Raw genomic sequence first — 72,089 nt, 5'->3', positions numbered from 1 at the left:
GGAGGTCAGTATAGATGGACTAATACAACAAGTCCCACACACAGCTAGAAGCCCAATATTTTTTCAGCGGTAGATGCAGAAAAAAATATATTCAGTTTGCAACCTGATGGAGGTCTGTATAGATGGATTAATAGAACAAGTCCCACACCCAGCTAGAAGCCCAATATTTTTTCAGAGGTAGATGCAGAAAAAAATATATTCAGTTTGCAACCTGATGGAGGTCTGTATAGATGGATTAATAGAACAAGTCCCACACACAGCTAGAAGCCCAATATTTTTTCAGAGGTAGATGCAGAAAAAAATATATTCAGTTTGCAACCTGATGGAGGTCAGTATAGATGGACTAATACAACAAGTCCCACACACAGCTAGAAGCCCAATATTTTTTCAGAGGTAGATGCAGAAAAAAATATATTCAGTTTGCAACCTGATGGAGGTCTGTATAGATGGATTAATAGAACAAGTCCCACACACAGCTAGAAGCCCAATATTTTTTCAGAGGTAGATGCAGAAAAAAATATATTCAGTTTGCAACCTGATGGAGGTCTGTATAGATGGATTAATAGAACAAGTCCCACACACAGCTAGAAGCCCAATATTTTTTCAGAGGTAGATGCAGAAAAAAATATATTCAGTTTGCAACCTGATGGAGGTCAGTATAGATGGACTAATACAACAATTCCCACACACAGCTAGAAGCCCAATATTTTTTCAGAGGTAGATGCAGAAAAAAATATATTCAGTTTGCAACCTGATGGAGGTCTGTATAGATGGATTAATAGAACAAGTCCCACACACAGCTAGAAGCCCAATATTTTTTCAGAGGTAGATGCAGAAAAAAATATATTCAGTTTGCAACCTGATGGAGGTCTGTATAGATGGATTAATAGAACAAGTCCCACACACAGCTAGAAGCCCAATATTTTTTCAGAGCTAGATGCAGAAAAAAATTATATTCAATTTGCAACCTGATGGAGGTCAGTATAGATGGACTAATAGAATGATGCTATGCCCGAAATATTTTACTTCACTAGGTGCAGTAAAAAAATTGGTATTCTATACACAGGTGGTATATCTTGCAACACAGATAGGCTACTCCACTGACTAACACACTCTGCAATAGGCCAAAAAGGATTAGCTTTGCTAGATTCAGCCAAATGCTGTGAAAAAAACTTGCACAGCACTGGCACAGACCTGCCTGGCAAAAACTGATAGGAACTGATGTAACCTAGTCCTGAAAAGGACTCCAATTATAATTAGTCTTTACTCCCACAATCTATCTATTTAAGAGCACAGACCTGCCTGATAAAAGTCGTAGGAAATGCTGTAACCTAGTCCTTAAAAGGACTGCAATCACAACTATTCCCTACTCCCAAGCTATCTGTAGATTTGTGCGAAAATTGACTTGAAATTAACAAGGTATAGCGCACACAGCAACAGCGGTGCCGTCTAACACGCAGCTGCAGCAGTGAGAAAATGGTGGCGACGGGGAAAATGGCTTGGTCTTATAGGGCAAGGACATGTGACATACACTGCCAATGACACATGCCCTTGCTTGTGTGAAAAAAAACACTTCGCTCCGTGTGTGCGCTGCTGATAGGCTGACAGATTGCACCTCCCCACTGCAAATGCGGGAAAGAGAAAAAAAAATGGAGATCTTCATTGTTCCTGCAGAGATCCATCCCCTGCCCCTCCCCCCACCCCGCTGTACACTCAAACTGCGTATTAACATTAATTTTCATCATTACTGAGAAAAAATCCAGTTATGATTTTGGTGCACGAACAGTTATCGAACATAACCTCGAACAGCCGAATTTTTCTCAAATTGTTCGTGTTCGCCGAACGGCTCGAACACCGCCCAAAACAGCTCGAATTTGAGATTGGCGAACAGTTCGAGTAGAACAACGCTCATCTCTACTCCTCTTCCTTCCCTGACAGCACAGTACAGTTTGCGTGCTCCTCAAGTATCTGAGTCTCATCAAGATCACCTCCACCCCCAGGGGGTAACGTCTGGTGACGAGGGTCTGGATTCTGCTCAGACCCTACTTTGTGCAGCCCCTGTTCCAACAGAATTTTTGGTCATCGGTGCAGATGCTTTCCTCCTCTTGAGTCTGTGAATCTTTGGAGCAGACATCTGATGCCCATAATATAGAATGTGTGAACAGCTTTGCAGACTCGCCCATCTGTGGTTCCCCACAGTCAGTTGGACGGTTGAAGAGTTGTGATTCAGGGGGAAACAAGGGTAATTGGGGTGGCACCTGTGAGAACTGTACTGTGTGTAATGTTGAGATGGAGGTAGAGGAGTAGAGGCCACTTGGTGCCCCGCTTGCCACCCACTGGAGCATTTGTGGCCCTCATCTACAAGGTATACTGCTGTGCTGCTGCCAAAGAAAGGGAGTGGAGTAGCCCACCCAGTACCAGAAGTTGTCAGTTGTCTTTGAATAGAACGAGACGATGTTTGTACAGTAGAGCTTTCATTAATATTACCACCTATCCCACGTACACCTTGAACACCAAGACTATTTCCCCTTCCACCACGACCTCGCTTTTTTCAACTCATGTTCAATGTACCCTTCCCCTCTTTTAACCAGCTGTTTCACAGCCCTATGCTTAGACCAGTCAGTCACCTGTCACAAAATTTCCAATCAGTATTTATTTGCTGAGGTAGTGTGTCTGTAGCACGCTAGTAGCACAAAGAATTTAGATTTTCAAATGTGGACTCCTGCACAAATATTTCTATGCACAAATGTGGCTTTGTTTCAGGACCATGCTAGTTGCAGAAAGAATTTAGATTTTCAAATGTGGACTCCTGTCTGGCCAAAAATATTACCAGTACAAAATATTTCCAGCACAAATGTGGCCTTGTTTCATGACCACGCTAGTAGCAGAAACAATTTAGATTTTCAAATGTGGACTCCTGCCTGACCAAGAATATTACGGGCACAAAATATTTCTATGCACAAATGTGGCCTTGTTTCAGGACCACGCTAGTAGCAGGAAGAATTTAGATTTTCAAATGTGGACTCCTGCCTGGAGCACAATATTAGCAGCACAAAATAGTTATATGCTGAAATGTGGCCTGGTGTCTCTGGACCAAATAATTAGCAAAAAGAATTGATCTGCTGAAAGGTCGATTTCACAGCCACACTGGATCCTATCTATCTGAACTAGCTGACTGACAATCAACCGCCTAGCTGACTATCTCAGTATCCTGTAGCAGCAGCAGGAGCAGCCTCTCTCCGCTATTACACTGACAAAATGACGCCAAAACAACATGTCCGCTCTTTATATGGAGAGGGACATGTGACTTCAGCAGCCAATGACACAAGAACATTGTGAATGTTTTTTGCGCCCTGATTGGCTTCCGGAATCTCCACACATTAAGTTAAGAAAGCAAAAAATTAAGAGTAACAGTCCGCCGCTCCTCTGACCTCTTCCCACACCTTCCCCTCATCAAACACATCCCCCTTGCTCATCATACAGCTCCAGTATCATAGCCAAAGTCCTAAAAAAAGCATTAGTGGAAACGTGATCATTTACCACACTTTGGCCAAATTTTGCAGATTTTTTGTAAAAATGCTCAGGGGTCCGAACATAAATCTGAATGTACAAACGATTGGCAAACGTTTTCCAAACAAGTTCACTCATCTCTAGTCATCTTCCATTCCAGTCGAAAACTTGGTTTTATCTAGTTGATTCCAGTCAGCCAAAAATCTCTCGAACAACTTTATATTTGAACCTGTTGATGCCGCCTACAATTTATCAAACACACTTGAACTAATTAGCTCGTGAATGTGGTGCATACACGGCAAACTCAGCAGTTCTTTCTGCAGTTTTTATTGTAAGAAGACGCACGCACCAGCTTTTGTACCAGTGTTACTACTGGCCGTGTCGAATGACACGAACTTCACTTTATCCAAGAGCTGCCAATCCTGCAGAACATTGACTACAACCTTAGTTTGTGCTGCTCCTGTGCTGTTAAATATCTCTTTGACTGACAACTTCTCAGTTCCTCCTCCTAACATTAGTATTGCCAGTCACTCAGCAGTTTCATTGCGGGTCTGGTTTGCAAACCTTTTCCCGTCCTAGTGTACACTCAGTGGACCACTGTTATCGAAGGAAGCTTTGATAGCATTTGCTGCAATCTCTTGATGCCGGCGACGAGCCTGTCTGATAGATTCCCTATTCAACATGAGACTGTCTGGATCATGGCCAAGAGACTGAGAAGCAGCAGCAAGCAGGTAGGTTGCTTTTCTATCACTGGTATTAGTTCTGTCTAGAGCTTCAGCGACTTCCGGAGTCAAAATGTTGACAGTTCTTACCGACTTATGTTTCCTGGGTCTAAAATGCCCTTTGCCCTCATCACTATCATTGTCAGAAGTGCTGTTGTTGCGCAACCGCTACTACTAATGCAAAGTTCAGCCGATGGTGTCAACTACTGAACTCGCTCAGTTTCCGTTTTTCTTTGTTTTTCTGCCTGTAATTCTCTTATAAATTTTCTTTCCTCGACCTTTGCCCGCTTTCTGTCTAATGGTCCCATGCTTCCACGACAACCTTTTTCTCTTTGAGCAAGCAAGAACTCATGGTCTTCCTTAAGTTTTATAAGTTTTATAGCATCAGCATGAGCGACATCAAACAAATCATCAAGTTTATTAACGAATTTCTTCTTGGATTTTTGTGTTTTGGTTTGCCATTTAGCTTTATTCTTGAAATTCTTCCATTGACCAAACAGACTCTTCAACTTACTGATCACATAATATTATTGCCTTGTCGAGATGCTCACTTTTTCCCCAGTTCTTTGTTGGCAGTGACTGTAGCACTGGTACATGTTGGTTGCGATTCTGTACAGTGCAGGAAATAAAACCTGGCCAACACCTGCCGATTCTACGGCAGCTTAGAACCAGTAATACTGCCTGCTGTTCCTCCAATTAATCACATTCCTCTAATACTACAATTTGAAGACGCCATTTTTTCTGACAACAGTTACTAAACCTGTAGGAGGCCTAAAGAGCAAACATAAAACAACCATATTTCATTAAAGCTTGATACTTTGCTGCTAGGGATGTGCGATTCCCTGTGTTTCGGCTGTGCACCTTCTCCTTCACCATTAGCAACCTATACTAATGACTGATTGAGGGGCTACAGCAGCAAAGTTTGTTGATTGGCTGTCCTGCGCTCAGCCTTTTAAACAAACTTTATTGCCCTGGCGGAAGCCGGGACAGTAAATGGAGCTCGAGTGCGCGCTACTGCGCATGCACGCCCTCCGCTCCATTCCCTTCCAGTGCGGGCTGGACAGCGGCCGAATGTGGCTGAAGCTGAATACACAGGGATTCGCTCATCACTAGTTGCTGCAAATCACCCTAATATCGCTCATCAACACTTGCAAATTACTATTATAAATTAAAGTAAGTGAATTTCCAGAAAAAATGTAATTAGACAGTAAAAGACACATGGGAGTGGTGTAGGCTGCTGAGTAAATATTTAGAGATTAGATTTACCGAAACAGGGAATAATACTGAATGTTGTCTGTAATCTGGCAAGTTTACTTTGAAACAGGAAATATAAACTAATATTAATAATATGAAATATTCTTTACAAATTACAAATAAGTAAATTGGAGAGTTTCAAGGAATGGTGGAGCCGTTATTGCTGCTCTATATTAAAACTACCCAAATCCTATTTTAACTACTATTAAGTGGACATTGAGCCACCTTTTAAACACAACCAAAAGAAACTATTTTTTAAAGCATATTACAGATCCTTATGTGTAACAATTATAAGGGGTGAGACTTTGAAAAAAACACATTTTTATTTTTTCTATAGAACGCATTGTCACCCTAATATATATATATATATACAGTATATATACACATACAGTAGTATGTCATCCTAGTCAGATGACAGGTTTAAGTTTTATAATTTACTCTTACTACTTTGTAATCGAGGATCCCATCCCCTACAACTCCGTAATGCAGTACGCATTCTTGTGGGAACTGATCCTGAACTCACAAGAGGTGGTGGTACAGATCATTGGTCATTAAGTCTTTTAATTCTGTCTGCTCATCGGTCATTAGGTTGGCTGGTTTCCCAGCCGCTGCTTCATTATAGGAACTCAATGTGATTAGAAAACAGTACAACTATCTATTTCCACGAGTCAGAGGCTATCACTGGGAGCCATCAGTTGGACTCGTCTTTTCACTGTGTATGGTGCCAAATACTGATGGGGTTTTCTGCTCATTTGAAGTCTGTGAAATTGGTAGTGGATCAAGATTTTCGGTGCAGTTCATTAACAATTATTGTCACCTACATCCCTATTCTACTGTCACTTGTTTGACCTTTTTTTGTTATTTATTTTATTTCACTCTTGAATGTGTGCTTGCATATAGGAAGAAAAAGTCGATCTTTTATTCATCTATTCTAATTTTTCGGAAATTGCTAGTACAGTAGTTATTTCAATTCACATCATGTACATCAAAATTAGGAAAGCAGAATAAGGGATAGGAAACAATGATATAATACTACTAAAATATAACATTTGCTAAGGTTTAATGAAAAAGTACACTTTGTTTAAAATTATGTAGATCTGATTATTTTATTATTCTTTATTATACACCTAACTGAGACATCTAGATGGCTGTCATATTTTTTCCTTCCCAATAGGGAAATTGGCTGATAGTTTCCTCTTATTATTCTATAGGCCAACACTCCTGTATGTTATTATTTGCAGAATCCTCAGAATGAAAATGTGTAGTAGAAGTATTATGTCTAGTAGTAATAATTTATGTTTGTTACTTTGGTACATACAAGGCTTGTGAGCTTTATTGGTTATACACGGTATCTAGTGGATTATTTATTGACTTTCACAAATACTGCTTTTATTTTTTATTCATACGGGGCACAGGCTATGTCAGCAGCTACAAGCGTAAATTCTTTGGCCGGCTTTTACATTATATTAAACATATTCTCCAGAAGAGCGCTCTCTGCATGGCAGCAATGGATGGCAGAATGTATGCAGCCTCCAGATAATGAGCTGTGTGTCAGGATTTATAAAGACCACAGCTCATTGCCAGCATGTGTTTCTAATTCTCAGCTAACATCTAACAAGTGATGTCCTACACACTGGACTCCCTGAAGAACCTCTTGAGGAAACATGATGGCAGCAAAGGACATCTTCACTGAATAGTTAGGGACTCACAATAGGTACTAGGTTAGAGAGTTGGCGCAGTGTCGCCCTTATCAGGGCAAGTAACCAGCTTATAGCCAACATTGAGATGTTAAAGGTTAGTTTGGGTCTCAGCCACTTTATCATGAGGCAAATTAAATAAGGCATATATGAACTAACGCCCAGGGTTGGTATTCCTCTTATCTATATCTCTACTACTCAGTGGTTAGCATCCTGAATGTTACGCTCACGCCCGGACTGACTGGCGTGAGCTTGATTAGTGATCCCACTGTACCATGAACCGAGGAGTGCCTGGAGGGGCGTAACTAAGTATCAACTCGGTCAGACCAAGGTCACACGGCGGCTCAGTCGACTCCGTGAACCAGGGAGGAACCGAGCAGAGGGACCAGGTGCTACTCCAGGTCAGACCCCGGTCACAGTTGTTGACCCACACCAGGGAATGCAGGAATAGGCAGGTTAGGCTGGCATACAGACAGGTGGGTACTGGCTGGCATGGCTGGTATGAAGACAGGTGGGCATTGGCAGGCACGGCTGGTATGCAGACAGGTGGGGACTGGCAGGCACGGCTGGCATGCAGACAGGTGGGCACTGGTAGGCACGGCTGGTATGCAGACCGGTGGGTACTGGCAGGTAGGAAAGCAGGCAGGATAGGGACCAGTACAGACTGGGACACAGGAACGGAGCCGCAGGTGTGGTGAACAGCAGAGCAGAGCGAAACTGCAGATGCGGTGAACAAGCAGAGCAGAGCGAAACCGCCGGTGTGGTGAACTGGGAGAGCAGAGCGGAACCGCAGGTGCGGTGAACAAGCAGAGCAGAGCAGAATCGCCGGAGCGGTGAACAAACAGAGCAGGGCGAAACCGCAGGTGCGGTGAACAAGCAGAGCAGAGCAGAACCGCCGGTGCGGTGAACAAGCAGAGCGGAGCAAAACCGCAGGTGCGGTGAACAAGCAGAGTGGAACAGAGCAGAAGGTGCAGGCAGACAGGACAGGGCTCTGTTCACATGGAACAGACTGGAAAATACAGGAAGATAGTTAAAACACAGGAGGTAGATACGGAGGCAGGGAAAGTGGACAAGCAGAACCAGATACACACAAAGTACTTACAATTAAGTAGCGAGTGGACACAAAACTCACAAACTGAAGTACAGAGACAACGAGTACGAGTTAGGTTCAGGTTCAGACACTGCAGGAAAAGGGAAGGTTCGGACATAAAGACAAACAGGTAATGGGCTAGGACACTGTTCAGACAGGAACTGAATCAGGAACAAGATACAGGAACGAGCCTGGGAATTCAGCCCCCAGGGTGGCGGAAACAGACTAGAAGTCAGAGATACAGGTAGCGGCCCTGGGTACTCAGCCCTCAGGGTGGTGGAAACAGACTAGAGTCAGGACAGGACCTGGCAATTCACAGTTGCACAGAACACATTGTAAGAAAGTGTTGCACAGGCCCCTCCTACTGGGTGGAGGGGGTTTACACCTCATGCAGAATTATTAGGCAAATGAGTATTTTGATCACATGATACTTTTTATACATGTTGTCCTACTCCAAGCTGCATATTCTTGAGATCCAAGTACCAATTAAGTAAATCAGAGGCAGAGGGATGCACCAGTCTTGAAATTTCCAAACTTTTGAAGCGTGATCACCGAACAATCAAGCGTTTCATGGCAAATAGCCAACAGGGTCGCAAGAAGCGTTTTGGCCAAAAAAGGCGCAAAATAACTGCCCATGAATTGAGGAAAATCAAGCGTGAAGCTGCCAAGATGCCATTCGCCACCAGTTTTGCCATATTTCAGAGCTGCAACGTTACTGGAGTATCAAAAAGCACAAGGTGTGCGATACTCAGGGACATGGCCAAGGTAAGGAAGGCTGAAAAATGACCACCTTTGAACAAGAAACATAACATAAAACGTCAAGAATAGGCCAAGAAATATCTTAAGACTGATTTTTCAAAGGTTTTATGGACTGATGAAATGAGAGTGACTCTTGATGGGCCAGATGGATGGGCCAGAGGCTGGATCAGTAAAGGGCAGAGAGCTCCACTCTGACTCAGACGCCAGCAAGGTGGAGGTGGAGTACTGGTATTGGCTGGTATCATCAAAGATGAACTTGTGGGACCTTTTCAGGTTGAGGATGGAGTGAAGCTCAACTCCCAGACAACTTCTTCAAGCAGTGGTACAGGAAGAAGTCAGTATCGTTCAAGAAAAACATGATTTTCATGCAGGACAATGCTTCATCACATGCATCCAACTACTCCACAGCGTGGCGGGCCAGTAAAGGTCTAAAAGAAGAAAAAATAATGACATGGCCCCCTTGTTCACCTGATCTGAACCCCATAGAGAACCTGTGGTCCATCCTAAAATGTGATATCTGCAGGGATGGAAAACAGTACACCTCCCTGAACAGTGTCTGGGAGGCTGTGGTGACTGCTGCACGCAATGTTGATCGAAAACAGATCAAGCAACTGACAGAATCTATGGATGGAAGGCTGTTGAGTGTCATCATAAAGAAAGGTGGCTATATTGATCACAAATTTTTTGGGTTTTTGCTTTTGCATGTCAGAAATGTTTATTCCTAAACATTGATATTGGTTTACCTGGTGAAAATAAACAAGTGAGATGGGATTATATTTGGTTTTTATTAAGTAGCCTAATAATTCTGCACAGTAATAGTTACCTGCTCAAACAGATATCCTCCTAAGATAGCCAAATCTAAAAAAAAAACACTCCAACTTTCAAAAATATTAAGCTTGGATATTTTTGAGTCTTTTGGGTTGATTGAGAACATAGTTGTTGATCAATAATAAAAATAATCCTCTAAAATACAACTTGCCTAATAATTCTGCACACAGTGTAAGTATCCAGTGACTCACAGCAATAGGCTGGGGACACATTAGTACTGCGCATACTGTAGCTTTAAGAATCAGAAAGCAACAGCGCCGCCGCCCTAAGCCAGCAGACAAGAGACATACAAACAGGAAGTACTGGAGCAAAGTATGCAGCCTGGCCTGATAGGTAAGATTGCGGTCTTGCATGGTGGGAGGTGGTAAGCCATGCAAGCACACCGCCAGGGATATTACACTGAATATACTGTTAGCACTTTATTTAATGCATTGCATGTCTTGTTTGCACCTTTTTCATTTTTTTTTTTTGGGAGGGGGGGGAGAACATTGATTCAATTAATTTAAAACAATTTAATTTTTCAATTCCAGCACTTTCATCACTATATCAAGATTTAAAGGGGCAGTACTATTATTGTAACCTGTTGTTACATATGTGCAGCCAGCAAGTTCCGCTCCTTTAAAGAGCAGTGAAGTGAAAGCTGTGTACCACATGATTTGCCGAGACTTTTGTGCGCTTCACTGTATAGTATACTGAGCATTTGGTTACCTTAATCACTATTCCATGTGCAGCATTACTAATATTCCCTAATAGATCAAACAGGATCATCAGGATTGTGTACCTACCTGGGTTTCGCCAAGGATGCTTGGCTTCTTCTGGGAATGCTAAATAAAACAAGCGCACAAAATAATTAAAATATCCCTGCAATTCATTTTTTTAATTTCCTCCTTTTCTTTGATCCTATTTTAAGAAAGATATAAAGAAATATCTGAGTCAGAGGAGATCAGACATGTCCACCTCCTCACTATCCAGAGTCTTTAGCTGTAGCACAATCTCCCTGCTGTGCTCTGTGAACAGCAGGACAAAAGATTACCAAGCCATCGCCAACCAAAGATGGAACTGATTGCTAGGACATGGATTATTTTATTCTGTGTACTTTTTTTTACAGGATCAACTATTTCTGGATCATGTAGAAAATTGAAAAGATGAAGTAGTGAGAACTATTTTATCTATTTTTTAATTTAAACATTTATTTCTAAATATACTTTCCCTTTAGGATTTATATATTAAAGGTAATGGATCACCTTTATTTTCTTGTACTAATTAAAACAAAATGCTGAAACATATTCTCATTGTTCTAACCTGTTTTTAATTTCTGATTGTATATTTTATATTCTGCTATCTATCGGTTTATGGAGAAGACATGTTCTGCTATAGGAAAATCTATGCTCCAAAAGTTAAATAGTGCTCCTTCCCTCCTGAGCCCTGCTGTGTGATACTGCTCAATATAGCAGCAGGTATTGACACGTTTAGGAGAATTTGTGTAAAAAATTATATAACCATTTCCACCTATTTCCCCTTGAGAAAATGAAAAATCGTTGAATTTCACTTTTATAACTGATTTTGTGTTTTTATTTGATTTTTTTGCAAATAAAAAATTCTTTAGAAGTGAAAAATACATGTGGAATTATATAAAAATAGGATTTTTTAAGGGTAAATGGTGCAACATCCATTTTACTATTACAAGGGGTTATTAGCATATGGAGTACTGATGGAAAGGAAAGGAAAGGCAGGACACATGGTATTTGACTGATAAATAATCATAAAGCTGTTCCCTTCATTTAATAAATGCATTTATTTGTAAAGGTTTGAAGAGATTGATATACAGTATATTCTTATTTGAGTATTATGATGAATATTAGTATTATTAGATAATTATTTAATTCAATGGGGACAGAGACTTTGCATTCATTGTTTCATTTCATAGCAATTTATCCCAACAAATAATATATTTATTTAGCAGTACTCTACATTGGTGATTGACTCTTTGCCCGAAATGCTTTGATTATTCTTGCAGTATGGTGCATAAGATAAGCACCAAGTTCATAACTATTTTATTTTTACCGTATTTAAAAACATATATTTTTCTGCAAAATATTCATATAATCACTCCCTTACAACAAAGCCGTGATATATTATTCTCTTTAAAGCATTCTATATGGCATGGCAGTAGCAACAGCTTAGTGAGTACACACAGTTGCACACTCAGCAAATGACAAGTTATTGTTGGATTTCTCTACATGGTGTCTTGCTTAGAGAGAGCTCCTCTAGGAACCCTGCCAGTACAATAGTAACTTGAGTACTTTCCATTTTAAAAATAATTTTTATATATGAATGTCTAACAATAATATTTTAACATCACCATAAAGGTAATGCAATTGACTATCACATGCACAAGACTATCTCAAAGAGTACAAGAATACAAGAGTACCCCATTTTGGAAAATTTAGTGGTGCTTGTTTTCCACCCAGGTTCTACCTTTAGAGATGAGCAGATCAGGCAAAGTTCAAATTTGTCTGAGCAGATTTCCCAGGAAATTCGATTTGCAGAAAAGTTATTATCTGCTGCGAATTTAATATCCCTTATTATTCTCTGGGGTCTCTTCGGACCCCAGAGCATAACCAGCGTAAGATGTAAAAAAAAAAATCCTTTTACTTACCTAATGCTCACCTCCTTGGCTCCTGCATTGCTCGCCGTCACCTGTTTGATTCTCAACGCATCTTCTGATCCCTGACGCTCACGCTGAAATCTCCTCTGATGAGGCACGGAAGAGTTCTGAGCAAGCACACAAAAGGTCTAACACAATGATAGGTTCCTTGATGTTGCATACTCGTGCGCCAAATCATCCTGGGCTTAATCAGAGCTGGAAGTCCCAGCTCAGTATGTGAGGCCTGGGAATTTCAGCGAGATTCCCCCCACCAATAAAACTCCTGTTTCTTTGGTTCCATCAGAGGGCTTACTTTTCCGCTGGTGGTCATCTCAGCAGCACAAGATGACATCAGCAGCATAATTAGCTGAACTGATCATGCTGTTGTCTCCTTGATCTGTAATTGCTGATGGTCAGAGCTTCATTTGTACTTGCGCCTGAAAAACGTGAGAGCAACTGAATGCTGGGAACCGACTTTTAAAATGTTCTCCTTTCCAGCTGTCAGTTTGACAACTGGTTCCGAGAGTTGCCATATCCCACTTTGGGGAAGGGTAGGGCAAAATGTCACTGCCTGTGATAAACCTCCCCAGATATGCCACTGTATTCTTAAGTGGTTTAGATTTGAAAATATATAATCGGAAAATCATTTCATGCAGTTAAACACAACTCTCACCTTTGTTTTTGTTTACATGATGGTAATTGAATTTCCCATCAGTCTTCATTGTCATTGAATGATATCGCCTCATCCCACCCCAGCAACTCAGCCTTAGTATCTCATATATCAAAGCCAATGCAGCACTGACTTTTCCTTGCTTATGTACATTTTCTATGAGGATCTGCAACTGTCTACTGTTAGATGAGACTGTGGTTCCAGTAAAGCTATTGTCTCCCTTAATTAGTTGCCTGTTGCTAGCTACTACTGTCCAACTTTGAATGTCAGACCCAACCTGGAGTACATCACTCCTCTCAGCTCCTGTACATACAGCCCCACCCTGAAGTATGCCACATTTATTAGACTCTCCATATACTGTACTATCCTGCAGTTCATTGCATATCTCAGCCCCTGTATATACAATCCAATCTTGCAGCTCATCGCTGTTCTCAGCCTCTTTCATACAACCCCATCCTGCAGTACATTACTATCAGACACTGTACTTACAGACCCATCCTGCAGTACATAGATGCTCTCAGTCCCACTATATACAGTACCATCCTGAAGTGCTTTGCTCCTCACAACCCTCCACCTCACAGACACATGCTGCAGTACATCACTCCTTTCAGCCCTTGTATATACAGCTCCTTCCTGCAGTATATCACTCCTCACAGCCCCAACCTTCTGTACATTGCATCTCACAACCCCACGGTTTAGTAGATTGCTCCTCACAGCCCCATCTTGTAATATATTGCTCCTCACAGTCCCATAAGGAAGTACTTCATTCCTTACAGCCCCTTTCCTCAGTATATCGCTTGTCACAGCGCCATTATGCAGTATACTCCTGCAGGCTGTACATTGTTCCTCTCACACAGATGATTGAGTAGTGAAATCCACACTCCCTCAATATAAGCACTATGTAGCGAATAGAAGCATTAACAGTGCCTATTAAACTATACTTTTTGGCTGTCAGTAACTTGTGTATTTTTATTGGGCTGTTTATCCCTGTAACTCATTTCCCATATTGCCCCCATTGCAATGTTTTGTGTACCACCATCGGCAGTATAGATCTCTGGGCAGGAAGCTTTCCTGAAGCTTTGCTGCCGGCAATACAGAATGGCAGTGAAGCTCCAGGGGAGCTCTCCTCACTTTTTCTGTGACGTACCTCAGTCGGCACATGTATGTGCCAGCCACAAGAAGACGTGGAACCGCAGGAGTTTGTAAGGAGAGGTAAATATTAAAACCTTTTTTTTTCATTAAAATGAATGAAATGGTTGTGGGAGAGAGGAAATTATAATGAATTCAGGGTGGGGGGTAGTTTGAAAGGAAATTTTAATGAAGTGAGGTTGGGGGCGGGAGAAAGGATAGGACATAATGAATTGGAGAGGGAGAGTGGCATGTAAATATGAATTGGAAAGGCATGTAATTATGATGAATCAAGGTAGCTGGAGGTACACATTGGTGGGTGGTTGAGGATACAGGAGAGTGATTGGTAATGAATTGGGGAAAGAGGGCAGTGGCTAATCAATTTATATATTTATTGGGTGAGGAAAAGTGGCTAATTATAGATTACAGGGGGCACAGTGATGGATTAATTTAAATTTGTAATGATGGGTTGTATAATAGCTAATTATATATCAATGGTGGGCACATGTCTGTGTTCAGCAGCACAGTGTGGGTGGATTTCTCATTCAGGAAACAAATGTGTACGTATATATTTATGGGACCTTTTTTTTAGGGGGGCAGTGATCAGTGCAGCAAGCTCTGCAGTGACTGAGTCACGGGATTAGGATGTGAAGGTTTGACAACATGAAGAAGAAAAAGTCTGTAATCATATGAGACGTCAGCGGTAAGTTACTAGGTGTCAATATTTATTCTCTATAGGGGTACTGTATAGGGGTACATTTACATGGATTGACCGGTGGCACTAAACGACCACCATTTGGTAAATCTTTACTAATTGGCAGTCATTTATTATCTGTCTGTTTGAACAGGCTATTAAACGATGCGCACTGAGCGATCCGTCCCATATTATATAGCCTCCCCAATTGTTATACTGTATATAGCTGTCCCTTACTACACAACATTCCCTTTTGTTATATACAGTAGCAACCAAAAGTTTTGCATTTTTTTTAAAGTGTGTTTACTTCTGTCTGATTGTTGTGATGCCATTTTCCTCGTGATTTCAGTAAACCAGAAGCAAATTTTTGTCAGCTATAAGGAAGAAAACTGTGTTTGACATTGTTTTATCCCTTTATGTGTTAGTTTTCAATGTTTGCTGGGCCAAATGTTTTGCATATTTTGTCATAGGTAGTTGAATTTTGCCTAATTGCTTTGGGTGTTTTTAGTTTAAAACATGGCAAAGACAAAGCCAAGTTTATCACCAGATGTCAGGACGCTTATTATTCCGAGAGTGAAGACAAGCAAAAGCCAAAAAGAGGTAGCTATGGAATTCAACTGTTCTCAGAGTCAAGTGTCAGGTATATTAAAGAAAGAAAAAGAAGGTTATGGAACAGCTGACAAACCTAGAAGTGGACAACCAAGGAAAACTTCCTCTAAAGTTGATCACATTATTAAGAAAAAGTCAGTATCTGATGTCCATAAAAGTGCTGTACAGATTTTGCATGAAATGAACGAAGAATATGGGGTCAAAGTGAGTCGACAAACTGTGGTGCGACGGCTAAGAGCAGTAGGGTTGAATGCACAAGTTCCAGTCAAGAAGCCTTTCATCTCTGCAAAGAACCAGAAGGTCCGACTTGAGTTTGCCAAATAACACAACCAATGAAAAGAGACAGATTGGTCAAAGGTGTTGTAGTCGGATGAATGCAAGTTCAATCTGTTTGGTAGTGATGGCATGCACTATGTATACCACCCAATTGGAAAACTTAATGACGTAAGGTACCAAACACCTACAGTGAAACATGGTGGTGGCAATGTCATGGTTTGAGGCTGCTTTTCTGCATCTGCCATTGGCTTTCTGCATAGAATTGATGGAAATATGAAAGCTACCATGTACAAGAATATACTGGAGAATATAATGCTGCCACATGGTAACACCAAAGTAAGCATGGGATGGAAATTCCAGCAAGACAATGATCCTAAGCACACATCCAATTTAGTAAAAAAAATGATTAGCAAAGAAAAATGTTCACCTGTTGCAATGGCCAAGCCAATCACCTGTATTAAACCCTATAGAGCACCTTTGGAATGAGTTATACTTAGCAAAAAAGTGTGAAACAACTGAAAATATGTCTTATATTCTAGGTTCTTCAAAGTAGCTACCTTTTGCTTTGATGACTGCTTTGCACACTCTTGGTATTCTCTTGATGAGCTTCAAGAGGTAGTCACCGGAAATGGTCTTCCAACAATCTTGAAGGAGTTCCCAGAGATGCTTAGCACTTGTTGGCCCTTTTGCCTTCACTCTGCGGTCCAGCTCACCCCAAACCATCTCGATTGGGTTCAGGTCTGGTGACTGTGGAGGCCAGGTCATCTGGCGTAGCACCCCATCACTCTCGTTCTTGGTCAAATAGCCCTTACACAGCCTGGAGGTGTATTTGGGGTCATTGTCCTGTTGAAAAATAAATGATGGTCCAACTAAACGCAAACCGGATGGAATAGCATGCTGCTGCAAGATGCTGTGGTAGCCATGCTGGTTCAGTATGCCTTCAATTTTGAATAAATGCCCAACAGTGTCACCAGCAAAGCACCCCCACACCATCACACCTCCTCCTCCATGCTTCACGGTGGGAACCAGGCATGTAGAGTCCATCCGTTCACCTTTTCTGTGTCGCACAAAGACACTCTGGTTGGAACCAAAGATCTCAAATTTGGACTCATCAGACCAAAGCACAGATTTCCACTGGTCCATTCCTTGTGTTCTTTAGCCTAAACAAGTCTCTTCTGCTTGTTGCCTGTCCTTAGCAGTGGTTTCCTAGCAGCTATTTTACCATGAAGGCCTGCTGCACAAAGTCTCCTCTTAACAGTTGTTGAAGAGATGTGTCTGCTGCTAGAACTCTGTGTGGCATTGACCTGGTCTCTTATCTGAGCTGCTGTTAACCTACGATTTCTGAGGCTGGTGACTCGGATAAACTTATCCTCAGAAGCAGAGGTGACTCTTGGTCTTCCTTTCCTGAGGCGGTCCTCATGTCAGCCAGTTTCTTTGTAGCGCTTGATGGTTTTTGCAACTGCACTTGGGGACACTTTCAAAGTTTTCCCAATTTTTCGGACTGACTGACCTTCATTTCTTAAAGTAATGATGGCCACTTGTTTTTCTTTACTTAGTTGCTTTTTTCTTGCCATAATACAAATTCTAACAGTCTATTCAGTAGGACTATCAGCTGTGTATCCACCAGACTTCTGCACAACACAACTGATGGTCCCAACCCCATTTATAAGGCAAGAAATCCCACTTACTAAACCTGACAGGGCACACCTGTGAAGTGAAAACCATTTCCGGTGACTACCTCTTGAAGCTCAACAAGAGAATGCCAAGCGTGTGCAAAGCAGTCATCAAAGCAAAAGGTGGCTACTTTGAAGAACCTAGAATATAAGACATATTTTCAGTTGTTTCACACTTTTTTGCTAAGTATATAATTCCACATGTGTTAATTCATAGTTTTGATGCCTTCAGTGTGAATGTACAATTTTCATAGTCATGAAAATACAGAAAAATCTTTAAATGAGAAGGTGTGTCCAAACTTTTGGTCTGTACTGTATATATTGTGGTAGATCAGCTCACTCGGCTGCTCCAACAGGTATTCACTAGAATTCTTTCCATATAGGTTTTCAACTGGATTATTAAAAACGTACTGCATAAACCAGTGCAAAGTTAAGTAAATAAACACATCCCTTCTGGTATAACGGGAAAAACAAAATAGCATACAGTACAGTCTGTGTAGCTGCGGGTATCCGTCTGCTCAGGAAAAAAAAAAGTCCAGACACACCGAACACTGAATGAGCCAAAGGCTCCATATTTACCTTCTGGACCACATCCTGGGGTGGATATATGGTGAACAGCCTCCCACCCACACTTCTGATGTTTACAAAAACCCAGCTCTTAACATGGCCGATTAACCCCTCTCAGCATATGCATACAGAGCACATACAAACATGCATGTATACACATACATATAGACATATATGTTTACACAGAGCACATACATATAGATACATCTATACACAGAGCACATACATACAGACATATAAATAAACACAGAACACATACATACAGACCTATATGTATACACAGAGCTCAAAAAGACATGCACTCATGACTAGTGTTGAGCATTCCGATACTGAAATATCGGGTATCGGCCGATATTCGCGGTATCGGAATTCCGATACTTAATTCCGATACTTTTACAATATCGAATACCGGAATCGGAAGTTCCCATAATGCCTGCGCTCTGCAGTGTCTCTGAAGGATGACAAGCTGGATGGCAGCGCTCAGCTGTGATCCAGCCTGTCATCAGAATGCCATCCCAGCTTGAAAGAATTCTCCTGATTGTTTAAAAGCCGGCCGGCTGTAAAAAGCCGCCGGCTTTTAAACAATCACACAGCCCCATACTGCTTCCCCGCAGCCTCCCACCCTGATCCTCCGCTCCCCCCATCCTGATCGTAAGTTAGGACCGGGCGGGGAGCACAGCACCAAGGAGCGGGGAGCGAAGGACCCGGGCAGGGAAGCCGGCAGTGAAAAGACTTCACCGCGGCTTTCCCATTCTGTGCTGCGCTTTCCCGCCGGTTATTTCAAATGAACAGCTGAGGTATCAGGTGATGCCGATCAGCTGTTCATTTGAAGTCGCCGCGGTGCCCTCGGAGGGTTCATGTGAGTTCATGCTTGACTGCATTGCATGAACTCACATGAACTTTCCCACGGCCACACAGGTCAGCCACACCTCGCAGACCATCAGCCCGTCATGATTAGTGTGTGCGCGGTGTCTGTGCGATGTCTGCGGGTGTGTGCGGGGTGTCTGTGCGATGTCTGCGGGTGTGTGCGATGTCTGTGGGTGTGTGCGCGGTGTCTGTGCGATGTCTGCGGGTGTGTGCGGGGTGTCTGTGCGATGTCTGCGGGTGTGTGCGATGTCTGTGGGTGTGTGCGCGGTGTCTGTGCGATATCTGCGAGTGTGTGCGGGTGTGCGCGGTGTCTGTGCGATGTCTGCGGGTGTATGCGTGCAGGCAGACATAGGCCGATGTGACGCTACTACTCCCATCGGCCTATGTCTGTCCCCCGTCCACTCGTGCCAGCAGGATCAGCTCGATGGAAGCAGTAGTTACCATCAGCCTGATCCTGCTATTTAAACTGCCCCATGTGCTATTTTTGCCCCTATACATGTTTTTTTTGGTCCCCAATAAATTTTAAATACCTGTCATTGGTGGCCAGTGGTTACCTACAATAAACTAGTTTATACATTACCTGTCCCCGCCGATCGCCACCTAAAATAAAGTAAAAAATAAAAAACTACACCTATACTCACCTAGAAACCTAATTCCCCGAAGCCATCGATCTCCTGTAATAAAATGTAAAATAATAAACCACAACCTTATCCTTACCCCTCCGTAGTAGTCCACGAGTGTCCCACGAAGATCTCCAGTTTAGAGCAGCCACATAGAATGTGACCGCTCTGAACCGCTGCCGCCGCTAGAATGATGGGGCCGTAAAGCAGCCCCGTCATTGCATAAGCGGGTTCGCCGGAGTTCAGGCAGCGCTGCTACAGTTAGCTCCTTTATGGCCCTGCGGTACCGTGAGATATTCCCACGGTACAGCAGTGCCGTAAAGGAGGTCTCCGGAGCAGCGCTGACTGAATGCACTCTGGTGACCTCAGTCAGTGGCTCCCGCTGCCAGGAGCGGACGTGTTTCCGGCAGTGTGAGCCTACAGCAGCCATGCACAGCTGTCACCATCTCCAGATGTGACAGCTGTGCATGGGAGACCAGCGCAGGAACGTGAACAGGTAACTATTTTTTTTTTAGTAAACTAAGAATTAAATAAAATTGTGTGTTTTATTTCAAATAAATTATTTTTTTCTGGGTGTAGTGTGCGTTTTCTTTTTAACACTTTGTAGGTTAGTAATGGGGGTGTCTTATAGACGCCCATCATTACTAACCTGGGCTTCATGGCAGCTGGCGCTGACATGAACCCCACCACTATTACCCCCTGCCACCGCACCAGGGCAGCGTGGAAGAGCGAGGCTAAGCGCCAGAATTGGCGCATCCTATGGATGCGCCATTTCTGGGGCGGCTGACGGCTGGTGTTTCTAGCCAGGGAGGGGGCCTATATTCATGGCACCCTTCCTGGGCTATTAATATCAGCCCCCAGCTGTCTGCCTAGCCTTTGCTAGCTATTAAAATAGGGGGGACCGCACGTCATTTCTTTGGGGGGGTCCCCCATTTTAATAGCTGGTAAAGGCTAGGTATTCAGCTGGGGGCTGATATTAGTAGACTGGGAAGCTCCGTGGGTATTACCCCCTTCCCAGGCTTCAAACATCTGCCCCAGCCGTCTGCTTAACCTCCGCTAGAGACTAAAATTATGGGGGATCCCACGCCAATTTTTTTTTAAAATAAATCCTTTATTTTAACACTAAATGACACTTGAGGAGTTGATAAAGATGCATTCCCTAAATTATTATTTATTTTTTAATTAATTTTTCCCAAAAATTTTGACATGGGCTTTGCCATATTTTTGTATGCCAGCCAGGTACAGCATCCAGGAGCAGGCTGCCCCCAACTCCCAGCTGCCTAATTGTACCTGGCTGGACACAACAATAAAGGGAAGCCCTTTTTTTATTATTATTTCATGAATTTCATGAAATAAGTAAAAAAAAAAAAAAATACGTGGAGCTTCGCCCTATTTTTGTGTCTAGCCAGGTACAACTAAGCAGCTGGGGGCTGGAATCCACAGCGCAGGGAGGCCCAAGCTTTGTGGGCCCCCCCTGCTGCGAACTGCAGTCCGTAGCCACCCCATAAAATGGCACGTTCATAGAAGCGCCATCTTCTGGCGCTGTATTCAACTCATCCAGGGCCCTGTAAATTAAACCATACTTACCATCACGCCCATTCCAGCTGAAGCCAATGATCTCCTGCAATAAAAGTAAAATAATAAAGCAACATCATCCTCACCTTTCCATGGTTCCCAGGACAGCTTCAGCTCTGCTACATCGAAATGACAGGCTGGATCACAGCAGAAAGCTGCCATTCAGCCTGTCATCCCGCAGACACTGAGAAGTGCAGGCATGCTTGCGCTCCTCAGTGTCTGGCTGTGACGGCATCCAGATGAGCCGACAATGAGCTCAGCTCACCTCATGCACGTCACTGACAGCTTGGGAGAATTCTCCTGCGCATGCCATGAGCGTGAGAGACTCGGCTCATCTGGATGCCGTCACAGCCTGACACTGAGGAGCGCAAGCATGCCTGCGCTTCTCAGTGTCCGCGGGATGACAGGCTGGATGGCAGCTTTCTGCTGCTATCCAGCCTGTCATCTCGATGTAGCAGAGCTGAAGCTGTCCTGGGAACCATGGAAAGGTAAGGATGATGTTGGTTTTTTATTATTTTTCTTTTATTGCAGGAGATCATTGGCTTCAGCTGGAATGGGCATGATGGTAAGTATGGTTTAATTTAGAACAATAAAGAATTGTGTGTTTATTTCAATTAAAGGACTTTATTCTGGGTGTTGTGTTTTTTTAAAATACTTTACTAGAAATTCATGGCGGTCATGTCTAATATTGGCTTGGCCCCATGAATTTTGGGCTTAGGGCCAGCGGATAATACAAAGCTGGCCCTAACCCCTTTATTACCCAGTGAGCCACCGCACCAGGGCCCTGGATGAGTTGGGTACAGCGCCAGAAGATGGCGCTTCTATGAACGCGCCATTTTCCGGGGTGGCTGCGGACTGCAATTTGCAGCGGGAGGGCCCCAGAAAGCTTGGGCCTCCCTGCGCTGCATATTCCATCCCCCAGCTGCCTAGTTGTACCTGGCTGGACACAAAAATAGGGAGCAGCCCCACGTATTTTTTTTTTTTTTAATTATTTCATGAAATTCATGAAATAATAATAAAAAAAGGGCTTCCCTATATTGTTGTGTCCAACCAGGTACAATTAGGCAGCTGGTGGTTGGGGGCAGCCCGTTCCTGCCTGCTGTACCTGGCTGGACACAAATATAGTGCGAAGCCCCACGTCAATTTTTTTTTAATTATTTCAGGAAATTCATGAAGTAATTAAAAAAAAATTGATGTGGGGCTTCGCCCTATATTTGTGTCCAGCCAGGTACAGCAGGCAGGAACGGGCTGCCCCAACCACCAGCTGCCTATTTGTACCTGGCCGGACACAACAATATAGAGAAGCCCTTTTTTTTAAAATTATTTCATGAAATAATTAAAAAAAAATTGACGTGGGGCTTCGCACTATATTTTTGTCCAGCCAGGTACAACTAGGCAGCTGGGGGCTGGAATCTGCAGCGCAGGGAGGCCCAAGCTCTCTGGGCCCCCCCCCGCTGCAAATTGCAGTCCACAGCCACCCCGGAAAATGGCGCGTTCATAGAAGCGCCATCTTCTGGCGCTGTACCCAACTCATCCAGGGCCCTGGTGCGGTGGCTCACTGGGTAATAAAGGGGTTAGGGCCAGCTTGGCATTATCAGCTGGCCCTAAGCACGAAATTCATGGGGTCACGCCAATATTAGACATGACCGCCATGAATTTCTAGTAAAGTATTTAAAAAAAAAACACAACACCCAGAATAAAGTCCTTTAATTGAAATAAACACACAATTCTTTATTGTTCTAAATTAAACCATACTTACCATCAGGCATGCTTGCGCTCCTCAGTGTCAGGCTGTGACGGCATCCAGATGAGCCGAGTCTCTCACGCTCACAGCATGCGCAGGAGAATTCTCCCACGCTGTCAGTGACGTGCATGAGGTGAGCTGAGTTCATTGTCGGCTCATCTGGATGCCGTCACAGCCAGACACTGAGGAGCGCAAGCATGCCTGCGCTTCTCAGTGTCTGCGGGATGACAGGCTGGATGGCAGCTTTCTGCTGCGGTCCAGCCTGTCATCTCGATTTAGCAGAGCTGACGCTGTCCACGGAACCATGCAAAGGTAAGGATGAGGTTGCTTTATTATTTTTCTTTTATTGCAGGAGATCGTTGGCTTCAGCTGGAATGGGCGTGATGGTAAGTATGGTTTAATTTAGAACAATAAAGAATTGTGTGTTTATTTCAATTAAAGGATTTTATTCTGGGTGTTTGTGTTTTTTTTTAACTTTGACTATGGGGTTAGTAATGGGGGTGTCTTATAGACACCTCTCCATTACTAACCTGGACTTGATGTCAGCTGGCATTATAAGCTGACATCAACCCCAACCCTATTACCCCAGTGCCACCGTACCAGGGCAGTGGGAAGAGCGAGGCTAAGTGCCAGAATTGGCGCATCCTATGGAAGCGCCATTTCTGGGGCGGCTGACGGCTGGTGTTTCTAGCCTGGGAGGGGGCCAATATTCATGGCACCCTTCCTGGGCTATTAATATCAGTCCCCAGCTGTCTGCCTAGCCTTTGCTAGCTATTAAAATAGGGGGGACCGCACGTCATTTTTTTGGGGGGTCCCCCATTTTAATAGCTAGTAAAGGCTAAGCATTCAGCTGGGGGCTGATATTAGTAGCCTGGGGAGCTGCGTGGGTATTACCCCCTTCCCAGGCTTCAAACATCTGCCCCAGCCGTCTGCTTAACCTCCGCTAGAGACTAAAATTAGGGGGAAACCCACGCCAATTTTTTTTTAATAAATCCTTTATTTTAACACTAAATGACAAGTACAGTAAGCAACACTGTCACTGTACTTATTATATATGTGACTGACATGTTTCTATCTATTTAATCTATGTGTGATTCTCTATTCTTTCTATTCTAAATTGTCGGGTACCGCTGCTGAATTGCCGGCCGGCTTTTTTAAAGAGATGGTGCATGAAAACACTAATATTTTTTTAAATAAATCTTTTACACTAAATGACAAGTACAGTAAGCAACACTGTCACTGTACTTCATATATATGTGACTGACATGTTTCTATCTATATAATCTATGTGTGAAGCTCTATTCTTTCTGTTATAAATTGTCGGGTACCGGTCTATGCCGCTGCTGAATTGCCGGCTTTTCATGTTTCACTGTGAGCACTGTTCCCATCGATTTGGGCAACCACCTCCCTCAATACATTCCACATTATTGTTAGTTGTTTTCCTTCATGTGGAATTAATCTACAAGGAAAGAAAGGGTTTATTTTCATTCCGATATTTGTGTCCCATTGACTTGCATTGGTTTCCGGTATCGGAATCGGCGATATCCGATACTTTTTGGGTATCGGCCCGATCCAATCCGATCCGATATTTCCTGATATCGGAAGGTATCGCTCAACACTACTCATGACTGAAAGTGTTGGCATCCTCTAAATTGTTCCATAAAATGAAGTATTTCTCCAAGAAAATTATTGCAATTACATGTTTTGTTATACACATGTTTATTTCCATTGTGTGCATTGGAACAACACAAAAAAAAACAGAAAAAAAGGAAAATTGGACATAATGTCACACAAAATCCCAAAATAGGCCGGACAAAATTATTGGCATCCTTCCAAAAATTGTGGGTAAACAACTTTGTTTCAAGCATGTAATGCTCGTTCAAACTCACCTGTGGCCAGTAACTGGTGTGGGCAATATGAAAATGACATCTGAAACCAGATAGAAAGGGGAGAAGTTGACTCAGTCTTTGCATAGTGTGTCTGTGTGTGCTAAGCATGGAGAAAAGAAAGAGAAGAGAACTGTCTGATGACATGAGAACCAAAATTGTTGAAAAATATCAACATTCTCAAGGCTACAAGTCCATTTCCAGAGATCTTGATGTTCCTTTGTACACGGTGCACAACATAATCAAGAAGATTTAAACCCACCATAGCTAATCTCCCTGGACGTGGACGGCAGAGAAAAATTGATGAAAGGTTGTAACATAGGATAGTCCGAATGGTGGATAATCAGTCCCCATCAAGTTCCAAAGAAATTCAAGCTGTTCTACAGGCTCAGGGTGCATTAGTGTCAGCACAAGCTATCTGTCAGCATTTGAATAAAATGAACCTCTGTGGCAGGAGACCAAAGAGGACCCCACTGCTGACACAGAGACATTAAAAAGCTAGACTGCAGTTTGCCAAAATGTACATAAGTAAGCCAAAATCCTTCTGGGAAAGTGTTTTGTGGACAGATGAGACCAAGATCTTTTTGGCAAAGCACATCATTCTACTGTTTACTGAAAACATAATGAGGCCTACAAAGAAAAGAACACAGTACCTACCGTCAAATATGGTGGAGGGTCAAAGATTTTTTGTGGTTATTTTGCTGCCTCTGCACTAGATACCTTGACTGTGTGCAAGGCATCATGAAATCTGAAGATTACCAAAGGATTTTGAGTTGCAATGTAATGCTCACTGTCAGAAAGCTGGGTTTGCATCCTAGGCCATGGGTCTTCCAGCAGGACAATGACCCCAAACATACTTCAAGAAGCACCAAGAAATGGATGGAAAAAAAGCGCTGGAGAGTTTTAAAGGGGCCAGCAATGAGTCCGGATCTAAATCCCATTGAACACTTGTGGAGAGATTTTAAAATTTCTGAATTGCTGGGAGAAGGCACCCTTCAAATATGACAGACCCAGAGCTGTTTGCAAAAGAAGAGTGGTCCAAGACTCCAGTTAAAGGTGTAAGAAGCTTGTTAACGGTTATAGGAAGCGATTGATTGCAATTATTTATTCCAAGGGGTGTGCAACTAAATATTAAGTTGAGGATGACAAAAAGTGTAAACAAAATACCAGGCATATCCAAACAAATGTATAAGAAAATCAAAAAGATGTATAAAACCTGAATGGCAGAAACACAAGACCCCACGTTTAGCTTCTTCTTGGGGATTGTTTTGTTTGGGATTCATTGTTTTGATATGCCTGGTATTTTTGTTCATGCATTTCATGTGCCTTCAATCCTGGAATACCACCTGGTCCTATGAACTTAGACTGACATGATCAGCAAGTATATACACTGCACTTTATTTTCTTTCTCTGTGGCCAAACAGCTGTAAACTTTAGTTAATTAATTTTTGCCTCTATGCACTGTATTGTCATACATTATTTAATAACCACTTGGTCTTAATTTACTATGGTATGAGAAGCAATATTAGGCACAGTACTTTATTTACATTTGGCTCTATAAATGAAAAAGTCTACTGTTATGCACTTGCACTTTTTTTAGTAGGACTATTAGAGTCCCCCATCTTTTTTGGCTCATATATTAGTACAATTTTGTTGCATTTCTATGTGGTATAAGGCTGTGTGCCCACGATGCGTTTTTCAAGGGTTTACGCTGCGGAATTTCAGCAGCGTAAACGCTTGGGAAACGCTTGGTGAACCTTCCCCCATGGTCTCCAATGCAATTCCGTTCTTTCAATACCCATGCTGCAGATTTTTCCGCAGCGTTTATGCTGCGCTCAAAAATCCGCAGCATGTCCATTAATTTTGCGGAAGCGCTGCGTTTTCGCCGCCATTAACTTGCATTAGAACGCGCCAATTCCGCAAGACTGTATCTGTACTTGCGTAATTGGCGCATTCTAATGTGCGGATGGTACCCGGGTGTGGAGGACAGGAAGCTCTCCTCCACACCCAGGTACCATTAAAAGCTGTTAAAAAAAGAATAAAATAAAAAATAAAGATTATATTCACCTTCCGACGGCCCCCGGACTCCTTCCCTGTGCTTGCCGACAGATCGCACAGGACTGAAGGACCTACGCTGACGTCACAGTCATGTGACGGCAGGTCTTTCAGTACAGTGTACCGCGATCTTTTGGCAGCCAGGAACGAGCGCAGCAAGCATCGGGGGCCATCAGAAGGTAAGTATAGGTTTATTTTTTTATTTTTAACCATTCTCTCAGGTGACACTATATAAATCCATGCCATTTGCATGGATTTACAGTACAGACCAAAAGTTTGGACACACCTTCTCATTTAAAGATTTTTCTGTATTTTCATGACTATGAAAATTGTACATTCACACTGAAGGCATTAAATCTATGAATTAACACATGTGGAATTATATACTTAACAAAAAAGTGTGAAACAACTGAAAATATGTCTTATATTCTAGGTTCTTCAAAGTAGCCACCTTTTGCTTTGATGACTGCTTTGCACACTCTTTGCATTCTCTTGATGAGCTTCAAGAGGTAGTCACCGGAAATGGTTTTCACTGCACAGGTGTCCCCTGTCAGGTTTAATAAGTGGGATTTCTTGCCTTATACAGTTGTGGCCAAAAGTATTGGCACCCCTGCAATTCTGTCAGATAATACTCAGTTTCTTCCTGAAAATGATTGCAATCACAAATTCTTTGGTATTGTTATCTTCATTTAATTTGTCTTCAATGAAAAAAACACAAAAAGAATTGTCCTAAAGCCAAATTGGATATAATTCTACACCAAACCTAAAAAAGGGGGTGGACAAAAGTATTGGCACCCTTTGAAAAATCATGTGATGCTTCTCTAATTCGTGTAATTAACAGCACCTGTAACTTAGCTGTGGCACCTAACAGGTGTTGGCAATAACTAAATCACACTTGCAGCCAGTTAACATGGATTAAAGTTGACTCAACCTCTGTCCTGTGTCCTTGTGTGTACCACATTGAGCATGGAGAAAAGAAAGAAGACCAAAGAACTGTCTGAGGACTTGAGAAACCAAATTGTGAGGAAGCATGAGCAATCTCAAGGCTACAAGTCCATCTCCAAAGATCTGAATGTTCCTGTGTCTTCCGTGCGCAGTGTCATCAAGAAGTTTAAAGCCCATGGCACTGTGGCTAACCTCCTTAGATGTGGACGGAAAAGAAAAACTGACGAGAGATTTCAACGCAAGATTGTGCGGATGGTGGATAAAGAACCTCGACTAACATCCAAACAAGTTCAAGCTGCCCTGCAGTCTGAGGGTACAACAGTGTCAACCCGTACTATCCGTCGGCGTCTGAAAGAAAAGGAACTGTATGGTAGGATACCCAGGAAGACCCCACTTCTTACCCCAAAACATAAAAAAGCCAGGCTGGAGTTTGCCAAAACTTAAATGAGAAAGCCTAAAACGTTTTGGAAGAATGTTCTCTGGTCAGATGAGACAAAAGTAGAGCTTTTTGGGAAAAAGCATCAACATAGAGTGTACAGGAAAAAAAAAGAGAAAAGAACACGGTCCCTACAGTCAAACATGATGGAGGTTCCCTGATGTTTTGGGGCTGCTTTGCTGCCTCTGGCACTGGACTGCTTGACCGTGTGCATGGCATTATGAAGTCTGAAGACTACCAACAAATTTTGCAGCATAATGTAGGGCCCAGTGTGAGAAAGCTGGGTCTCCCTCAGAGGTGATGGGTCTTCCAGCAGGACAATGACTCAAAACACACTTCCAAAGGCACTATAAAATGGTTTGAGAGAAAGCACTGGATACTTCTAAGGTGGCCAGCAATGAGTCCAGACCTGAATCCCATAGAACACCTGTGGAGAGATCTCAAAATGGCAGTTTGGAGAAGGCACCCTTCAAATATCAGGGACCTGGAGCAGTTTGCCAAAGAAGAATGGTCTACAATTCCAGCAGAGCATTGTAAGAAACTCATTGATGGTTACCGGAAGCGGTTGTTCGCAGTTATTTTGGCTAAAGGTTGTGCAACCAAGTATTAGGCTGAGGGTGCCAATACTTTTGTCCGGCCCTTTTTTGGAGTTTTGTGTGAAATGATCAATGATTTGATTTTTGCTTCATTCTCTTTTGTGTTATTTCCTTGCAAGCAAATTAAATGAAGATAATAAGACCAAAGAATTTGTGATTGCAATCATTTTCAGGAAGAAACTGAGTATTATCTGACAGAATTGCAGGGGTTCCAATACTTTTGGCCAGCACTGTAAATGGGGTTGGGACCATCAGTTGTGTTGTGCAGAAGTCAGGTGGATACACAGCTGATAGTCCTACTGAATAGACTGTTAGAATTTGTATTATGGCAAGAAAAAAGCAGCTAAGGAAAGAAAAACAAGTGGCCATCATTACTTTAAGAAATGAAGGTCAGTCAGTGCGAAAAATTGGGAAAACTTTGAAAGTGTCCCCAAGTGCAGTTGCAAAAACCATCAAGCGCTACAAAGAAACTGGCTCACATGAGGACCGCCCCAGGAAAGGAAGACCAAGAGTCACCTCTGCTTCTGAGGATAAGTTTATCCGAGTCACCAGCCTCAGAAATCACAGGTTAACAGCTGCTCAGATTAGAGACCGGGTCAATGCCACACAGAGTTCTAGCAGCAGCCACATCTCTACAACAACTGTTAAGAGGAGACTTTGTGCAGCAGGCCTTCATGGTAAAATATCTACTAGGAAACCACTGCTAAGGACAGGCATCAAGCAGAAGAGACTTGTTTGGGCTAAAGAACACAAGGAATGGACATTAGACCAGTGGAAATCTGTGCTTTGGTCTAATGAGTCCAGATTTGAGATCTTTGGTTCCAACCACCGTGTCTTTGTGCGACGCAGAAAAGGTGAATGGATGGACTCTACATGCCTGGTTCCCATCGTGAAGCATGGAGGAGGAGGTGTGATGGTGTGGGGGTGCTTTGCTGGTGACACTGTTGGGGATTTATTCAAAATTGAAGGCATACTGAACCAGCATGGCTACCACAGTATCTTGCAGCGGCATTCAATTCCATCAGGTTTGCTTTTAGTTGGACCATCATTTATTTTTCAACAGGACAATGACCCCAAACACACCTCCAGGCTGTGTAAGGGTTATTTGACCAAGAAGGAGAGTGATGGGGTGCTACGCCAGATGACCTGGCCTCCACAGTCACCAGACCTGAACCCAATCGAGATGGTTTGGGGTGAGCTGGACCGCAGAGTAAAGGCAAAAGGGCCAACAAGTGCTAAGCATCTCTGGGAACTCCTTCAAGATGGTTGGAAGACCATTTCCGGTGACTACCTCTTGAAGCTCATCAAGAGAATGCCAAGAGTGTGCAAAGCAGTCATCAAAGCAAAAGGTGGCTACTTTGAAGAACCTAGAATATAAGACATATTTTCAGTTGTTTCACACTTTTTTGTTAAGTATATAATTCCACATGTGCTAATTCATAGTTTTGATGTCTTCAGTGAGAATGTACAATTTTCATAGTCATGAAAATACAGAAAAATGTTTAAATGAGAAGGTGTGTCCAAACTTTTGGTCTGTACTGTATATAGTGTGACCTAGTTGTCAAGCACTTTCCAAGTGATGCTAAAATCGCTTGGAAAGCGCTTGACACCCGCATGCGGAAATGCATGTGAAGAACGCTTCACTTCCACTTGTCCCTGGCAGGAACAATCCGCATGCGTTTTTTTCTGCCAGGGAGATGCAGAAACGCTCAGGAAAAAATTCTGAGCATTTCTGCATCGTGGGCACATAGCCTTATTGCACTTTATGGGCATTTTAACCAGAAATATCTCTTGTATATTTCTGAATGACATAGCAACTCTGCATTTTTTCACTTTTTATTATATGTGTTTATTGTCTTTTCGCCAATCAATAAAGGTGTTAATTCATTTAGATTTGGGCATTTGCTTCCGTTCTTTTTTTATTCTGAAAAGTTACCTGAAATTACAGTCACACTTTAAGTGCTTTTTAGAACAACAACTCTCTATAGTTACCAATTTATGATGTCCATTTCCCACTTATTTCTCTCCTCATTTTTCTTTTCTCCTCTGAATCTCGAATCACTTCCTTTCCTTCTTCTTTTACTCGCTTAACTCCTTATATGGTCTCTTAAGACACCCTCTTTGCGGATTGTTATGATTGATGCACTAAGCTGCATTATTGATGCATTTTACTTTCCTCCTTTCTATTTGTTATAGGCTATGTGTCCACGATCAGGCTATAGCAGCGCTTTGGACACAGCGTATTTTCACTGTGTCCAAAGAACTGCGTCCGATCACGCAGGTAAATCCGCATGTGTTCATTGAACAAATGCGGAGTTACTGCATCCAATACATTGTATTGGTGACGCCAATCTCCGCAACAGAAATTGACATGCTGCACCACTGGTGAGGCGTCAAATAGAAGCACAGTGGGCATGGGATTTCTATAAATCCCATCCACTGTGGTTCTAATGTAGAACGCAGCGTTTTGGACATAGCGCTTGTGAGCGGAGTCCAAAACGCTGTTATTACGGATCGTGAAAACGCAGCCATACAATAAAACTCTGCTTTGAAATTAAAAACAGAGCGATCTGCCAGAGGTCCACATGATTTACAAGATCGCAGCCTGCTGGAATTTGACTGTGTATATGTTGGAACGTCTGCATGAACAGTGTGAAGCAGTGATGGACTACAGTGGGGAAAATAATTGTTTAACAAACTTCAGATTTTGCAAGTTTTCCCACCTAAAAAGAATGGAGAGGTCTGTAATTTTTATCGTAGGTACAATTCAACTGTGAGAGACAGAATCCAAAAATAAAAACCAGAACATCACATTGTATGATTTTTAAATAATTGAATTGCATTTTACTGCATGAAATAAGTATTTGATCACCTACCAACTAGCAAGAATTCTGGCTTTCCTACAGTATAAAGTAAACACTGCATGTGAAATGCATGCTGCATTTTGCTATGTATTTTGAGGACAGCATGAGGTAGGGGTTAATACACTGAATTCAACAATATGTCACTTATCAGGCTTTGTGCTGTTTTTTTACATAAAATTAAAGTTTAATCATTAGGACATTTTCATTGCTGGAATTGCCAAGTCATCCGGCCATACCGTCTCCTGTGATAAGCAGCTTACTGCCAATAGACAATGTACATAGAGAGCTGTAGTGTGGGCATGGATAGCTTTCACAGCTCTGCTGCATTCTAAATGTAAGAACTCTCATTGTGTCACAACTGCTGCACCCAGTAAACTAAGTGATACATCCCTGGAATCAGGGTAATTTTTCCTACATTATGCTACTCTCCAATAAGGTAGCAAAACCTGGTGACAGATTCCTCTTAATCCTGCATTCATGGTACTTAAACATTCTGCTTGAAATCTGGAATCCTTTCTTTCACTACAGCTTCTAATAAATGTTATCTGGCCATATACTAAGCAAAATTACGGCCTGCAGAAAGTGAGTTCAGCAATAAATATGTCAGACATAAGCTAAATTATTCTTAAGTTAGAAGTTGAACCTACGATTAACAAAATGAACAAATACCCTGTAGTAATTACATAGTAATAGAACATGTTAATAACATAGGGTACTTAGTTGAGAAAAACAAATGTAAAATCCATCTCACTTTGTGTCAGCAGACCTACAAATAAATAAGGGCAGAGTAGGACCTGGGTCCCGACTGTTGAGACACCTGCCCGTGGAAAGGTAAACAAAATGAACAGCCCAAAAAAGAGGAGCTACGCCCTAGTTTGTATAAAGTACAAAAAACTGAACCAAAACCAAAAAAATTGAGCCACATTATATTTTAGTATAAGTGCAATGCATACAGGTGTTCATTCACACTGAGGCCATTTAACAAGCAGAACCTAAGATAAAAACAAAATGAACAAATATCCTGCAGTAAGTAAATAAATAATAATAGTACATGTAAATAACATGGTGCACTTAGTTAACATTGTTTTGATCAAAAAAGCTTGAAAGCCATCCCACCACAACAAGTTGTACACCAATTGGGATGGTATCTAACTCTTGAACTTCACCTCACTACGTATCAGCAGACATAAGATTTAATTTTGTTTATATCGCTTTCCACTGGCAGGTGTCTGAACAGGACCCAGGTCCTACGCTGCCTTTATCTATTCAATTAATTTTATATTTTGATAGTTCAGACATTTTTGGACATAGCAATACTATATATGTGTATGTTTTAAAATGTATTTTTAATGGGGAAACAGGGAAGTGATTTAAATATTTATATATTTTTTCATAGTTTCTCATAGTTTTAAAACATTTTTTCACTTTTCACTATTTGTCAGTCCCCTCAATCCTTGACCCCACATCAAAATTAGAGAGGTGGCAAATGGTGTATGTTTGGTATATGTTGGTAGGGGGTTACATTTTATATGCTTTCTCTGCATTTAATTGCAATGTTATTGGCTCACTGGGGCATAATCAGTCCACAATTACGTGATATTTTTGTTGATGCCCAATGTCATATATATATGTAAGAGTATTGTAAAGGTAGGCCTCATACACATCCTGTAAAAATTATGAAGGAGGGAATCATACGCACCCTGGAAAAACTAAGAGCGAGGGTCGCATGACGACTAGTGTTGAGCCACCCCCGTAGTGTTCGGGTTCGGTTCGGTTCGTCGAACACCGGGATGTTCGAGGAACTGTTCGTCGAACTGTTCGTCGAACACCTTAGAACACCGTCGAACACCGTTAAAACCAATGGCAGGCAAACAAAAACACATAGAAACACATAGAAAACACCTGCAAAGGTGTCCAAAAGCTGACAAACTGCTCAGAAGACACTCTCTTTAAAAAAGCCGGCCGGCAAATTCAGCAGCGGCATACACCGGTACCCGACAATTTAGACAAGAAGGAATAGAGCATCACACATAGATTAGATAGATAGAAACATGTCAGTCACACATATAAGAAGCACAGTGACAGTGTTGGTTACTGCACTTGTCATTTAGTGTAAAGGATTTATTAAAAAAAATAATAGTGTTTTCATGCACCGTCTCTTTAAAAAAGCCGGCCGGCAATTCAGCATCTGTACCCGACAATTTATAACAGAAAGAATAGAGCTTCACACATAGATTAGATAGATAGAAACATGTCAGTCATATATATAATAAGTACAGTGATAGTGTTGCTTACTGTACTTGTCATTTAGTGTAAAGGATTTATTTAAAAAAATAATAGTGTTTTCATGCACTGTCTCTTTAAAAAAGCCGGCCGGCAATTCAGCAGCGGTACCCGACAATTTAGAACAGAAAGATAGAGCATCACACATAGATTAGATAGATAGAAACATGTCAGTCACATATACATGAAGTACAGTGATAGTGTTGGTTACTGTACTTGTCATTTAGTATTAAAATAAAGGATTTATTATTAAAAAAATTGGCGTGGGGTTCCCCTTAATTTTAGGCTCTAGCGGAGGTTAAGCAGACGGCTGGGGCAGATGTTTGAAGCCTGGGAAGGGGGTAATACCCACGGAGCTTCCCAGGCTACTAATATCAGCCCCCAGCTGAATACATAGCCTTTACTAGCTATTAAAATGGGGGACCCCCCCAAAAAAATGACGTGGGGTCCCCCCTAATTTAATAGCTAGCAAAGGCTAGGCAGACAGCTGGGGGCTGATATTAATAGCCCAGGAAGGGAGCCAGGAATATTGGCCCCCTCCCAGGCTAGAAACACCAGCCGTCAGCCGCCCCAGAAATGGCGCATTCATAGGATGCGCCAATTCTGGCACTTAGCCTCGCTCTTCCACGCTGCCCTGGTGCGGTGGCAGGGGGTAATAGGGTTGGGGTTGATGTCAGCTTATAATGCCAGCTGACATCAAGCCCAGGTTAGTAATGGAGAGGCGTCTATAAGACACCCCCATTACTAACCCCATAGTCAAAGTTAAAAAAAACACAAACACCCAGAATAAAGTCCTTTAATTGAAATAAAGACACAATCCTTTATTGTTCTAAATTAAACCATACTTACCATCACGCCCATTCCAGCTGAAGCCAACGATCTCCTGCAATAAAAGAAAAATAATAAAGCAACCTCATCCTTACCTTTCCATGGTTCCCACGACAGCTTCAGCTCTGCTACATCGAGATGACAGGCTGGACCGCAGCAGAACGCTGCCATCCAGCCTGTCATCCCGCAGACACTGAGAAGCGCAGGCTTGCTTGCGCTGCTCAGCGTCTCTCTGTGACGACATCCAGATGAGCCGAGTTCATGTCCAATGAACTCGGCTCACCTCATGCACGTCACTGACAGCGTGGGAAAATTCTCACGCTGAAGCGCTGATTGCAGGAGAATTTTCCCACGCTGTCAGTGACGTGCAGGAGGTGAGCTGAGTTCATTGGACATGAGCTCACCTCATGCACATCACTGACAGCGTGGGAGAATTCTCCTGCACTCAGCACTTCAGCGTGAGAATTTTCCCACGCTGTCAGTGACGTGCATGAGGTGAGCCGAGTTCATTGGACATGACCTCGGCTCATCTGGATGCCGTCACAGCGAGACAGTGAGGAGCGCAAGCATGCCTGCGCTTCTCAGTGTCTGCGGGATGACAGACTGGATGGCAGCGTTCTGCTGCGGTCCAGCCAGTCATCTCGATGTAGCAGAGCTGAAGCTGTCGTGGGAACCATGGAAAGGTAAGGATGAGGTTGCTTTATTATTTTTCTTTTATTGCAGGAGATCGTTGGCTTCAGCTGGAATTGGCGTGACGGTAAGTATGGTTTAATTTAGAACAATAAAGGATTGTGTCTTTATTTCAATTAAAGGACTTTATTCTGGGTGTTTGTGTTTTTTTTAACTTTGACTATGGGGTTAGTAATGGGGGTGTCTTATAGACGCCTCTCCATTACTAACCTGGGCTTGATGTCAGCTGGCATTATAAGCTGACATCAACCCCAACCCTATTACCCCCTGCCACCGCACCAGGGCAGCGTGGAAGAGCGAGGCTAAGTGCCAGAATTGGCGCATCCTATGAATGCGCCATTTCTGGGGCGGCTGACGGCTGGTGTTTCTAGCCTGGGAGGGGGCCAATATTCATGGCTCCCTTCCTGGGCTATTAATATCAGCCCCCAGCTGTCTGCCTAGCCTTTGCTAGCTATTAAATTAGGGGGGACCCCACGTCATTTTTTTTGGGGGGTCCCCCATTTTAATAGCTAGTAAAGGCTATGTATTCAGCTGGGGGCTGATATTAGTAGCCTGGGAAGCTCCGTGGGTATTACCCCCTTCCCAGGCTTCAAACATCTGCCCCAGCCGTCTGCTTAACCTCCGCTAGAGCCTAAAATTAAGGGGAACCCCACGCCAATTTTTTTAATAATAAATCCTTTATTTTAATACTAAATGACAAGTACAGTAACCAACACTATCACTGTACTTCATATATATGTGACTGACATGTTTCTATCTATCTAATCTATGTGTGAAGCTCTATTCTGTCTGTTATAAATTGTCGGGTACCGCTGCTGAATTGCCGGCCGGCTTTTTTAAAGAGACAGTGCATGAAAACACTATTATTTTTTTTGATAAATCCTTTACGCTAAATGACAAGTACAGTAAGCAACACTGTCACTGTACTTCGTATATATGTGGCTGACATGTTTCTATCTATCTAATCTATGTGTGAAGCTCTATTCTGTCTGTTATAAATTGTCGGGTACCGCTGCTGAATTGCCGGCCGGCTTTTTTAAAGAGACGGTGCATGAAAACACTATTATTTTTTTTGATAAATCCTTTACGCTAAATGACAAGTACAGTAAGCAGCACTTTCACTGTACTTCGTATATATGTGGCTGACATGTTTATATCTATCTAATCTATGTGTGAAGCTCTATTCTTTCGGTTCTAAATTGTCGGGTACAGGTGTATGCCGCTGCTGAATTGCCGGCTTTTCATGTTTCACTGTTGGCACTGTTCCCATCGATTTGGGCAATCACTGTAATGCCACAACCACCATGGCTGTGGCATTACAGTGAGTGGCAGACAATCCCTGCATGATTGGTGCTCTAAATAGCGCCAGACATGCAGGACACGCTTTTGGTGCACGAACAGTTATCGAACATAACCTCGAACAGCCGAATTTTTTGCAAATCGTTCGGGTTCGTCGAACAACTCGAACACCGCCCAAAACAGCTCGAATTTGAGATTGGCGAACAGTTCTAGTCGAACACCGCTCATCTCTAATGACGACCCTCTAAAAATTTTGCGTGAGGGCCGCCTGATGACCCTATAAAGATTTTGACAGTTGACAGGCAGATGTGTCTATTAGTTATTATGCCCCCGGCGGCACTAAGAACCCGCAAAGCAGGCCTGCACCTCTAAGGCGTAAAGGGACAATTCATGCCACGTGTTTAGCTTAAACACCCAATAGTTGTATGGCACAGAGGAATCACAGAGGACACTGGTATGGTCGGCTAGGTACTATTTCACCATCTTCATAAACTTTAACCTCCTTGTGAGAGTACCCCACAAATCAGGGCCCCGGCGCTAAGAGCATCTAATGAAATTGTCCCAGACCTTTGATAGTGTTCCCCTGCCTCTGTTGGACCTGATGTGTGTCTCCCTTTTCTCTAATCCTTGGTTGTCCAAAGAACTCTGACCTCTTCTGCCAATGTTATCAGATGTGAATTTTCTTGTATTGCACCATTTTATTAGCCCTCTCCGCCGCAGGAAGGAGAGATGGAAAGTTCTCCTTGTAGCATGGGTCGAGAACGGTTAACAACCAGTAATCAGTGATGGACAAAATGCGTATAACGCGAGGGTCACTGGAAAGGCAGTGGTACATAAAGTCAGCTATGTGTGCCAGACTCTCAACAGGTAAGACTTTTCTGTCTCCACCAGGAGGATGACTCTCCATCTCCCCCTCCCTCTCCTCCTCCTGCTCCTCCTCTTCAGGCTATCCACGCTGAATAGATGAGAAGCTGGTGTTGGTAGTACCCTCTGTAGTACCCTCTGTAGAGGAGGAGGGGGGTTCAGGAATTGGTGTAGGAGGTGGAGGAAACCCTGATGGCACTAGGGCCCAAAATTCTAGGACTCGGTAGCAGATGTGCCATCCAGGGTCCAATTTGATCCCAGCCTCCACAAAGTTCACCCAGTGAGGTGCCAGGGAAATGTAGCATCCCTGGTCACAAGCACTTATTCACGTGTTGGTGGTTAAGTGGACCTTCCAAGTAACTGTGTTGGTCAGGGCATGAGTGATGGTAAGGGAGACGTGCTTGTGTAAGGTGGGGATGGCACACCAGGAGAAATAGCGGCATCTGGAGACCGAGTATCAAGGGATGGCCACCGCAATGAGGTTGCAGAAAGCCTCAGTGTCCACAAGCCTAAACGGCAACATTTCCAGAGCAAGCAGTCTGGAAATGTGGCCACTTAGTGTTTGGGCCTGTGGGTGGGTGGCTGCGTATTTATGCTTGCGTTCCAAGGCCTGGGGTAGGGACAGCTAAATGCTGCACTGTGACAAGAAAGTGGACGTGGTTGCTGCTAGTGCTTGCGAATGTGCAACGACAGGTGCAGGGTGGGAGTTATCAGCACCTGCGGCCTGAACTGAGGATCGGCAAGCATGTAGTACAGGGGAAGAGGCAGTAATGTCACCTGCAGACACTGATTGTGGACCCAGGCATTCAGCCCACCTAGTTAGGTGCTTTAATGACATGTGCCCAAGCATGCTGGTGGTGGTCAGGCTGATACTGGTCAGGCCTCTGCTGATCTTGTCATAACACAGGTTGCAAATGACCTTTTGTTTATTGGCTGCACTTGTTTAAAAATGCACCAGACTGGGGAACACGTAACCCTTGGTCTGGGAACTTCATGCGTGTAGGTGCTCTGTGGAACACTTGCCTGCCTTCTCCTGCTAGCCACCCCATTGCCTGTTGCGGTGCTGCAGATCCCTCTCCATCTGCACTGGTGTCCTCACACTGCATAGCACCTTCCCAGGTTGGGTCAGTGACTTCATTGTCCGCCACCTCGCCTTCCACTTTCGCACTCTGGTCCTCATGACTTGTTGACTTAACAACATCATTTGTTGGTAACTGTCTCATCATCATCTACCTCTTGAGACATTAATTTCCATTTCCCACTGTCGTCTTCTACTGACTATTGGTGTTCAAATATTTGGGCATCACTACACACAAGCTCCTCATGTCCCTCTTGAAATGTGCAGGGTGAGAGGCCAGAATAAATAAATGTAAATGTAAGAGTTCCTCGGAGTGTCTGTGTGTGGGATCACTTGTCTCCTGTGAGTTGCCATGGTGGGAGGAAGGAGGATAAGGGTGAGGATTATGTGGTCCAGACTCTTGGCTAGTGAGACTGGGCCATGTGGAAGACAGGGTGGTGCTGGGAAACATACTGAAAGCATTATGTGTAGTGAGGAGCAAGCACAAAAATGCTTGGGTGCTTGTTGCTAGTGTCGAGCAAATCGTAATGCTCGTTTGCTGAACCCGAACACCAATGGGAAGTCAATGGGAAACTGGAGCATTTTTCCGGCGTCCCCCCCTGGAGGTCTGGAGGGGGCCTAAAAATTTGCCAAATCAATAGGAACAGTGCTAAAATGATATAGTAACAGCATGGGGAAAACCCCTGGAAGCATCTCACTCCCAGGTCACTGCAGTGAACAATGTTTCACCACTTTTACGGACTGACAATAAAACTTACAAAAACGAAGCCAAAATGGATTTTCCTGGAAAAAAATGTTAAGGAACATTCTTTCCAGGGTAAGGACTTGTATATAAGGCAAAATAAATAACCAAAAACAAAAATGCTCCTCCACATCTTGGGCTATGTTCACACGTAGCGCTTTTGATGTGTTTTTGCACGTTTGCATTGCTTTCAACAATGAAAAACACATTCACCAGTAAATGTAATTTTAACACTTTACTTCCTTATCTGGCCATGTGGTATGTGAGACATGATCAAACACATCCTGCTTCATTTATGAAGGAGGCACTGTAAAAGTCACAAAGCCGATTTTTACAAGGCCATCAGGCGGTCCTTACTGTTGTTGGAGAGCCAGCAGTCATCCCTCACAATTGTTAGAAGGCCATCAGCCGGCTATGCTTTGTTGTTCCCATTATAAAGGAGTGGGTCTCCTTTACTGTTATTACGTATGCAGCAAGTTCAAAAGCTGCCAAAAATTAGGACGCTCTCCAATACCCCTTTGAAGAGACGTCGAGGAGGCCTTCATTAAAAGATTGTTCCCATTATTAAGGAGTTTGTCTCCTATAGTGGTAATGCCTATGCAGTGACTGCAAGGGCTGCCAAAAAAGTGGACGCACTCCAATACCCCTTTGAAGAGATGTAGAGGAGGTAAATTGTTGCCATTGTTAAGGAGTGGGTCTCCTATACTGGTAATGAAAAACATTTACCCCTGGCGGGTATACATGAACATACTGTATAACATACAGAATGTAAGAGGTAGGCCTCTAAAAAAATGTCCTACGGGCATCATAAACACCCTTAAAAATAATTATGTGGGTGTTGCATCATGATCACCCCGGTGATATGGTGGTGGAGGATGAGGAGAAGGAGGAGGACAATAGAAAATAGACAAAATCCACCCATGTTTGGGTGTGAAGATGTGCATGAGAATAGACCCCCCCCCCAAAAAAGCCAAAGGATTTATCTTTATGTTCCAGTGCTATAATCCGGTGGTGTTGAGAAGTCATGCCCAATCCAGCCCTTGTTCATTTTGATAAGACTTAGTCTTTCAGCATTTTCAGTTGACAGGCGGATGCGCCTATCAGTTATACAGTAATGCCCCCGGCAGCACCAAAAACTCACTTTGACAAAACGCTAGCGGCAGGGCAGGCCAGGACCTCAAAGGCGTAGAGAGCCAGTTCATGCCATGTGTCCTGCTGGGATACCCAATAATTATAAGGCACAGAGGAATCATGGAGGACATTGTTACGGTCAGCAAGGTACTCCTTCAGCATCTTCCAAAATGTTTCCCTCCTTGTCAGAGTACCCTGCGCATCAGGGCCTGGGCACTGGGAGGGTCTAAGAAAACTGTCCCACACCTTAGACAGTGTTCACCTGCCTCTGCTGCATTCTATTTATGTCTACCTCTTCTGTACTCCTTGGTTGTCCAACAAACTGAGACCTCTGCCGCCAGCGTTTTCAGATGTGAATTTTTTTAATAGTTCCTCAACAAGGGCCTTCTGGCACTGCAACATTTTATTTGACCTCTCTGCCACAGGAGGGATAGATAGAAAGTTCTCTTTGTAGCGTGGATGTAGAAGTGTGACCAACCAGTAATTACTGTGGGCCAAAATGTGTACAATGCGAGGGTCACGGGAAAGGCAGCTGAACATAAAGTCAGCCATGTGTGCCAGACTGCCAACAGCTAAGTCTTCCCTGTCCTGACCAAGAGGACGACGGTCCATGTTCTCCTCCTTATCCTCCTCCTGGTCCTTCTCCTCATTCTCCCTCTCTCAGGCCATCCATGCTGAACAGACGGTATGACTGCTGTGTGGGTAGTACCATCTTTAGCGCAGGAAAACAGCTCCTGTTCCTCCTCCCCATCTTCCTCCTCCTCCTCATTATCACCCAATACGCATTGAGATGAGATGAGGCTGGGCTGTGAGGCATCACCCTGTATGGTTCCTTGCTCCATCTCATTGTTCCTTGCCTGCAATGCCTCCTCTTTAATTGTGAGTAGTGATCATTTCAGTAGACAGAGAAGCGGGATGGTGATGCTAATTATGGCATCATCTCCGCTTACCATCTTGGTGGAGTCTTCAAAGTTTTGGAGAGCTACACAGATGTCAGACATCCATGCCCACTCATCACGGGCATCACGGTAGTGAAGCACGGCGAGGGTGGCGGAAGCTGTAGTTGACTTTTGGAAATGGGCACACCCGTGGTGTACTTTTACAAGCAGATCAGGCAGAACTGGATAAGTTTTGTGAAACCTCTGAATCACTAGGTTGAGCACATGGGCCCGGCATGGTACGTATGCGAGCTTGCCTAGCATCAGAGCCGCCACCAAGTTCTGGCCATTGTCACACACGACCATACCTGGCTGTAGATTCAGTGGTGACAGCCACAGATCTGCCTGCTCTGTTCCAGCTGTCAACAACTCTGCAGCGGTGTGCGGTTTGTCCCCTAAGTATATTAGCTTCAGCACAGCCTGTTGCTGCTTGGCCGAGGCAGTGCTGCAGTACTTCCAGCTTCAGACTAATGTGGTCATTTCGGAGATGGAGGCTGGAGAGGAGGAGGTGCAGGAGCTGTAGAATGTAAGGGCGACCCTGATTGACCCAGAGCCCGCAAACCTCTGCGTCGGGACGATGTGTTCCATCCCAGGGTCTGACTGAGTCCTGGCTCCCACTATATTAACCAGTGTGCCGTAAGCGAGATGTACCGTCCCTGGCCACAAGCACTTGTCCACGTGTCCGTGGTTAGGTGGATCTTCCCAGTAACTGTGTTGTTGAGGGCACGGGTAATGTTCTGGGACATGTGCTTGCGTAAGACGGGGACGGCACACCGGGAGAAATAGTGGCGGCTGGAGACCGAGTACCGAGGGACAGGCGCCGCCATGAGGTTGCGGAAAGATTCTGTCTCCACGAGCCTAAAAGGTAACATTTCAAGTCCAAGCAGTCTAGAAATGTGGCAGTTTAGCGCTGTGGACTGTGGGTGGTTAGCTGTGTATTTGCGCTTGCGTTCAAAGGACTGAAGTAGGGACAATTGAACGCTGTGCTGGGACAAGGACAAGGACGTGGTTGCTGATGGTGGTGGTTGCGAGTGTTCAACGACAGGTGTTGGGCGGGCATTCGGCCCAAGTAGTTGGGTGTTTTGCTGTCATATGCCTGAGCATGCTGGCGGTGCTCAGGCTGGTAGTTTTGCTGCCCCTGCTGATGCTGGCATGGCAGATGTTGCAAATGGCCTTTTTGGGGTTATCTAGACAGTCTTTGAAAAAGAGCCAGACTGTGGAAGACCTTACAGTTGCACTGGCAGCTTCCCTCGTGTTGGTGTTCCAGGGAACGGTTGCCCGCCTTGTGTCTGCTTCTTCCTGCCTGTTGTGGTGCTATGCCTCCCTCGCCCTCTGTACTAGTGTCCTTGCTATGCATGTCACCTTGCCAGGTTGGGTTAGTGACTTCATTTTCCACCACCTTGTCTTCCACATACGCACCCTGGGCCTCCTCCTGACTTGTCTCATCATCATCATCCACCTTTTGCGTGGTAATTGCACTTTCCCACCATCACCTTCATGTGACCGTAGCTGCTCAAATATTTGGGCATCGCTACATGCAAACTCCTCTTGCCCCGCTTGAAGTGGGCCAGGTGAGAGGTCCGAATCTATAAATGGAAAAGTGAACAGCTCTTTCAGAGCGTACAAGTGTGGGATCACTTGTTTCCATTCACTCGGCATGGTGGGGGGAAGGAGGATCAGGGGGAGGAATATGTGGTCCAGACCCACGGCTACTGATACTGGACCGTGTGGAAGACAGGGTGGTGGTGGTGGCAAACTGACTAGAAGCATTATCTGCTATCCAACCAACAACCTTTTCACACTGCTCTGGCTTCAAGAGTGGTGTTACAAATTGGGACAGTTAGGTAGTTTGACATGATGTGGGTGTTTATTGTGCTCCCTCAGCAGGCACAGTTTCATCTTGCCCACGGCCTCGGCATGCACCATTAGCATTACGTCCACTTCCCCATCCCTTTTCACGCACCTTGTCCATTTTAAATGGAGTGTAATATTTGGCACCCTCCAAAAAATGTGACGATTATTACCGCAGTAACATCGGATCACGTCTGATTACCACGGTTTTAGGCAGTGGCCTTACAGATGTGGTATTGGTCAGCGACCAAGTGTGAATAGGTTGAACAACACAGATCTGGAAGACTTTAACTAGAGTGTAATATTTGGCACACTCCAAAAAATGTGACGTTTATTACCGCAGTAATATTGGATTACGTCTGATGACCTCACTTTTATCCAGTGGCGTTATATATATATAAATAATCAAGATTTAGAGCAAAAAAAAAAAAAAAAGGCCTGATATCTAGGGCTATGGATATCTGTAACAGCAGCAGACAGAATGTGCAATGGACCCTATTCTGCTGTATACAGTGTCCACAAACTCTGCCTGCCTGACTCCTGCTATCACCAGTAATATACAGTGGTGGCCAAAAGTATTGGCATCCCTGCAATTCTGTCAGATAATACTCAGTTTCTTCCTGAAAATGATTGCAATCACAAATTCTTTGGTATTATTATCTTTATTTAATTTGCGTGCAAGGAAAAAACACAAAAGAGAATGAAGCAAAAATCAAATCACTGATCATTTCACACAAAACTCCAAAAATGGGCCAGACAAAAGTATTGGCACCCTCAGCCTAATACTTGGTTGCACAACCTTTAGCCAAAATAACTGCGAACAACCGGTTCCGGTAACCATCAATGAGTTTCTTACAATGCTCTGCTGGAATTGTAGACCATTCTTCTTTGGCAAACTGTTCCAGGTCCCTGATATTTGAAGGGTGCCTTCTCCAAACTGCCATTTTGAGATCTCTCCACAGGTGTTCTATGGGATTCAGGTCTGGACTCATTGCTGGCCACCTTAGAAGTCTCCAATGCTTTCTCTCAAACCATTTTATAGTGCTTTTGGAAGTGTGTTTTTGGTCATTGTCCTGCTGGAAGACCCATGACCTCTGAGGGAGACCCAGCTTTCTCACACTGGGCCCTACATTATGCTGCAAAATTTGTTGGTAGTCTTCAGACTTCATAATGCCATGCACACGGTCAAGCAGTCCAGTGCCAGAGGCAGCAAAGCAACCCCAAAACATCAGGGAACCTCCGCCATGTTTGACTGTAGGGACCGTGTTCTTTTCTTTGAATGCCTCTTTTTTTTTCCTGTACACTCTATGTTGATGCTTTTTCCCAAAAAGCTCTACTTTTGTCTCATCTGACCAGAGAACATTCTTCCAAAACGGTTTAGGCTTTCTCAGGTAAGTTTTGGCAAACTCCAGCCTGGCTTTTTTATGTCTCGGGGTAAGAAGTGGGGTCTTCCTGGGTATCCTACCATATAGTCCCTTATCATTCAGACACCGACGGATAGTACGGGTTGACACTGTTGTACCCTCGGACTGCAGGGCAGCTTGAACTTATTTGGATGTTAGTCGAGGTTCTTTATCCACCATCCGCACAATCTTGCGTTGAAATCTCTCATCAATTTTTCTTTTCTGTCCACATCTAGGGAGGTTAGCCACAGTGCCATGGGCTTTAAACTTCTTGATGACACTGCGCACGGAAGACACAGGAACATTCAGGTCTTTGGAGATGGACTTGTAGCCTTGAGATTGCTCATGCTTCCTCACAATTTGGTTTCTCAAGTCCTCAGACAGTTCTTTGGTCTTCTTTCTTTTCTCCGTGCTCAATGTGGTACACACAAGGACACAGGACAGAGGTTGAGTCAACTTTAATCCATGTTAACTGGCTGCAAGTGTAATTTAGTTATTGCCAACACCTGTTAGGTGCCACAGCTAAGTTACAGGTGCTGTTAATTACACGAATTAGAGAAGCATCACATGATTTTTCAAACAGTGCCAATACTTTTGTCCACCCACTTTTTTAGGTTTGGTGTGGAATTATATCCAATTTGGCTATAGGACAATTATTTTTGTGTTTTTTCATTGAAGACAAATTAAATGAAGATAATAATACCAAAGAATTTGTGATTGCAATCATTTTCAGGAAGAAACTGAGTATTATCTGACAGAATTGCAGGGGTGCCAATACTTTTGGCCACCACTGTATGCAGCTGTCTTTAGAAGGACTGTTAGTTTAGATGTGTATATATACAGTTATATGAAAAAGTTTGGGCACCCCTATTAATCTTAAGCTTATTGTTTTATAAAAATTGGTGTTTTTGCAACAGCTATTTCAGTTTGATATATGTAATAACTGTTGGACACAGTAATGTTTCTGCCTTGAAATGAGGTTTATTGTACTAACAGAAAATGTGCAATCTGCATTCAAACAAAATTTGACAGGTGCATAAGTATGGGCACCTCACCAGAAAAGTGACATTAATATTTAGTAGATTCTCCTTTTGTAAAAATAACAGCCTCTAGTCGCTTCCTGTAGCTTTCAATGAGTTCCTGGATCCTGGATGAAGGTATTTTTGACCATTCCTCTTTACAAAACAATTCCAGTTCAGTTAAGTTTGATGGTCGCATGGACAGCCCTGTTCAAATGATCCCACAGATGTTCAATGATATTCTGGTCTGGGGATGGGGATGGCCATTCCAGAACATTGTAATTGTTCCTCTGCATGAATGTCTGAGAAAATTTGGAGCGGTGTTTTGGATCATTGTCTTGCTGAAAGATCCATCCACTGCGTAACTTCAACTTTATCACTGATTCTTGAACATTATTGTCAAGAATCTGCTGATACTGAGTGGAATCCATGCGTCCCTCAACTTTAACAAGATTCCTGGTGCCGGCATTGGCCACACAGCCCCAAAGCATGATGGAACCTCCACCAAATTTTACTGTGGGTAGCAAGTGTTATTCTTGGAATGCTGTGTTTTTTTGACGCCATGCATAACACCTTTTTGTATGACCAAACAACTCAATCTTGGTTTCATCAGTCCACAGGACCTTCTTCCAAAAAGAAATTGGCTTCTCCAAATGTGCTTTTGCATACCTCAGCCGACTCTGTTTGTGGCGTGCTTGCAGAAACAGCTTCATTCGCATCACTCTCCCATACAGCTTCTCCTTGTGCAAAGTGCGTTGTATAGTTGACCGAAGCACAGTGACACCATCTGCAGCAAGTTGATGCTTCAGCTCTCTGGAGGTGGTCTGAGGATTGTCCTTGACTGATCTCACCATTCTTCTTCTCTGCCTTTCTGATGTTTTTCTTGGCCTGCCACTTCTGGCCTTAACAAGAACTGTCCCTGTGTTCTTCCATTTCCTTACTATGTTCCTCACAGTGGAAACTGACAGGTTAAATCTATGATACAGCTTTTTGTATCCTTCCCCTGAATAACTATGTTGAATAATCTTTGTTTTCAGATCATTTGACAGTTGTTTTGAGGAGCCCATGATGCCACTCTTCAGAGGAGATTCAAACAGGAGAACAACTTGCAAGTGGCCACTTTAAGTAGCTTTTCTCATGATTGCATACACCTGGCTATGAAGTTCAAAGCTCAAAGAGGTTACAAAACCAAAAAAAGTGCTTTAGTAAGTCAGTAAAAAGTAGGTAGGAGTATTTAAAACAAGAAAATGATAAGGGTGCCCTTACTTATGCACCTGTCAAATTTTGTTTGAATGCAGATTGCACATTTTCTGTTAGTACAATAAACCTCATTTCAAGGCAGAAACATTACTGTGTCCAACAGTTACTACATATATCAAACTGAAATAGCTGTTGCAAAAACACCAATTTTTATAAAACATTAAGCTTAAGATTAATAGGGGTGCCCAAACTTTTTCATATAACTGTAGTTGTGGAATACCTAATACTGCACGAATAAACTGCCAGTTCTCTCCCTAGCTCAGCAGCAGCTCTCCCTACTCTGCCTGTCTGAAGGGTAGACTGTGACGAGCATAGAGTCACTGGGTCTGATATGGACACGATGACGCTATGCGGCCAGACAGTCACTGTAATGCTACAACCAACATGGCTACAGCATTACAGTGACTGGCAGGCAATCCCTGCATGGTAATTGACTGTCTAAAAGGCACCAAAAATGCGGGGCGGTGACCCGAGCTCCCGCCCGAGCATTAGAAAAATACTGGCCGAGCACTGTGATGCTCGGCGAGTACCAAATAGTGGCGAACATGCTCGCTCATCACTAATTATTTGCTATCCAACCGACCATCTGTTTGCACTGTTCTGGCTTTAAGAGTGGTGTCCCGCACCACCCCTGCAAAGTGAGACAGGAAGCTAAGTCTCGTGGATGAGCGTGTTTGTTGTGCTCCCGCAGTAGGCACAGTTTCCCTTAGCCTTTGCGTGCATCATCAGCAGCACATCCACTTCCCTGTCCCTTTGCGCATGCCTGCACATATTACATTAGGTATGCAGCTAAGATCAGTATTATTAGGGACTAGAATAAAATAGATATAGGCCTAATAAAGAGTTTTGTTTTTTGTTTTTTTTGCAGCAAGGCCTGTAATGCACTATTAGCCCTTGTCCAGCAACTATCCTTACACTAAATAGTACAGCTAACAGTGGTGTTGAATAGAACAGATGGAGCCCTGATAAGGAGTTTTGTTTTTTGGTTTCTGCAGCGCAGCAAGGGCTGTCTGTAATGCACTACTAGTACTTCTCCGGCAGCTATCCCTAAACTAAATACTACAGGTAACGATGATATTGAATTTAATAGATAGACCCATGATAAGGAGTTTTGGTTTTAATAGCAAGGCCTGTAATGCACTACTAGCCCATCTCCAGCAGCTATCCCTACACTAAATAGTACAAATATAGGCAGTATAGAGTAGAATAGATGGAGCTCTGATAAGGACTGTTTGGTTTTAGGTTTCTGCAGCAATGCCTGTAATGCAATATAAAGCATGACTTTGTCTGTAATGATAATTTTCCCTTCTTCTGCAACTCTCCCTACTCTGTTTCTAGGGTACAGTGCGGCAAACATCGCTTCATCGGGTTTTTTATAGACCTGATGACGTGATTAGGCTGGCTAATAACAGTAATACCAGTTGCCAACATGGCTACAGCATAATCGTGATTGGCAAGCAATCCCCGCATGTTTAGTCACTGAAAAACAGCTGCAAAACATGTGGTGACTCACGGTGACTCGAGCATGTGTATGAGCACCAGGGATACTCTGTCGAGTACCAAGTGTGCCCGAGCACCCCGATGCTCAATCGAGTATCGAGCAGTGCTGAGCACGCTCACACATCACTACACATCAGTATTTGTAAGCCAAAATCAGGAGTGGAACAATCAGAGGAAAAGTATAATAGAAACATGTCACCACTTATGCATTTTTCACCCACTCGTGGTTTAGGCTTACAAATACTGATATAAATTACTGACCAAATACTGAACGTGTGAATATAGCCTTACTCCCACACATACACACACAAACACACACATACCCACACACATATACTTTTGTGTTTCTATATATGAGTAGTAAAGGCAAATGTATTCCCCGTATATTCCCCCCCCAGGTCCCTAAGTTTTTTTTGTAAATACCTTCTGCTGTTGATAATGCCTGTGAGTGGCGCTATCGGTGGCCGCTCACAGGCACCACGTGACCCCTGACTGCAGCCGGCTCTGACATCCGCTGATGTCACGACAACTGCTGGCAGCAGCTGGGGGTCACGATCTTCCTGGCTCCAGGTGGATGCCAGGCTGTGGGCGGGGTTACCCCCCGCATCACACCCAGCAGCCACCGTGTGCTCTGTCTCTCCCCATTCATTGGGAAAGCACACGGTGGATGCCAGGTGTGACGCGGGGGGTAACCCCGCCCGCAACCCAGCAGCCACCGCGGGGACCCCACCGCTGAGTAATGCCTCACTTGTCGTGACGTCGGCGCTGGGGTCACGTGATGCCTGTGAGCGGCCACCGATAGCGCCGCTCACAGGCATTATCAACAGCAGAAGGTATTTACAAAAAGTCTTAGGGACCTGGGGTGGGATACATGGGGGGGGGGGTAATCTAAAGTACCGCACAACCCCTTTAATGAACTTGTTAATAACCTGTTCAAATGGGCCAACACAAACTGCATAAATGGGGAGCCGTCATGTAAGCGCATTGGTCGGGTGATCACATTGTTAATGTCACCATAAAAATCATCCCTGGCAGTAGCACTATAAACTGGTGATATGCCACTAACAACAATGATTTTTATTATGGTATAAATGATCTGATCAGCCAATGAATGAGCATTTTGCTGGCATGTTTAATCTGAACAATGATCAGAAAAGAGGGTTCTTATGAACTGTAGCTTACAAATTAACCCCTTAGTGACCGAGCCAATTATGTCCTTAATGACCAAGCCAAATTTTACAATTCTGGTAATAAGGTAATAACTCTGGAATGCTTCAACGAATCCCACTGATTCTCAGATAGTTTTTTTGTGGAAAATTGTACTTCATGATAGTGGTAAAATTTCTTTGATATGACTTGCGTTTATTTATGGAAAAAAATTAAAATTTGGTGAAAATTTAGAAAATTTAGCAATTTTTAAACTTTGAATTCTTATGCCCTTAAATCAGAGAGTTATGTCACACAAAATAGGTAATGAATAACATTTCCCACATGTATATTTTACATCAGTACAATTTTTGAAACAAATTTTTTTCTGTTAGGATGTGATAATAGTTAAAAGTGGACTAGCGATTTCTCATTTTTCCAACAAAATTTACAAAACCATTTTTTATGGACACATCATATTTGAAGTGAATTTTAGGGGTCTATATGACAGAAAATACATAAAAGTGACACCATTCTAAAAACTGCACACCTCAAGGTGCTCAAAACCACATTCAAGAAGTTTATTAACCCTTCACGTGGTTCACAGGAACCAAAGCAACGTGGAGGGAGAAAATGAACATTTAACTTTTTTTCACAAAACATTTACTTCAGACCCAATTTTTTTTATTTTCACAAGGGTAACGAGAGAAAATGGACCACTAAATTTGTTGCTCAATTTATCCTGAGCATGCCGATACCCAATATGTGGGGGAAAATCACTTTGGGCACACGGCAGAGCTCAGAAGGGAAGGAGAACAGTTTGACTTTTTGAACGCAAAATTGGCTGGAATCGAGAGCGGACGCCATGTTGTGTTTGGAGAGCCCCTGATGTGCCTCCACATTGGAAATCCCCCACAACTGACACCAGTTTGGAGACTAGGCCCCTCAAGGAATCTATATAGATGTGTGGTGAGCATCTTGAACTGCCAGGTGCTTCACAGAAGTTTATAGTAGAGCAGTGAAAATAAAAAAATCATATTTTTCCAACAAAAATGTACTTGTAGCCCCAATTTTTTATTTTCACAAGGGTAACAGGAGAAAATGGACCTCAAAATTTGTTGTTAAATTTCTCCTGAGTACAATGATAACCCATATGTGGGGTAAAACTACTGTTTGGGCGCACGGCAGGGTTCAGAAGGAAAGGAGCACCGTTTGACTTTTTGAATGCAAAAAATGTCTGGAATCGGGAGCGGATGTCATGTTGCATTTGGAGAGACCCTGATGTGCCTAAACAGTGGAAACCCCCCACAAATGACCCCCAGTTTGGAAACTAGACCCCTCAAGGAATGTATTTAGATATCTGTTGATAACCTTGAACCCCCAGGTGCTTCACAGAAGTTTATAAAGTAGAGCCATGAATATAAAAAAATCATATTTTCCAAACAAAAATGTACTTTTATCCCCAATTTTTTTATTTTCACAAGGGTAACAGGAGAAAATGGACCCCAAAATCTGTTGTACAATTGCTCCTGAGTATGGCGATACTCCATATGTAGGGGAAAACTTATGTATGGGTAATGAGTAGTGTTGAGCGATACCTTCCGATATCGGGAAATATCGGATCGGATTGGATCGGACCGATACCGAAAAAGTATCGGATATCGCCGATTCCGATACCGGAAACCAATGCAAGTCAATGGGACATAAATATCGGAATTAAAATAAACCCTTTCTTTCCTTGTAGGTTATTTCTACATGAAGGAAAACAACTAAGAATAATGTAGAATGTATTGGGGGAGGTGGGGGAGACAATAAAGGCATAGAGGTTTAGCCCAGTCAAATGGAATAGCAGGAATTACTATTTTTTTTATTATGTTCTGAGTTACGGAAATATTAACTATGTTAAGTATTTTTATATTTTGTCAGATATTTATGTTTCACTACTTCCATGCTCTTCACCTTCTTTTTTACTTCTCCCACACTTTCTCCTTCATCATCCTCAGCATCTTTTTCATCCACTTCTTCTTCACCTTCTTCTTCTTCACCTTCTTCGTATTATTCTTTTTTTTACATTCTTCATATTCTACTTCTTCATCTTCTTCATATTCTTCTTCTTCATCATATTCTTATTTGTGACAGGCATTCCTGTAGTTGTTATCTATAAAAGGTTGGACATTACACCTTTCGTTCTGCCCGTCACAAAAGATTTACAACAGGATTTGTCCGCGTTCAGTTTGGCCTGCAGCAGCAGGTCTTTTCCAGGGGCACCACGAGGAGGAACGGACTCACCCCCATACACTGCTTAGTCATCTTCTGCTTATAATTTAGATATTATCTTTTGCTCTGATTTTTAGTCTCATGCTTAATGTTCTTCCGCTTTTTGTTCTGCAGCTTCTTGTATTTCTGCTTCTTGGTTTTCTGTCTCTTGTTCTTCTGTATCTTGGTGCTTGTCTTCTCTTCTTTGTCTTCTTGGTCAACTTCTTCAGGGTCATCTTCTTGGTCTTCTTCGGGGTGGTCTTCAGGGTCGTCGTCTTCGGGGGTCCTCGTCTTCGGGGTCCTCGTCTTCTTCGGGTTGGTCTTCTGGGTCCTCGTCTTCGGGGTCCTCGTCTTCTTCGGGGTGGTCTTCAGGGTCCTCGTCTTCTTCGGGGTGGTCTTCAGGGTCCTCGTCTTCTTCGGGGTGGTCTTCAGGGTCCTCGTCTTCAGGGTCATTGTCTTCGGGGTTCTCGTCTTCTTAGGGTTGGTCTTCAGGGTCCTCGTCTTCAGGGTCCTCGTCAGGGAGATCCAGAGTGATTACCAAGAACCATTTCAAAAAGCTTGAACTTGGAAATGTAGCAGAAGGTACAAGAAAGCTGAGGAACTACCGAGGACCAGCTGACGGTACTGGAACCCGGATGGGTAGCAGAAGGTACAAGAGCCAATGGAACTACCGAGGACCAGCTGATGTTACTGGAACTCGGTTACTAAGCAGGAGGTACCTGTGCCAGAAAGCACTACCAAGGACCAGCAGACGTTGGTGGAACTTGGATACCGAGAAGGAGGCACCTAATCCAAAGGCACTGCCGAGAACCAGCTGACGGTACTGGAACCCGGATGGGTAGCAGAAGGTACCCATGTAAAAAAAAGTTCAAGGCCGCGAGCCGGCCGCAGTTACCAAAACCCACAGTCCTACAGGGGGTGCTTGTCCTATTGGCACTATGGAACCAGCCTTCATTGCCAGATCCCGCAGCCCACATAGGAGTCACCTAAACTGCAGGCACCATAGAGTCGGCTAACCCGACCGCAACACGACAGGACAACGCATTGGAGGCAAAGTGACGTTGACACTACCCGGAAACAGCTGGCGTGCTGGAACCAGGCTGAGCAGGAGGGAGTACCCGTGCCAAAGACACTGCCGAGAACCAGCTGACGGTACTGGAACCCGGATGGGTAGCAGAAGACGGTACAAGCTGACGGTACTGGAACCCGGATGGGTAGCAGAAGATACAAGAGCAAATGGAACTACCGAGGACCAGCTGACGGTACTGGAACCCGGATGGGTAGCAGAAGGTACAAGAGCCAATGGAACTACCGAGGACCAGCTGATGTTACTGGAACTCGGTTACTAAGCAGGAGGTACCTGTGCCAGAAAGCACTACCAAGGACCAGCAGACGCTGGTGGAACTTGGATACCGAGAAGGAGGCACCTAATCCAAAGGCACTGCCGAGAACCAGCTGACGGTACTGGAACCCGGATGGGTAGCAGAAGGTACCCATGTAAAAAAAAGTTCAAGGCCGCGAGCCGGCCGCAGTTACCAAAACCCACAGTCCTACAGGGGGTGCTTGTCCTATTGGCACTATGGAACCAGCCTTCATTGCCAGATCCCGCAGCCCACATAGGAGTCACCTAAACTGCAGGCACCATAGAGTCGGCTAACCCGACCGCAACACGACAGGACAACGCATTGGAGGCAAAGTGACGTTGACACTACCCGGAAACAGCTGGCGTGCTGGAACCAGGCTGGGCAGGAGGGAGTACCCGTGCCAAAGACACTGCCGAGAACCAGCTGACGGTACTGGAACCCGGATGGGTAGCAGAAGATACAAGAGCAAATGGAACTACCGAGGACCAGCTGACGGTACTGGAACCCGGATGGGTAGCAGAAGGTACAAGAGCCAATGGAACTGCCGAGAACCAGCTGGCGGTGCTGGAGCCCAGGGTAAATACTAAAAACAGAGGAGCCAGAGGTGTATTTGGAGGAGGTTTTAAATCCGTAGTACAGTGGATGTGGACAAAGCAGGAGAATTTGCCGGACACACAGCTGGGGATCAGCTGACGTTACTGAACCCCAATAACACTGGAGCAAGCGTTGACTGTGCAGACGGCACTTCTGAGCAGCAACTAGCGGTATTGGAGCCCAGGGTAAATACTAAAAACGGAGGAGCCAGAGGTGTAATTGGAGCAAGTTTTAAATAAGTAGCACAGTGAATATGGACAGAGCAGGAGAAATTGCCGTGAACACAGCAGGGGAACAGCTGACGTTACCGAACCCCAATAACACCGCAGCAAGTGTTGACTGTGCAGACGGCACTTCCGAGCGCCAACTGGGGGTGCTGGAGCCCAGGGATAAGAATGAAAACAGAGGAGCCAGAGGTGTAATTGGAGCAACTTTAAAATGTGTAGTACAGTGGATGTGGACAAAGCAGGAGAAATTGCCGTCCGTACAGCAGGGGAACAGCTGACATTACCGAACCCCAATAACACGGCAGCAAGTGTTGACTGTGCAGACAGCACTTCCGAGCGCCAACTGGCGGTGCTGGAGCCCAGGGATAAGAATAAAAATAGAGAGGAGCCAGAGGTGTAATTGGAGCAAGTTTTAAATAAGTAACACAGTGAATATGGACAGAGCAGGAGAAATTGCCGTGAACACAGCAGGGGAACAGCTGACGTTACCGAACCCCAATAACACGGCAGCAAGTGTTGACTGTGCAGACAGCACTTCCGAGCGCCAACTGGCGGTGCTGGAGCCCAGGGATAAGAATAAAAATAGAGAGGAGCCAGAGGTGTAATTGGAGCAAGTTTTAAATAAGTAGCACAGTGAATATGGACAGAGCAGGAGAAATTGCCGTGAACACAGCAGGGGAACAGCTGACGTTACCGAACCCCAATAACACCGCAGCAAGTGTTGACTGTGCAGACGGCACTTCCGAGCGCCAACTGGCGGTGTTGGAGCCCAGGGATAAGAATGAAAACAGAGGAGCCAGAGGTGTAATTGGAGCAACTTTAAAATGTGTAGTACAGTGGATGTGGACAAAGCAGGAGAAATTGCCGTCCGCACAGCAGGGGAACAGCTGACGTTACTGAACCCCAATAACACGGCAGCAAGTGTTGACTGTGCAGATGGCACTTCCGTGCGCCAACTGGCGGTGTTGGAGCTCAGGGATAATACTGAAAACAGAGGAGCCAGAGGTGTAATTGGAGCAACTTTAAAATCTGTAGCAGTGAGAATGTGGACAGAGCAGGAGAAATTGCCGTCCGCACAGCAGGGGAACAGCTGACGTTACTGAACCCCAATAACATGGTAGCAAGTGTTGACTGTGCAGACGGCACTTCCGAGCGCCAACTGGCGGTGTTGGAGCTCAGGGATAATACTGAAAACAGAGGAGCCAGAGGTGTATTTGGAGGAGGTTTTAAATCAGTAGTACAGTGGATGTGGACAGAGCAGGAGAAATTGCCGTCCGCACAGCAGGGGAACAGCTGACGTTACTGAACCCCAATAACACGGCAGCAAGTGTTGACTGTGCAGACGGCACTTCCGAGCGCCAACTGGCGGTGTTGGAGCTCAGGGATAATACTGAAAACAGAGGAGCCAGAGGTGTAATTGGAGCAACTTTAAAATCTGTAGTAGTGAGAATGTGGACAGAGCAGGAGAAATTGCCATCCGCACAGCAGGGGAACAGCTGACGTTACTGAACCCCAATAACATGGTAGCAAGTGTTGACTGTGCAGACGGCACTTCCGAGCGCCAACTGGCGGTGTTGGAGCTCAGGGATAATACTGAAAACAGAGGAGCCAGAGGTGTATTTGGATGAGGTTTTAAATCAGTAGTACAGTGGATGTGGACAGAGTAGGAGAAATTGCCGTCCGCACAGCAGGGGAACAGCTGACGTTACTGAACCCCAATAACACGGCAGCAAGTGTTGACTGTGCAGACGGCACTTCCGAGCGCCAACTGGCGGTGTTGGAGCTCAGGGATAATACTGAAAACAGAGGAGCCAGAGGTGTAATTGGAGCAACTTTAAAATCTGTAGTAGTGAGAATGTGGACAGAGCAGGAGAAATTGCCATCCGCACAGCAGGGGAACAGCTGACGTTACTGAACCCCAATAACATGGTAGCAAGTGTTGACTGTGCAGACGGCACTTCCGAGTGCCAACTGGCGGTGTTGGAGCTCAGGGATAATACTGAAAACAGAGGAGCCAGAGGTGTATTTGGAGGAGGTTTTAAATCAGTAGTACAGTGGATGTGGACAGAGCAGGAGAAATTGCCGTCCGCACAGCAGGGGAACAGCTGACGTTACTGAACCCCAATAACACGGCAGCAAGTGTTGACTGTGCAGACGGCACTTCCGAGCGCCAACTGGCGGTGTTGGAGCTCAGGGATAATACTGAAAACAGAGGAGCCAGAGGTGTAATTGGAGCAACTTTAAAATCTGTAGTAGTGAGAATGTGGACAGAGCAGGAGAAATTGCCATCCGCACAGCAGGGGAACAGCTGACGTTACTGAACCCCAATAACATGGTAGCAAGTGTTGACTGTGCAGATGGCACTTCTGAGCGCCAACTGGCGGTGTTGGAGCTCAGGGATAATACTGAAAACAGAGGAGCCAGAGGTGTATTTGGAGGAGGTTTTAAATCAGTAGTACAGTGGATGTGGACAGAGCAGGAGAAATTGCCGTCCGCACAGCAGGGGAACAGCTGACGTTACTGAACCCCAATAACACGGCAGCAAGTGTTGACTGTGCAGACGGCACTTCCGAGCGCCAACTGGCGGTGTTGGAGCTCAGGGATTACAGTTCAGGTGGTAGAAACATGAACAGAACAGGAGACCTGGATACTGTTGCCAACCAATTATTTATTCTGGAAGAGGACTGGCAAATTCATGAGAGATCCAGGCCTTGTTCATTTTGAGAAAAGTAACGTTAACGTTATCGGAGGATAGTCGCATGCGACGGTCTGTTAGTACACCACCTGCGGCACTAAAGACGCGTTCCGATAATACACTAGCAGCAGGGCAAGCTAGCACCTCCAGTGCATACTGACTAAGCTCTGGCCATGTATCCAGCTTACAGACCCAAAACTTGAAGGGAGAAGAGCCGTCTGGGAGTACACTAAGAGGGCAAGACATGTAGTCTGTCACCATCTGACGGAAACGTTGCCTCCTGCTGACTGGAGCCGTCTGTGATGGTGTAGACATTTGTGGCGGCGGGGACACAAAACTTTGCCACATTTCGGCCATACTGGTCTTGCCTTGTGCTGAGGCGCTGCTTCTGCTCCCTCTTTGTGCAGAGCTTCCTCCACTGCCTCGACGCACTGAGCTGCTTTGTAAAGCACTAGCAGCACTGCTCTCGGTTGGAATGGAGAACATGATGGAATGCACCAGTGCGCCTTGGTACTCCCGCATTTTACGCTCCCGGTTCAACGGTGTTATGAGGCTTTGTAAGTTGTCCCGGTAGCGAGGATCTAGGAGGGTGGACACCCAATAATCAGCCGTGTTGAGAATGTGGGCGATGCGGCGGTCGTTTCTCAGGCACTGCAGCATGAAATCAACCATGTGCTGCAGACTGCCAACTGGCCAAGAAACGCTGTCCCCTGCTTGAGGCGTGATCTCTGCCTGCTCTGCATCACCCCACCCTCGCTCTAGATACTGACTACTAGAGCATTGTGTACCTCCCTCCTCTGGACAGATGTCTTCCTCATCCATTGACTCCTCCTCATCCTCCTCACAAAGTGTCCCCTGCCTAGGCCTTTGTGAGGAACCACGTTGCGCAGACTGTAGAGAAGCAGATGGCATTTGTGACTCCTCATCCTCCACCTCTTCCAAAACCTCGTCCCTTAGTGCTTGCAGTGTTTTTTCAAGCAGGCAGATAAGGGGGATAGTCATGCTGACTAGTGCATCATCTGCACTCGCCGTCCACGTGGAATAATCGAAGGCACGCAAAACGTGGCAAATGTCCTTCATAGAGGCCCACTCAGTGGTGGTGAAGTGTGAACGGCGCGCACTGCGACTTGTTTGCGCCTGCTGCAGCTGGTACTCCATTACTGCTGCCTGCTGCTCACACAACCTCTCCAACATATGTAACGTTGAATTCCACCTGGTGGGTAGGTCACATATGATGCGATGTTCCGGAAGACATAATCGGCGCTGCAGAGCTGCAATGCGTGATCTTGCATTGCTGGAACGCCGCAAGTGAGCGCACTCTATGCGGACCTTGTGAAGCAGTGCATCAAGATCCGGATAGTCCCTCAAAAAACTCTGCACGACCAAGTTGAGCACATGTGCCAGACATGGGATGTGAGTGAGGTTGCCTAGGCCCAGAGCTGCCACCAGATTTCGGCCATTGTCACACACTACCATGCCTGGCTGGAGAATCGCTGGCACAAACCACACGTCACTCTGCTGCTTGATGGCATTCCAGAGCTCCTGCGCTGTGTGGCTTCGATTCCCCAAAGAAATTAATTTTAATACGGCCTGTTGACGTTTGGCCACGGCTGTGCTCATATCGGTCATCATAACAGGTAACCAACCGTTCACGGGTCGATGTGGAGGTAGACCGTGACGGCTCCTGCAGCGCTGATTCAGAGGAACTGGAGTATGAGGAGGAGTCAATGTGTACAGACTGGATTCCTGCAATCCTTGGAGTTGGCAGAACACGTACAGCGCCACTCTCAAGATCTGTACCCGGCTCCACAACATTTACCCAATGGGCAGTGAGGGAAAGGTATCGTCCCTGTCCATGCTTACTGGTCCACGCATCAGTGGTCAGGTGGACCTTGCTACTGACGGCGTTTTGTAGTGCATGTTTAATTTTTCCCTCCACATGATGTTGCAGGGCAGGGACGGCTTGCCTGCTGAAATAAAAGCGGCTGGGCACGTTGTATTGTGGGACTGCCAATGCCATAAAGTTACGGAATGTGTCAGTCTCCACCAGCCTGAATGATAGCATTTCAAGGGCCAGTAGTTTAGCAATGCCAGCATTCAGAGCCTGTGCTCGGGGGTGGTTTGCCGAGTATGGGCGCCTTTTCTCCCATGCCTGTGCTAACGATGGCTGTAGACTGGCCTGGGAGTGTGAGGATGACTGGGAAAGTGGTGCTGTGGGTGGAATTACACTGTGTCTCTGTACAACAGTGCCAGAGATTCTTCCATGGCGATCCTGTGAGGAAGCCGAACCAGCTGTGTGTGAGCTGGAGGAAGAGGCTACAACACGAGCTGAAGAGGTGGTAGGTGGCGCTGTAGGTTGGCCTAGGTCTTCAGTGTGTTTGTGTAACTCCACCACGTGCTTGGTCCGCACATGTTTCCACATATTTGTGGTATTGAGGTTGCTGACACTTTTCCCTCTTTTCACCTTCTGATTACACAGCTTGCATTTGACAAAGCAAATGTCATCTGCAACTATGTCAAAAAAGGACCAGGCACTGCAAGTCTTGGGAGCGCCCGCTTTGGATTTTGGAAGAGCCATGCTCCTAATGGGTGCCAAAGTGGAGGCTACAGGCAACCAAGTCTGCCCCCTCCCTCTCCCTCCTTTTTGGGCCGTTCGGGGAATCTCTTCCTCAGAGCTGCTCCCACCACCTTCCTGTCCCTCACGCCATGATGGGTCAAGGACCTCATCATCTACACCACCCTCTTCAAACAACTGCTTCTCCTGGGTAGTCTCGACAGCACAGTATGCACCAGAAAGTGGCACCTGAGTCTCATCATCAGATGCGTACTGAGGTGTGCTGCTGACCATAGGCACTGGCCCACCCGCCTCTTCAGATTCAGAGAGACAAAACGGTTGCGCATCACTGCATACTACCTCTTCTTCAAATTCTCGAATTCTGCTTGGCTGGCCCCCTCTTTCCAAGCCAAGAGATTCAGAGAACAGAAGTAGAGATGGCTCCTGTCCAGGGCTCTCTGACTGCCTGGGCAATTTGGCAGGTGGTGAAGAGACAGATGGGTGCTCTTCAGTGCTCAGGACCTGAGAGGATCTGGAACTAATTGAAGTCGATGCGTTAGCTGCCATCCATCCGACAACGGCTTCAATTTGGTCCTCGCGCAGCAGTGGGGTACGGCTAGCTCCTACAAAGCTGCGCATAAAGGACTGTTCCCTGGTAAAACTGGGGGATGCTGAGTCACTGGTGCCCGCAGCAGGCACAGAATCCCCACGTCCTCTCCCTGCAGGCACAGAATCCTCACGTCCTCTCCCTGCAGAAACTCCACGCCCACGCCCACGCCCACGCCCACGACCACATGCCTTACTCCCTGCCTTCTTCATCTTGGTAGACTGATAAAGATAGGCAGAAAAGTACTAAGGGCTTAGTGTGCTTATTCCTGAACAGCTGCTAACAGGTATAAGAAACACTAATTTTATAAAGTGTGGACTAGACTTTAATATGAGCTAATGTGGCCTACACAACTGTAAAGTGGAGTGTTTGGTGAACTTTATTTAGGTTTTTTTTTGTCACAAAAAGACACTGGATGTGCCTAAAGATGTAATAACGATAGTATCACAAACTTTTTGTAGCTATTACAATGTAGGAAGGTAACCTACAATGCAATAGATGAGGCTGCAAAAAATAGGCTAATACTAATCTGGCTGGGGCTGCAGGGCCCAAGGCTGCAGAAAGGCTCCTCTATCTACTCCTATATAGTGTGTTTGGAATCAATTTAGCTGAATACGGATGGAACTACCACACTAATAGGAGATATCAGGAAAAATTATGAATTGGCAATAAAGGACAATGTATGAGGCAGTGACACACACTGAGTGCACTACAACCAGACGGGGTTGAAGCACACACTACAGGGTGAGCTGCACTCACACACCAGACCTTGCAGACAGCGGTGAACAGTACAGATGCAGAGCACTGTGCACTAGCGCTGCAAGACCAAAAAAATTTCTCTATCTACTCCTATATAGTGTGTTTGGAACCAATTTAGCTGAATACGGATGGAACCACCACACTAATAGGAGATATCAGGAAAAATTATGAATTGGCAAAAAAGGACAATGTATGAGGCAGTGACACACACTGAGTGCACTACAACCAGACGGGGTTGAAGCACACACTACAGGGTGAGCTGCACTCACACACCAGACCTTGCAGACAGCGGTGAACAGTACAGATGCAGAGCACTGTGCACTAGCGCTGCAAGATGGAAAAAAATTTCTCTATCTACTCCTATATAGTGTGTTTGGAACCAATTTAGCTGAATACAGATGGAACCACCACACTAATAGGAGATATCAGGAAAAATTATGAATTGGCAAAAAAGGACAATGTATGAGGCAGTGACACACACTGAGTGCACTACAACCAGACTTGGCTGAAGCACACACTACAGGGTGAGCTGCACTCACACACACAGACCTTGCAGACAGCGGTGAACAGCACAGGGAACTGTGCACTAGCACTGCAAGGCACAGTGATTTAGAAAGTAGCTTGGGTAAAGCAGTATAGAGCAAATAGGTAGCTAAAACTGTCCCTCAGAACAACAGCGTCCTATCCCTAACTGAATTCACAGCAGAGTGAGCTCAAAATGGCGGCGGTGGCTTTTATAGTGCATCATGACAACATTTCAGCAGCCAATCACAGCCATGCCATTAGTTAAGATGCCTACATGCCTAACAGGATGTGCCCACACTTCTTAGGATCCTCATTGGCTGAATAAAATGAAAATGTCTCATTGCATTATGGGAACTTCCGATTCCGGTATACGATATTGCAAAAGTATCGGAATTAAGTATCGGAATTCCGATACCGCGAATATCGGCCGATACCCGATATTTCAGTATCGGAATGCTCAACACTAGTAATGAGTAAAACGAATCATGCTGCAAATCGCAGAATTCAGCGATTGTTCTCGCATGCCGAATCGGCATGAGAAAATGATCGCTGATCTGAGCTGGCCCGTAGAATAACACTGGGCCGAGTGCTATGTGATGTTTTAGCGCATAGTCCTCGGCCGTGTTATACGGTAGTGTGACTCCGGCCTTAGGTCACACGTCAGGGCTGAGACAGAAGGATCGCTATTTGGCTTTTGGAGCATAGATTTTGGTAGAATAGATTGTGGGCGAAATGTGCAGAGCCCCAAAGGTGCCAGAACAGCAGAAAAACCCCCAAAGTGACCCCATTGTAGAAATTACAAATCTCAAGCCAGGTTTTATTCTGGAGAATTGCAAATATGCCTGTTTAGTGCCTTTATATTGTGCCCCCCTAAAGTGTAGTGACCCCATATATTGTAGCGCCCCCATACATGTCTCCTGGTGATACACACCCCATAAATTGTTAAGTGCTCTCCCCGCTACAATAATGCCAAACATGTGGCATCTTTCTGTGGTTTAGGCACAGTGGGGCTCAGAAGGAGGGGGGCATTTGGATTTTGGAGCGCAGAATTTGCTGAATTTTATTTGAGGGGGTGGGAGCTGTCATCTTTCCAGAGTCTTTGTTCTACCAGTAACATGGGACCCAATATAGTTTCAGTGACAGATGATGGGTTTGAGAGGGGGCTGGTTTTGTGTGGGATTAATTAGGAGTTTTATTGGTAACATTTTGGGGTACATCATTTTTGATTGCTTCCAGAATAAGACTGGATCGCCAGTCTACGCTGAGCACTTACGTCGGGATTTCTGTAAATCCCACAAAAATGCGATTCAGACGAAACCCCCAACGGAACCACCCACCATAATGAGGCAGATGGAGACACTTTGGAGTCCGTTTGACGTCTGCTCCAGTGGTCTCCATCTTTTCAGTGGTCGCCCACACTTGTGCACTAAAAAAAAGCCTAAAATGATGGGACGCCGCTGGAACAGAGACCAGTCCAAAGGGATTCCATCGGCCTCATAAGTGAGTGGCTCCATCTGGGGTTTTGTCTGAATTGTGGTTTTGGGGCATTTACATGGAAACCCGACGTACATGCTCAGCGGAGAGCACAGGATAAATGTGAGTCGAGCCTTATTCCGATTTTTTTTGGATGCAGAATAAACAAATAGAAGTACAAGAATAGTCCTAATTTTTTTTTTGCGCCGTTTCTTGTACGGTATAAGTGATAAGGTGGATTTATTCTTCTGGTCGGTATGATTACAGCGAAACCAGATTTATATGTTTTTTTTTATGTTCTGCTGCTATCACAAAGTAAAGATGTTTTTTTTTTAGAAAAAGTAGTTTTTTTCGTCACTATATTCTGAGAGCTGTAACTTTTTTTTTATTTGGTGAGCAGAGCTGTATAAGGGCTTTTTTCTTGCGGGGCGACTTGCAGATTTGTTTGGTACCATTTTGGGGCACATAGTAATTTTTTATCACTTTTTATTCAGATTTTTCAGACACAGAATGAACACAAGCCCGCAATTCAGTTATTCTTTCTATTTTTTGCGCCGTTCACCGTGTAAAAGAGATAAGAGCGATTTGTTCATCAGGTAAGTACGATTACAGCGATACCAGATTTATATCATATTTTTATCTTTTACCGCTTTTACACAATAAAAACTATTTTATAGAAAAAATAATTTTTTTAATGCTTTGCTATTTTTACACAGTAAAAACAGTATTTTACAAAAAAAAATGTGATTTTGCATCGCCATATTCTGAGAGCTGTAACTTTTTTTATTTTTTTGCCATATTAGCCATATTATGGCTTGTTTATTTGTGGAACGGTTTGGCATTTTTATTTATATAACTTTTTTTACATACGACTTTTTGATTGCTTTTTATTCACTTTTTTGTGAGTCGAAATAAATAACATGCCAGTTTTATAGAGTTGGTCGTTTCGACGGTGGCGATACTAATTATATGTACTTTTTTGTTTATTTATGTTTTATCACAAATGCTGCATTTTGAGAGGCAAAACAGTTTTAGTAATTTGTGTATGCTTTTTTTTTATAATTTTTTTACATATTTTATTACACTTTTTTTTACTTTTGCACTAAGTCCCACTGTGGGACATGTATAATTTTCACTTTGATTGCTGGTCTCCTACACTGACGTACTCCTTTATGGCAGTGCATGAGACCTGTCAGTGAGTCACTGACTCAGCCTATCAGCCTGATCAGTCTATTGCTGTATCTCACAGGCCACCGTATCCTGGTATCATCACATGATCTCATGGTACCATGGTAACCATCGGGACTCGCGATTCTCATTGAGAGGGTCCGATGGTTGCTAAAGGGGTCTTGTGACCCCCTTGTAACCACTTAAATAGCACTGACAGCGGTATTTACGGGGTTAACCAGCTGACCGCAGCGGGAATCACCGCCGCTAGGCGGCGCTATAAACTCATTCCTCAGCGCTGTGAAAGAGTGCCGCTGAGGCATAAGTACCCTTAACTGCCCCCATAAAAATGTGTTACGGCGGTCGTTAAGGGGTTAAATGACCCTTACCTATTTATTATGTAAATAAAAAGTACCTCTTTTTCCTCAGTAAAATCATAATTTTCACGTTCTAGTAATATTTAAATCCTTGCCATTTACTCCAGTGTTACAGTAAAAAATAAGAAAAACTGTCTCAAAGCAACTGATTGATGTATTATTCATAGTAGTAACAACAATGACATGAGCAATGTCCAGACTTTTGTGCTGTTCCAGCTGTTTTAACCCACACATCACATTACAACCAAATCAGCTTGCTGCAGACAGAAGAGCCAGCTGTGTTTGTAGCCTACAATTATGTCTATTTTTTCATTCAATCTGACTAATAGCAGTATGGGTAGAAATGAATCATACAGTTATATAAGCATATGTATGCTGGTTGTTAAAAAGGCTTATTTAACAAAAGATCTCCTTTGTATTGTGTAAATACTTTTTATGTTTAAAACACAGTAAGAGTTGATCAAGTCTTATCATTTGGTGGAGGCAGGAGAAGAGTATACTTTGAAAGTAATTGTTATGTACTATGTAAATGTGTTCATTTTTTAGTCTATTTAAACAATGCTTTGCAAAGCTTGTCAATTTGCCACTATGTAGGGATCATTTAGACTTGGTTTAAAAGTTACATTCTTCTTTGATCCAAAGGTCACGACGTCAAAAGTTTACAACCTGAACACTTGTAGGCTGGTCTCTTTTCTAACATACTTTAATTAAAAAGTTCTTAATGTTCCCTTACTACTCTAACTACAGTAACTGCTTTATTTTTTTTCTACTACTTCCTCTTTGATGACACTTTGTTTGATAATCCCCAGTGCATGCTAGGATACATAAACTAGACATCATAAGGCACAGAGGCTGTGGTCACTGCCACAGCCTCTGCCCCCATCCTGAAACAAAGGGTCATCAGTGACCTCTGTTTCAGGGGATGGGCTAGTGCCTGCTCTACTGAGTATGTGTCGCTTGTCAATTCCGATATATGCTAAGTAGGGTCTTTTCACTGTGCAACATTATTTTTAATACACAATGACAGTGCACTTCCTCTATGGCTCTGATAAGAAGTGACGAGTCGGCAAACAAATGCACTGTTAGTGCGCATTGTAAGAATAAAACCCAGCGAGACCGACTCTGCCCCCAGGTAGAAGTTTATTGCACAGTGACAAGATCCTACTGAGCATACGACGAAATTGACAACCAACAAATGCTCAATGGAGCATGGACTAGCCCAGCCCCTGAAACGGACGTCACTGATGTCTCATTTGAATATCCAAGCATGTGAGGGGGGTTCTCAAATGAAGCGTCACCAAGCAGGAAGTAGGTAAAAAAAAAAATAAAGCAGATAGAGAGGGAATGATAGGGACTTTGTAATTAAAGTATAAAAGAGACTAGATTATGACAAGTGATGAGCGAGCACTAAAATGCCCGGGTACTCATTGTTCTAGTCGAGCAAATTGGAATGCTCGAGTGCTCGGACCGAGTAACAAGCCCAATGTAAGTCTATGGGAAACTCGAGCATTTTTTCCGGCGGCTCCCCCCGGCGGTCTGCAGAGGGCCTAAAAATTGCCCAAATTGACGGAAACAGTGCTCAAATGACATGTGAACAGCATGGGGAAGACCCCTGGAAGCATTTCTAAGTCTCACACTGCTGTCAAGAACGTTGTCAGAGGTATTACGCCACTTTTACGGACTGACAATAAAACATACAAAAACAAAATAAAAATGGATTTTCCTGGGAAATACAGTTAGGTCTATATATATTTAGACAGAGACATTTTTCTAATTTTGGTTCTAGACATTAACACAAAGAATTTTAAACAAAATTATTTTGATGCAGTTGAAGTTCAGACTGTCAGCTTTCATTTGAGGGTATCCACATTAAAATTGGATGAAAGGTTTAGGAGTTTCAGCTCCTTAACATGTGCCACCCTGTTTTTAAAGGGACCAAAAGTAATTGGACAATTGACTCCAAGGCTATTTCATGGACAGGGGTGGGCAATCCCTTCGTTATGTCATTCTCAATTACGCAGATAAAAGGCCTGGAGTTGATTTGAGGTGTGGTGCTTGCATTTGGAAGGTTTTGCTGTGAAGTAAACATGCGATCAAAGGAGCTCTCCATGCAGGTGAAACAAGCCATCCTTAAGCTGCAAAAACAGAAAAAAACCCATCTGAGAAATTGCTACATTATTAGCAGTGGCAAAATCTACAGTTTGGTACATCCTGAGAAAGAAAGAAAGCACTGGTGAACTCATCAATGCAAAAAGACCTGGGCGCCCATGGAAAACAACAGTGGTGGATGATCGCAGAATAATCTCCATGGTGAAGAGAAACCCCTTCACAACAGCCAACCAAGTGAACAACACTCTCCAGGAGGTAGGCGTATCAATATCCAAATCTACCATAAATATAAGACTGCATGAAAGTAAATACTGAGGGTTCACTGCACGGTGCAAGCCACTCATAAGCATCAAGAATAAAAAGGCTAGACTGGACTTTGCTAAAAAACATCTAAAAAAGCCAGCACAGTTCTGGAAGAACATTCTTTGGACAGATGAAACCAAGATCAACGTCTACCAGAATGATGGAAAGAGAAAAGTATGACGAAGGCGTGGTACAGCTCATGAACCAAAGCATACCACATCATCTGTAAAACACGGCGGAGGCAGTGTGATGGCTTTGGCATGCATGGCTGCCAGTGGCACTGGGTCACTAGTGTTTATTGATGATGTGACACAGGACAGAAGCAGCCGAATGAATTCTGATGTATTCAGAGCCATACTGTGTGCTCAGATCCAGCCAAATGCAGCCAAACTGATTGGTCGTCGTTTCATACTACAGATGGACAATGACCCAAAACATAAAGCCAAAGCAACCCAGGAGTTTATTAAAGCAAAGAAGTGGAATATTCTTGAATGGCCAAGTCAGTCACCTGATCTCAACCCAAATGAGCATGCATTTCACTTGTTAAAGACTAAACTTCAGACAGAAAGCCCACAAACAAACAACAACTGAAAACCACCGCAGTGAAGGCCTGGCAGAGCATCAAAAAGGAGGAAACACAGCGTCTGGTGATGTCCATGAGTTCAAGACTTCAGGCTGTCATTGACAACAAAGGGTTTCAACCAAGTACTAGAAATGAACATTTTATTTACAATTATTTAATCTGTCCAATTACTTTTGGTCCCTTTAAAAACAGGGTGGCACATGTTAAGTAGCTGAAACTCCTAAACCCTTCATCCAATTTTAATGTGGATACCCTCAAATGAAAGCTGAAAGTCTGATCTTCAGCTGCATCTGAATTGTTTTGTTTAAAATTCATTGTGGTAATGTCTAGAACCAAAATTAGAAAAATGTTGTCTCTGTCCAAATAGATATGGACCTAACTGTATGTTAAGGAACATCCTTTCCAGGGTAATGACTTGCATATAAGGCAAAATAAATAACCAAAAACAAAAATGCTCCTACACACCTTGGGCTATGTTCACACGTAGCGTTTTTGATGCGTTTTTGCACTTTTGCATTGCTTTCAACCAAGACAAATGCATTCACCGGGAAATGTCATTTTAACATTTTACAACCTTATCTGGCCATGTGGTGTGTGACACATCATCAGACACATCCTGTTTAATTTTTCATGGAGGGACTCTGAAAGTCACAAAGCCTATTTTTATAGGGCCATCAGGCGGCCCTTACTATTCTTAAAGGGCCAGCAATCGGCTATGCTTTGTTGTTCCCATTATTAATGAGTGGGTCTCCTATACTGTTATTCTGTATGCAGTAACTGCAAGGGCTGCCAAAAATTTGAACACAATCCAATACCCCTTTGAAGAGACATACAGGAGGGTTTCAGTAAAAAAAATGTTCCCATTATAAAGGAGCAGGTCTCCTATAGTGGTAATGCCCATTCTGTGACTGCAAGGGCTGCCAAAATTTGGGAAAAAACCCACTAACAATTTGAAGACACATACAGCTGGGCCACTGTAACAACATGTTCGCATTTGAAAGGAGAGTTATATTCAGTTATAGGGTATGCAGTGAAGCAATGGCTGCCAAAAATTTGGAGGAACTCCAATGCACTTTGCAAGAGACGTAGAGGTTGGAGGGCCTCCTACAAAAAATGCTCCCATTATTAGGAAGTGTGTCTCCCATACTGTTTGCCTATGCAGTGAAGCAACGGCTGCCAAAAATTTGGAGGAACTCCAATGCCCCTTGCAAGAGACGTAGAGGTCGGAGGGCCTCCTGAAAACCATATTCCCATTATTAGGAAGTGTGTCTCCCATACTGTTTGTCTATGCAGTGAAGCAATGGCTGCCAAAAATTTGGAGGAACTCCAATGCCCCTTGCAAGAGATGTAGAGGTCAGAGGGCTTTCTGCAAAAAATGCTCCCATTATTAGGAAGTGTGTCTCCCATACTGTTTGCCTGTCCAGTGAAGCAACGGCTGCCAAAAATTTGGAGGAACTCCAATGCCCCTTGCAAGAGACGTAGAGGTCGGAGGGCCTCCTGAAAACCATATTCCCATTATTAGGAAGTGTGTCTCCCATACTGTTTGCCTATGCAGTGAAGCAACGGCTGCCCAAAATTTGGAGGAACTCCAATGCCCCTTGCAAGAGACGTAGAGGTCGGAGGACTTTCTGCAAAAAATGCTCCCATTATTAGGAAGTGTGTCTCCCATACTGTTTGCCTATGCAGTGAAGCAACGGCTGCCAAAAATTTGGAGGAACTCCAATGCCCCTTGCAAGAGACGTAGAGGTCGGAGGGTCTCCTGAAAACCATATTCCCATTATTAGGAAGTGTGTCTCCCATACTGTTTGCCTATGCAGTGAAGCAACGGCTGCCAAAAATTTGGAGGAACTCCAATGCCCCTTGCAAGAGACGTAGAGGTCGGAGGGTCTCCTGAAAACCATATTCCCATTATTAGGAAGTGTGTCTCCCATACTGTTTGCCTATGCAGTGAAGCAACGGCTGCCCAAAATTTGGAGGAACTCCAATGCCCCTTGCAAGAGACGTAGAGGTCGGAGGGCTTTCTGCAAAAAATGCTCCCATTATTAGGAAGTGTGTCTCCCATACTGTTTGCTTATGCAGTGAAGCAACGGCTGCCAAAAATTTGGAGGAACTCCAATGCCCCTTGCAAGAGACGTAGAGGTCGGAGGGCCTCCTGAAAACCATATTCCCATTATTAGGAAGTTTGTCTCCCATACTGTTTGCCTATGCAGTGAAGCAATGGCTTCCAAAAATTTGGAGGAACTCCAATGCCCCTTGCAAGAGACATAGAGGTCGGAGGGCTTTCTGCAAAAAATGCTCCCATTATTAGGAAGTGTGTCTCCCATGCTGTTTGCCTATGCAGTGAAGCAACGGCTGCCAAAAATTTGGAGGAACTCCAATGCCCCTTGCAAGAGACGTAGAGGTCGGAGGGCCTCCTGAAAACCATATTCCCATTATTAGGAAGTGTGTCTCCCATACTGTTTGCCTATGCAGTGAAGCAACGGCTGCCTAAAATTTGGAGGAACTCCAATGCCCCTTGCAAAAGATGTAGATATGTTGATATGGTACATATGGTGGTGATATCGTGGTGGAGGATGAGGATGCGGAGATGGAGGAGGATAAGAGTAAATAGACAAAATCAGGAAGCGTATACCCATGTCTGGGTGTGAAGACAGAGGTGCATATTAATAGAGTTAGACCTCTCCAAAAAAAGACACTGTATTTGAGTTTATGTTATGCTGCTATCATTTGGTGGTGTTGAGAAGTCTGGCCCAATCCAGCCATTGTTCATTTTTATAAGTGTCAGCATTTTCATTTGACAGGCGGATGTGCCTATCAGTTATAATTCCACCAGCAGCACTAAAAACCCGCTCTGACAAAACGCTAGCCGCTGGGCAGGCCAGGACCTCCAAAGCGTAGAGAGCCAGTTCATGCCACGTGTCCAGCTTGGATACCCAATAATTATAAGCCACAGAGGAATCACGAAGGACGTTGGTACAGTCAGCAAGATACTCCCTCACCATCTTCTGAAACTTTTCCTTCCTTGGGAGAATACCCCGCGCCTCAGGGCCTGTGCGATGGGAGGGTCTAAGAAAACTGTCCCAGAACTTTGATAGTGTTCCCCTGCCTCTGCTGGATTGCATTTGTGTCTCTCTTGCCTGTACTCATTGGTTGTCGAATGAACTGTGACCTCTGCTGCCAGCGTTTTCAGATGGGAATTTTTTAAATAATTCCGCAACAGGGGTCTTCTCGTAATGCCCCATTTTATTAGGCTTGTCCTGCAAGAGAATAAAAGACGGAAAGTTCTCCTTGTAGCGTGGGTCTAGAAGTGTCACCAACCAGTAATGACTTTCACCCAAAATTTGGACTACGCGAGAGTCACGGGAAAGGCAGCGTAACATAAACTCAGCCATGTGTGCCAGACTGCAAAGAGGCAAGACATCCGTGTCCTCACCAAGAGGATGACTCACCATGCTCTCCTCCACCTCCTCCTCCTCCCTGTCCTCATGCCATCCACGCTGAACAGACGGTATGGCAGTTGTGCAGGTAGTACCATCTATAGCAAAGAAAACTGTAATGCACATGCCCGGACTGACTGGCGTGTGCGTGTTTAGTGGTTCCACTGTGCCATGAACCGGAGAGTGCCTGGAGGGGCGTAACTAAGTATCTGCCCGATCCGACCAAGGTTGCACGACGGCATACGACGTCAGTGCACCAGGGAGGAACCGAGCAGAGGGACCAGGGTCTACTCCAGGTCAGACTCCGGACACGGCTGTTGACCCACACCGGGGAATACAGGAACAGGCAGACTAGAGCGCAGGCAAATTCAGAACCGCAGATGCGGTAAACAAGCAGAGTAAAGCGAAACCGCAGGTGCGGTAGACAAGGCTGAGCAGAGCAGAACCGCAGACGCGGTAGACAAGGCTGAGCAGAGCAGAACCGCAGACGTGGTAGACAAGGCTGAGCAGAGCAGAACCGCAGACGCGGTAGACAAGGCTGAGCAGAGCGGAACCGCAGACGCGGTAGACAAGGCTGAGCAGAGCAAAACCGCAGACGCGGTAGACAAAGCTGAGCAAAGCGAAACCGCAGACGCGGTAGACAGGGCTGAGCAAAGCGAAACCGCAGACACGGTGGACAGGGCTGAGCAAAGCGAAACCGCAGACGCGGTGGACAGGGCTGAGCAAAGCGAAACCGCAGACGCGGTGGACAGGGCTGAGCAAAGCGAAACCGCAGACGCGGTGGACAGGGCTGAGCAAAGTGAAACCGCAGATGCGGTGGACAGGGCTGAGCAAAGCAAAACCGCAGACGCGGTGGACAGGGCTGAGCAAAGCAAAACCGCAGACGTGGTGGACAGGGCTGAGCAAAGCGAAACCGCAGATGCGGTGGACAGGGCTGAGCAAAGCGAAACCGCAGACGCGGTGGACAGGGCTGAGCAAAGCGAAACCGCAGACACGGTGGACAGGGCAGAGCAGGCAAGAACCACCGGAGCGGTAAGCAAGGCAGAGCAGAGGGGACAGGGCTCTGTTCACACGGATCAGACTGGAAGGGAAAGGCAGAACCAGGTACACACGGGATACTTGCAATGAAGTAGCGAGTGGACTCTAAACTCACAAACGGGAGTACAGAGACAACGAGTAGGAGATAGGTACGGGATCAGATTCTGCAGGAAAAGGGAAGGTACGGACATAGAGAAAAACAGGAACCAGGCTAGGAGAGTATTCAGACAAGAACAGACACAGCAGCGAGGTACAGGAGCGGGTCTAGGTATGCGGC

This window comes from Phyllobates terribilis, unplaced genomic scaffold (genome assembly GCF_046119375.1).
Source record: "Phyllobates terribilis strain yellow unplaced genomic scaffold, ASM4611937v1 Scaffold_11__3_contigs__length_659146591, whole genome shotgun sequence".
NCBI lineage: Eukaryota > Metazoa > Chordata > Amphibia > Anura > Dendrobatidae > Phyllobates > Phyllobates terribilis.
The sequence above is the reverse complement of the archived record's forward strand: the minus strand, read 5'-3'. Positions refer to the sequence as shown.